This window comes from Jaculus jaculus, chromosome 12 (assembly GCF_020740685.1).
Source record: "Jaculus jaculus isolate mJacJac1 chromosome 12, mJacJac1.mat.Y.cur, whole genome shotgun sequence".
NCBI lineage: Eukaryota > Metazoa > Chordata > Mammalia > Rodentia > Dipodidae > Jaculus > Jaculus jaculus.
The window spans coordinates 32,330,781-32,402,570 of NC_059113.1; the positions used below are offsets into that span (position 1 = coordinate 32,330,781).

A 71,790-nucleotide genomic window follows, 5' to 3' on the forward strand; every position below is an offset into this window, starting at 1 on the left:
TAACATCCTCTTGAGGAGAAGAGCAGCGGCACTGAGCCACCTCCAGCCCCGGCCCGTGTGCCGTGCTGCGGGCGGGGCTTGCTGGGTTAGGTGTTGTACTGGCGGGCAGGGGAGTTCAAGGCAGGGTCTCGCTCTAGCCCAGGCTGACCTGGAATTCACTATGGAGTCTCAGGGTGGCCTCGAACTCACGGCGATCCTCCTGCCTCTGCCTCCCGGCTTCAGGGTAAAGGTATTGTCAACTGATAGTGGTCTCTCTTCCCCATATCCCCCTTTCTCTTTTGTGGTTGCTAGGGAATGGACTCAGGGCCCTGAGCATGCTAAGCGTGTGCTGTACCACTGAACTACACTCCCAGCCCTGGCATACTGGTTTTCACTTTGTGGTGGGTTTGTCAGAAGTCACCCCATCCTGCGTCGAGGCGCGTTTGCATCAAGTGACCCTTGACCCTCTACTCCATCCTGACATACACTCGCGTGGCAATCCCGGCCGCCAGTAATAAAACGGCCCCTAGCAGCAAGAGCCCTCGACGTAGTACCAACTGCTTCCCAGACAATTTGTTGCTGTCCTTTGGCTCGACGGGCAAAGGTGGGTGTGGGTGCATCTGCTGGTCCAACTGAGTCTCATCCTTTTTTCCAATATCTTTCATTACAATTTCCCCGTGGCTTTCAGGACCCACTGTGGAAGAAAGTAAATAAATAAATAAATAAAAGCACCTTATTAGCAGCTTGAAAGGACTTTTTTGTTTGGCCTGCATAAATAATTATACATATATATGGTAACTGCTGAGAGAAAGCAAATTCAGGAGACAGTTGCCACAGTGAATTAAAAAGACATCAGCTGGGCTGGAGAGATGGCTTAGCGGTTAAGCGCCTGCCTGTGAAGCCTAAGGACCCCGGTTCGAGGCTCGGTTCCCCAGGTCCCACGTTAGCCAGATGCACAAGGGGGCGCACGCGTCTGGAGTTCGTTTGCAGAGGCTGGAAGCCCTGGCGCGCCCATTCTCTCTCTCTCCCTCTATCTGTCTTTCTCTCTGTGTCTGTCGCTCTCAAATAAATAAATAATAATAATAATAAAAAAGACATCAGCTGCTAGGTGAGACTTCTAGGCACAAGCTCCTATTTTGCTCCAAGGGAGGGGGACACCATCCCTTCAGGTGGCTGTTAACATTCCCTCACATGGTGTGGTGCTTTGAGTCAGGTGTCCCCCATAAACTTAGGTGTTCTGAATGCTAGGTTCCCAGCTGATGGAGATTTGGGAATTAATGCCTCCTGGAGGGAGTGTACTGTTGGGGGCCAGCTTATGGGTATTAAAGCCAGTTTCCCTATGCCAGTGTTTAGCACACCCTCCTGAGACTGTGGTCCACCTTATGTTGGCCAGGGGGTGATGTCCACCCTCTGCTCATGCCATTGTTTTCCCCCGCCATCATGGAGCTTCCCCTCGAGCCTGTGAGCAAAAAATAAATCTTTTTCCCAGAAGCTGCTCTTGGTTGGGTGATTTCTACCAGCAATGCGAACCGGACTGCAACACATGGGTTCTTTTTGTTTGTTTCAGATAAGGCCCTGAAGAGTAAACCACACTCAAGCCACACTGAGTCACTCTTCTCATTGACTTACAGTGAGCTGTGCTCACTAGAGTCTCATTATAAGGCTGAGTTGTCCATCTAGGAGTTCCTGCCCACCATTTTTGTGCATGCGAGGCATGATCTCAAACTGAGCATGCTCAGGAAAATGCCCACCTATACATGTGCTGCCTGTATGTAGAATGACACACATGTTTCCCCAATAAAACCCTCTTGTTTGTTTCTGGAGACAGTCCCAGTAGCTCTTCACTCTGTTATCTCTTACTGGTTCTGCTTCTTGGCTTTGCACCCACCAAGGGGACCCTGACACTATCCTGGAAGGAACGAAGATATTCTAAAGAGACACTTCGCTTTTACTATCAGCCTATTGAAACAATGGGCCCCAAGAAATTGGAATTTCCCCCTGAGTCTCACATGGGGAGAAAAGACTGGATTCTGGGGCTCCCAGTAAGAGATTTCATATAGTACTGACAACATGTCAGACCATCTTGCAAGAGAGACTGGAGTGGAGAAAATGATGGGTCAGTTAGCAGAGGACAGGACCACACCTTGACCAGGGTCTGCTTAATTGTGCATATCTCTTACTGTGGTGGGAGAGGGCTCTATTTGTTGGCAGTTTAACTAGGCAGGACCAGGATGACCCTTAAAGGAAGGGACTGTAGGACGTCACACCCTCGCCACACCTGTCCCAGCTGGCCTTACCTATCTCAGCCCACCCTGCCTGCTTCAGTTGGGGGATTCTGGGTTTAGATGTCTCTTGAGCCGGCACCCTACCCAGGTGTGGGTGGATTTCTTCTCTAAGCCCAGGCCGATTGGCTGGGACACCTGGGGTAGGTGTGTCCAGGTGGGCTGATGTGAATTCTAGAGTATATTTCCCTGACCCAAGGAGAGATGGCTCTCATTCACTCTCCAAAACTGTAGCAGCATCTGTCATGGGTCTTCCCACCCGGGCACTGACCTGGAATTCACTGTGTAGTCTCAGGATGGCCTCAAACTCTCTGATCCTCTACCTCTGCCTGCCAAAGTGCTGGGACTAAAGGCATGTGCCTCCATGCCTGGCTACATTTTACTTTCTGTTACTGTCTTCACTTTTTTAAAAATTATTTTTATTTATTTATTTATTTGAGAGCGACAGACAGAGAGAGAAAGGGGCACATAGAGAGAGAGAGAGAGAGAGAGTGGGCGTGCCAGGGCCTCCAGCCACTGCAAATGAACTCCAGACGCGTGTGCCCCCTTGTGCATCTGGCTTATGTGGGTCCTGGGGAATCAAGCCTTGAACCAGGGTCCTTAGGCTTCACAGGCAAGTGCTTAACCACTAAGCCATCTCTCCAGCCCCACTGTCTTCACTTTTAATCTTTTTGGATCCTGGGCTCCACTGTCTTCCTTCTCCCCACCTTGCTTTCCCATCTTCAGCCCTTTCCCCTATGATATCTGAGTCACATGTGGTATTTTAAAAATCATTCTCTTGAATCTGGAATTGCCAATTCTTTGATTTGTTTGCAGATCTAAACTCAGGGCTTGGGGTTCCAGGAAGTACCTCAGAACCCTAAACTCCCCCTTTAACATTACCTTCTATTTAAACCTAAATCTTGTGTCTCTAAAGAGGGACTTGCAGAGAAATCACTGGTCCTCTTTCTCTTCCCAATGTGACTTTATGGACTAAATCTCCTTTCTCGGCTTTTCACTCATATTTGTGTTGTGTGTGTTGTGTGTGTGTGTGTGTGTGTGTGTGTGTGTGTGTGTGTAGGGGGTATATGTGGACATACATGCAAATATGTTTGTATGCATTTAGGAGCCAGAGAAACTTGGGTGCTGTCCCTTGGGTATACCACATACCTTCTTTAGAGACAAGGTTGCTCATTGGTCTAGAGCTCACCAATTAAACTAGGGATCCACTTGTCTCCAGCCCACTGGATTACAGGCGCACACCAGGGCCTCCTCCAGAGGCATGCACCACCTTGTGCATCTGGCTTTGTGTGGGTATTGGGGAACCGAACCTGGATCCTTTGGATTTGCTGGCGAGTGCCTTAACCTCTATGCCATCTCTCCAGCCCAAACTGGGCATTTTTACGTGGGTACTGAAGATTGAATTCAGGTCCTCATGATTGAGAGGCAGGTACTTTGCAAACTGAGCTTGCCCAATTTTTTGTGTCATTGTTTTGAGGCACTGTGTGTGGGGGCGGTGAGGGGGTTACAAAGTAGGCAGATAGTTCCTGGACTAGGCAGAGGTTTTATAATGATCCCACATCACACCCTCACCACACCTATCCCAGCCTTGCCTGCCTCAGCCCCACCTAACATTTGCCCATCTCACCCAATCAGATCTCTCTTGAGTGCGCACCTGCCCAGGTATGGATGGCTTCCTCCTCTGAGCCCTGGCTGGGACACTTGGAATAGGTGTGTCCAGGTGTACGGGGTGTGAATTCTAAAGTACATCATCTCTAACCCGCGGGGAGACTACCTTTTGAGTCTTTTCATTGGTAAGACTTCCCTCTCCCCACCCAGCTGAGATGGGAAAGAACATCTATCTTCATTACAGACTTTAATCTTTTTTGAAGTGTGCGTTGTTTCTTTTCATGTTTTTTTTTTAACCTGGACTCCACATGGCATATCTCTTCTCCTTACTTCACCTTCCCTTCCTCAGCCTTCAGGTTTTTTTCCCTTCCCCACATCTTTGTGATATATGAATAAAATGTGGTGTTTTACGAATCATCTTCTTGGGCTGAAGAGATGGATTAGCACTTAAGGTGTTTGCCTGCAAAGCCAAAGGAACCTGGTTCGATTCCCCAGGACCCATGTTAGCCAGATGCACAAGGGGGTGCACATGTCTGGAGTTCATTAGCAGTGGCTGAAGGCCCTGGCACACCCACTCTCTCTCTTTCTCTCTCTCTCATAAATAAGAAAATTTTAAAACATTAAAAAAAAATTAGATCCCAAGCTGGCATGGTGGTGCACACCTTTGATTTCAGTACTCAGGAGGCAGAGGTAGGAGGATGGATGAGAGTTCGAGGCCACCCTGAGACTACGTAGTGAATGTGAATTCCAGGTCAGCCGGAACTAGAGTGAGACTCTACCTCAAAAGAAAAGAAAGAGAGAGAAGGAGAGAGAGAGAGAGAGAGAGAAAAGAAAGAAAGGAAGAAAGAAAGAAAGATGCAAACAAACTAGATTCCAGGAGCAAAATCACAGGAAAAAAAAAAAAAAAACTGACTGCTGCTGGCCATTTGACCATGTTGGTAATCTAAAGCGTCACATTATAAGGAGTATGAGGGCTCAGGATGTCATACCCCAAAACAGGACTCTAGAATGACAAAACGTGCCACCCAAATATAGTGTTCTTTGGCATGCTTTGAGATGGCTATTCTAAGAAACTGAAGACAGAGGAAGAGTTCTGAAAATCTGCCTTTTCAGACAAGATATATCTATGAAGGACATCTATATTAGTAAAGACATCTATCCCAGGAAAATGGCTGCTCCCCTCAACTTCTATTACCTGACAGACTACCTGCATTACAAGACCATCTTTAGTGGGCATACCTTTTCTCCTTCCTGTAACCTGTATAGCCACCTCCCCTCATCCTGCTCCTGTCTGGGGTTCCGGAGGCTGTCTATGTCAGTCATCTGTCCCGGCTTCAAATCTCCTACGTGTGGGGCTCCCACACCTCTGAATATAACTAAATACCAGTTTTCTCCCGCTGATCTGCCTTGTGTCAGTTTAACTTGTAGCCCTGCCACAAAATGCAGGAGGGTGCAAGGAAGTCATTTTGAGTTCCCTTATAGGAGCAAAAGGGCTGGTCAAGAAACTGCCTATAAATGAGTTGCCAAAGTGACAGGAAAACAACTCAACATAGCCATGTTTGTTGGACATTCACCAGAACCTTGGCCAACAACCTACTTATAGCAAATAAATGATGCCTAATGGACCCCAGAGACGCCACTCAAACAAACATGCAAACATCAGCTTCCAAGATAGGTTTCATACATAGGATTGCCAAGGGCTAGAAATGCCTGTTACCCAACGCAAAGGAATGATGACTATGTGAGGGGATGAATCTGCCAGCCATGCTACCCTGCTCATGACACATTTGTGCACATGCACTGAGACACCACACTACCCATTAACAACTCAAAATGGACTTAAAGAAATGCCCGGGCTGGAGGGATGGCTCAGCAGTTAAGGTGCTTGCTTGCAAAGCCTAATGACCTAGGTTCAATTCCCTAGTACCCATGTAAAGCCAGATGCACAAAGTCTAGAGTTTGTTTGCATTGTTTGCTGGAGGCCCTGGCATTCCTATTCTCCCCCATCCTCTCTGCTTGCAAAAAAAATAAACTAAAAGAAATGCTTGCAGAAGTGCCACAGATCAGAAGAACCAGGGAGCTTTACATCACCAATAACAGTGTGTTGATGTGACTGAAGCAAACTTTACTTCAAAGTGTGATGAGAAGCAGGGCGTGGTGGCACATGCCTTTAATCCCAGCACTTGGGAGGCAGAGGTAGGAGGATTGCCTTGAGTTCGAGGCCACCATGAGACTACATACTGAATTTTGGGTCAGCCTGGGCTAGAGCGAGACCCCATCTTGAAAAAAAAAAGTGTGACTAGACTTTACATTTGTTTCTAAGACATCAATGCCTGTTTCAGTGGGAGCCCAGCACTGGATGCACCCCACAAATGGCCCTCCAGTCCTACACAGCCAAGCCTGTGTCAGAGCTAAGAGAGTTGCAGCTTGCACCATACCTGGATCCGGAGAGGCAGCAGAATTCCCATTCAGGGTCACGCTGACCTTCAAATTGGCATGTACTCTAGCCTAGAAAGTAACACTCAACGTAAGTCCATATGTCATTAGGTAGTGCAGGTAAGACACTATGTGGTCACCCAGTGTAAGAAAAGCTATGTTCTTTTTTTTTTTTTTAATTTTTTTATTTATTTATTTGAGAGTGACAGACACAGAGAGAAAGACAGATAGAGGGGGAGAGAGAGAATGGGCGCGCCAGGGCTTCCAGCCTCTGCAAACGAACTCCAGATGCGTGCGCCCCCTTGTGCATCTGGCTAACGTGGGACCTGGGGAACCGAGCCTCGAACCGGGGTCCTTAGGCTTCACAGGCAAGCGCTTAACCGCTAAGCCATCTCTCCAGCCCAAGCTATGTTCTTTAACTGATATACAAAGGCAGAACTTCTCTAAGTCACTATGGAGCCCTCCTTCAAAAGACTGAACGGGGGCTTGGAGAGATGGCTTAGAGGTTAAGGTGCTTGCTGGCAAAGTCAAAGGACCCAGGTTCTATTCCCCAGGACCAGTGTAAAGCCGGTGTGGTGGTTTGATTCAGGTGTCCCCCATAAACTTAGGTGTTCTGAATGCTAGGTTCCCAGCTGATGGAGATTTGGGAATTAATGCCTCCTGGAGGGAGTGTATTGTTGGGGGCCGGCTTATGGGCTTTATAGCCAGTTTCCCCATGCCAGTGTTTGGCACACCCTCCTGTTGCTGTGGTCCACCTTATGTGGCCAGGGGGTGATGTCCACCCTCTGCTCATGCCATCGTTTTCCCCTGCCATCGTGGAGCTTCCCCTCGAGCCTGTAAGCCAAAATAAATCTCTTTTTCCCAGAAGCTGCTCTTGGTTGGGTGATTTCTAACAGCAATGCGACCCGGACTGCAACAGCCGGTAACCATGTAAAGCCAGATGCACAAAGTGGCGCATGTATCTGGAGTTTGTTTGCAGTGGCTAGAGGTCCTGGCATGCCCATTCTCTTTGTCTCTGTTTGCCTCTCTCTCTATCCCTCTCATAAATTAAAAAAAAATGGGGGGCTAGAGAGATGGCTTAGCAGTTAAGCACTTGCTTGTGAAACCTAAGGACCCCGGTTCAAGGCCTGATTCCCCAGGACCCATGTTAGCCAGATGCCCAAGGGGGCACACGCATCTGGAGTTCATTTGCAGTGGCTGGAGGCCCTGGAGTGCCCATTATCTCTCTCTCTCTCTCTGCCTCTTTCTCTCTCTGTCTGTTGCTCTCAAATAAATAAATAAAAATAAACAAAAAATATTTTTTAAAGGACTGAATGGGTCTATGGTGGGGAAGGGTGGGCCAATATGAGGGACAGAAGGGACGGAGATTACTTAGAACCTGCCCTTCCTCACTTTCTCACTTAAGCTCTTTGTTCTACCTCCTATTTCCCAGCCTCACATTGGCCCTGGAAAGGTGAAGAGAAGGAGGCATATAGCATCTTTGGAAAAATATGTTGTTATTATTTAAAAAAATACAAGGCTGGGCTTTAAGGATAGCTTAGCAGTTAAGGCATTTGCCTGCAAAGCCAAAGGAACCAGGTTTGATTCCCCAGGACCCACGTTAGCCAGATGCACAAGGGGGCTCATGCATCTGGAGTTCGTTTGCAGTGGCTGGAGGCCCTAGCGCACCCATTCTCTCTCCTTATCCCCCCACTTCTCTGTCAAATAAATAACTTAATTTAAAAAAAAATAGCTGGGCGTGGTGGTGCACGTCTTTAATCCCAGCACTCGGGAGGCAGAGGTAGGAGGATCACTGTGAGTTCGAGGTCACCCTGAGACTACATAGTTAATTCCAGGTCAGCCTGGACCAGAGTGAGACCTGACCTTGAAAAACAAACAAACAACAAAAAAATAAATACAAAATACAAGATGAACTTGGAAAAATTCTCTCGAGTTCAATTCTTAAGGATGAAACTCTGTATTTTTCTAGTCATGGGATTAATAAAGGGGAATGGACAGAGCCAGGGTCACATGGCCCTTTACATCTGAAAATCCAGAACCCAGTTAAAACAAAACAGCATAGAAGAGAGAAGAGGGCTGGAGACATGGCTTAATGGTTAAGGCACTTGTCTGGGAAGCCTAAGGACCAAGGTTCAATTCCCCAGAACCCATGTAAGCCAAGTGTACATGGTGGCACATGCTTCTGGAGTTCATTTGCAGTGGTTAGAGGCCCTGGAGCGTCCACCCTCTCTCCTTCCCTCCCTCTAAATAAATAAAAAATTTAAAAAGAGAGAGAGAGAGAAAAGAACATCTCAAGTTCAAAGCGTGTGTGCCACATGGGGTTGTGGTTGGTTTCTAAGCAAGGATGGGTAGCGAGGAGCATAGTTACCTGCTGGCAGGCTTGTTTCCAGTTGAGCCGAGCAATGAAGACCAGGAAGCACACGGCTTGCGAGATGGTGCAGATGATGATCCCCAACCACAGACCTGAGCGTGCAGACATTCGAGAGGTTAGCTCGTGAATGGCCACCCTGCGCAGGATGCGTCCCTCGTCACTTCCGTGGGCCATGCTGACAGTCAGTGTGCACGGGTTAAGGTGCAGTCTCTGGATGGCCCAGCACTCCTTGAGACCTCCTCCTGTGAGTTAGGACCCACAAAGGTCCAGGAAGCTATTTTTGACCTTTTGAGGATAATGCTTGGATATTCAGGAACGTGCAAGCCAAGGGTGGTGGTCCACATCTTTAATACCAGCAGCGCTCAGGAGGCTGAGGTAGGAGGGTCATTGTGAGTTTGAAGGCAGTCTGGGCTATAGATTGACTTCCAGATCAGACTCGGCTAGAGAGAAGGAGAGAGAAAGAGAGAAGTGGCGGGGGGGGGGGGGGAGGCAATGCTAGTTATTAGCAAAGTTTTGCAGGAAAAAGTATGTTTGTTCTATGTTCTTCAAAAGAGACCTTTTTTAATTTTATTATTGTTATTTTTTGGTTTTCCAAGGTAGGGTCTCACTCTAGCTCAGGCTGACCTGGAATTAGTCTCAGGGTGGCTTTGAACGCATGGTGGTCCTCCTACCTCTGCCTCCGGAGTGCTGGATTAAAGGTGTGCGCCACCACGCCCGGCTTTCTTTTTTTCTTTTTGAAAGAAGTTACTTATGGCCAATAATTAAAACTTTTCATTTTTAATTTGGGCATTTGTACGGGAAGCCTTTAATTTGAAGGTTAGTTATTTTGCATGGCTGTTGACTGAAAATTAGCAAAATGGGAAACTCCCATGACCACTATCTGCAAGACTTAAATGCATTCATACTTAGACTTCTGCAAAGGAGAGAAGCTTTGGAGGTGGGTACTAGGAATGGACTCGGAGCCACACATGTGCTCAACACCTGCACCCCCCGCACCCCAGCTTCACCCTTGGTGGAGGAACCATCCAGAAATCAATGTCTGTGTTCCAAAATGCTGCTTGTAAAACTCTGGTTCCATATCCCTTTGAAATAGAGGAGACATCACAGTAGTGGACAAAAAAATTTAAAGCAGAAATCACCAGCCATTAATATCCCCATGATTCCTGCCCAACCTATAGACATAACTGTGTGGGCACAGACTTTGCTGGAAGTTCCAGAGCCTGGTTACATGGCAGAAAGTTCTGGCAAGCACACAGAGGAGAGGCTGGGGAAAGTCTTGTGGATCTCAACGTAACCTACTGAGTCCTACCTAGCCTACATAGGTCACAGAGGGAACCCCAGATGATGAGAGATTTTGTCAACAATGACTCAGTAGCAGAATCAAAAGCCCCGAGCCAGCCAGGAGATGCTGAGCACGCGAAGGCACCATGGCCAGATCACATAAAACTTCAATTCTGGAGCTGGAGAGATGTCTCAGTGGTTAAGGCGCTTTCCTGCAAAGGCAAAGGACCCATGTTTGATTCCCCATGAATCATATAAGCCAGATGCACAAGGGGGCGCATGCATCTGGAGTTTACTTGCAGTGGCTGGAGACCCTGGCGCGCCCATTTTCTCTCTCTCTCCCTGCCTATTTCTATCTCTCTCAAATAAATAAAGAAAAATAAAATATATTAAAAAAAAAACCTTCAATTCTGACTCAGCATTGCTGCCAGCAGCCCAGAAAGACCCTCCTCCCCATTAGACAGTTCAAGGAGGCAGCCTGCTAGAAAGCAGACTTCAGGAAGCCAGGCTGCTTTCTCTAGGGGCAATCTGTGAGGTTAAACAATAACCTCTGTAACCACTGACCAGGACTTAGGAACTGACAATTCTCCCTCATTTTGACCAAAGTCAAATGCGTAGCCTGACCCAATCACATGGAGACACCGTGTCTACTCAGCTGCCTCCAATCAGGGCACACCTGAGCCAAACCCTTTCCCACTGTAATGTTTTCCTACTCCTCTGCCTGCCTTGGAGTTCCTGCCAGAACACGGTGACAGTGGCCAACTCCCTTGTGTAGCAGACTCCAAATCCAAAGCCTTTGCTTTTTTGCGTTTTTCTTGATCTTAGCTTCTTTCCACGAGCATTCAGAACCATGAGAGGGCTGAGGCTAGACCATGTCATGGTTGGAAGGTTAAGGCGAGCAGACTGCAAAGTTTACAGCTCTGCTCCTTGGTGCCAATTACCCTCTCAGCTCACTCACAGATGTGATCAGCTACCTCTTGATAATAGTGAAGTCCTTGACGGATTAGTCTCTGGCTTCCTTGTTCAAATGTGGAGTTCCCAGTACATAGGAACTACAAGCTCACGCTAACGGTCTTCCATAGAAATAGCTAGCTAACTCCAGCTGCAATTTGAAAGTTATGAACTTGATTTCCAGTAATGACATAACATATATGGAAAAGATACAGAATAATTATTAAGATCCCCTGGGTGTGGCCCAGGAACTTGTGGATTTGAAAGGCCTCCAAGGAAATTCTGATGGCTGCTGTTAGAATTTGTTGGGGATGCTTGTGAGAACTTGCAGCATTCTGATGCCCTTCTGGGAACTTTCTAGACTATAGCATACACGTAAGCAGCAACATGAAATTCAAAACAATTTCACTATAGTAAAAAACTATTTTGGTTGGGCATGGTGGCACATGCCTTTAATTCCAGCACTCGGGAGGCAGAGGTAGGAGGATCGCTGTGAGTTCAAGGCCACCCTGAGATTCCATGTTGAATCTCAGGTCAGCCTGGGCTAGAGTGAGACTCTACCTCGAAAAAAAAAAAAGAAAACCCTATGGGGGGGGGGCTGCTGGAGAAGTGGCTTAGCAGTTAAGGCATTTGCCTGCAAAGCCAAAGGATTCCAGTTCGATTCTTTAGGACCTATGTAAGCCAGATGCATAAGGGGGCACATGTGTCTGGAGTTTATCTACAGTGGCTGGATGCCTTGGCACGCCCTTTCTCTTTCTCCCCCTCCCTCTATCTCTCTCTCAAATAAATAAATATGTTTAAAAAATATTTTTGAGCTGACAGTGGTGGCGCACGCTTTTAATCCAAGCACTTGGGAGGCAGAGGTAGGACAATCACCATGCGTTAAAGATCACCCCAAGTCTACATAGTGAATTCCGGGTCAGCCTGGGCTAGAATGAGACCCTACCTCAAAAAAAACCAAAAAAAATATAATAAAAATAGAGGGGTGGAGAGATAGCTTAGCAGTTAAGACACTTGCCTGAGAAGCCTAAGGACCCAGGTTTGACTCCCCAGTAGCCATGTAAGCCAGATGCACAGGGTGGCACATGCATCTGGAGTTTATTTGCAGTGGCTAGAGGCCCTGGTGTGCCTATTCTCTCTATATATCTGCCTCTTTCTTTAATTTTCTCTCAAATAAGTAACTAAAAATATTTTTTTAAAAAATGTGGGGGCTGGAGAGATTGCTAAGTGGCTAAGGCACTTGCCTGCAAAGCCTAATGACCTGGGTTTGATTCCTCAGTACCCATGTAAAGCCAGATGCACAAAGTGGCACATGCATCTGGAGTTCATTTGCAGTGGCTAGAGGCCCTGGTGTGCCCATTCTTTCTCTCTCTGTGCTTGCAAATAGATAAATCAATAAAGATATTGTGTACATGTATATATAACATATATATATATGTATATATATACACACACATATATATATATATATATTCTTAGTGTATGTGTGCTTGTGTGTGTGAGTGTGAGCATACTTGTGCCAGAGTGCACATATGGAAATCACAGGACCTCACCTTCCACCTCATTTGAGGTAGGGTCTCTGATTCACAAGCTTCTGGAAAATTTTCCTCTCTGCCTCCCTTCTTGCTGAATGCACACTGAGATTGCAAAAGCTAGCCACAGCTTTTACGTGGGCTCTGGAGAGGTATTCATGGCTGTGTGGTTAGTGCTTAATCCACTGAGCCATCACCCAGGTCCCCCCCAACTTCTTTATCTGTGTAAGTGTGCATATAGCCATAGACGTGCATGTATGCGCCTGCGCACACGTGGAGGGCAAAAGTTGACATCTCGTACCTCCCTTGATCACCCTTAATTCACTGAGACAAAGTCTCTTGTTTGAGCCCAGAACTCACTAATTCAGCCAGGGATCCACCATCTGCCTCCCAAGTGCTGGGGTTTCAGCCACTGTCATGTACGTTAGCGCCCTCACCCCTCCTCCAGCACTTAACATAGGTGCTGAGGGTTCAAACGCAGATCCTCACACTTGGGCGGCAAATGCTTGATTCACTGAGCCATCTCCCCAAGTCCCTGCGCTGCACTTTCTCTCTCTCTCTCTTTTTCAATATGATTTTTTTTCTCAATTTTTATTAACATTTTCCATGATTATAAAATTATCCCATGGTAATACCTTCCTCCCCCCCCCAACTTTCCCCTTTGAAATTCCATTCTCCATCATATCCCCTCCCCATCTCAATCATTCTACTTACATATATTCGATACCAACCTATTAAGTACCCTCCTCCCTTCCTTTCTCTTCCCTTTATATCTCCTTTTTAACTTACTGGCCTCTGCTACTGAGTTTTTTCCTTCTCACGCGGAAGCCCAGTCATCTGTAGCTAGGATCCACACATGAGGGAGAACATGTTGCTGCACTTTCTCTATCAGGCAGTTGGAAGGACTGGGTTCATTTCCAGTCAGGTGTTCCCGACTCTCTCTACTTTGTACACAGTACATATGCTTTGGCCAAATCAGACCTGTTTGAAAATAGATTCCTTTTCTCAAATGTGAACTCAGCAGGGCATGGGGGTATGTGCCCTATCAGCGCTTGGGAGGCCGAGGCAGAATGATCACAAGTCCAAGGCCTTCCTGGACTGCATAGGGAGACTCTATCTAGGGGCTAATGGTGTAGCTGCAGGGGGTCTGTCTAGCATGCAAGAGGCCCTAGCTTCCATCCCCCAAACTGTAAAGAATAAAGTGCACAAGGTTTGAGATAGACAGGAGAGTAAGTTTTGAGATCTATTACCCGGTGGGGCAATTACTGCCAACAATAATGCATTATATGTTTCAAGTTGAAAACAGATTTCGGCGCTGGAGAGATTGCCCAGGGGTTAAAGCACTTGCCTGCAAAGCCAAAGCACCCTGGTTTGATTCCTCAGTACTCACGTAAAGCCAGATGCACAAGGTGGTGCATGCGTCTAAAGTTTGGTTGTAGTGGCTAGAGGCCCTGGCACACCCATTCTTTTTCTATCTGCCCCCTCCCATAAATACATTTTTTTAAAAAGCCAAAACAGGAATAGATTTCAAATGCCTCACTATGTAAAATCACAATGAAAACAAGGTGGTGGATATTATAATTACCTTGCACTAAGCATTCCACATTGTAAGTGTCACCTTGTGCCTCATAAATATACACAGCTATAAGTTATGAATTAAAAATTATATTGATAGGGCTGGAGAGATGGTTTAGCAGTGACGGCGCTTGCCTGCAAAGTCAACAAACCCAGGTCCCACATAAATCAGATGAATAAGGTGGTGCATGCATCTGGAGTTCGTTTGCAGTGACTGGAGGCCTTGGAGCACCCATTTTCTCTCTCTCTCTCTCTTTATTTCTCTCTCTCTCAAAAATAGATAAATAAAAGAGTGAAAAATATATTGATAAAAAGACTCATGTCTATAAAGTATCTCCTCAGCATTTTATTACTGATTACATGTAACAATGATAATATTTTGGAAATGTGGTATTAAATAAAATATAAATCAAAAAATAGTCGCCTTGGGTATTTCCATTGGCCATGCCATCAGCAATTCCAAAACATGGATAATGCCAGAAACCTGGCTAACTCGTTTTCTGCCCCATGATGGAAGCCTGAAGAACATCTCCCATGTTTTTAATTAAAATATTATTAAATATGAGAAGAAGGAGTGACACAGTGAGCTACGTTGGACTGAAGTCCTCTGTGGCTATCAGATGACTTCTTACCACCTCCACCCCCACCACAGACAGACAGGTTAAAACAAGTCAGGCCTAAGTCAGTTTTGCTTCATCCCAAAAACAACACTTCAGTTTCCATATCATCCCTTATTCACTGCCCATGGATTCCCAATTTTTTATTATTTTAGAAACCAAAGCTGAACATTCATATATTTCCCAATTTCTTTGAACAAAAGATTAATTCTTTAAAAAAAAAAAAGATTAATTAGATCCTACGGATTCAGTTCTTTCCTTCAAATGCAGTCAGGTGGTGAAAAGGCACCCTGCCTGCCTTCCTTCTGCTCCAGCCACATTTCCTCCACCCGTGCCAGAAGTCCTGTGTCCAGGTGCCTGTGCACTGACCTGGGGGGCTTCCCCATCTCACCCCAAACTCCCCAGCACCGCCCCAGAGAAAACGGTCTCGGTATTGCATGTTATTTTCTTGGTCTCACAGTCTGAGAGGATATCACTAAAGGAACAGGACAGGTCTACATAGAGTATGTGTGTGAGGGATTCAGAGGTCTTTGCCATAATGGCCTTTGAAAAAGTGAGAACTGGGGCTGGAGAGATGGCTTAGTGGTTAAGCGCTTGCCTGTGAAGACTAAGGACCCCGGTTCGAGGCTCGGTTCCCCAGGTCCCACGTTAGCCAGATGCACAAGGGGGCGCACGCATCTGGAGTTTGTTTGCAGTGGCTGGAAGCCTCATGTCCACTGCCTGCTCATTCGCTCTCTAACAAAGCACAGAAAAACCTAGGGCCACGGAGTGAAGTTTCCGTGTCCCCACCCGTGACCTCCGGGGGGGCTGCTTCAGGGCAGACTTACCAATCACACCAAGCTTGGTGGCAAACATCAGCGAGATCCCGATAGGAAGGCCAATCACATAGTAACCAATGGCGTTCAGGATGGCACCAACCTTCTGGTTTCCGGTGCCCCTCAGAATGCCTCCGCTTGTGCACTGCGGGCAGGTGACATCATCAGTGTGAGTACCACCAATGCTTCCGAAGGCCCACCCACCTGAGCACAGAAAAACCATCCCCTGGAACTCTGACCTGAATATCCATCACTCTGGGACAATGTTCTGCAGTAGTGACCATGACAAGAACAGCTCCCAAGCCCCTCCCGCTTCCCACCTGAAATGAACTGTCAGAGGAAATGCTAACACAGACCATGAAAGTGTGCGTGATGAAAACCACCTCGTACTCACAGCCAGACCTTCAAAGAGGTGGGACACAGCATAAATGGGGACCAGTTGAGCCACCAGAACCACGATGTCTCTGTCGGGAAAACAGAGCACTTGGTGATGAGCAGGAAATGAACACGTGGCAGAGGAGGACACTGTTCCCAGCAGAGGGGACTCTGCTGCCATCCCAGTTCCACCAGGCTCAGCATGCCAGTGGAGTGGAGACAAGTCAATGGTTACATGGCCCGTGGAGGAAAGCAATGTCATCACTTCCGGGCGTGGTGGAACACGCCTTTAATCCCAGCGCTTGGGAGGCAGAGGTAGGAGGATTGCCATGAGTTCGAGGCCATCCTGAGACTACATAGTGAATTCCAGGTCAGCCTGAGCTAGAGTGAGACCCTACCTCAGAAAACAAAAACAAACAAACAAAAATACATATATATGGGCATTCAACAAAGACCAATAAAATGATTTAGTACCCCTCTGACCACCAAAAACAAAGCTTAGATTGTACTGCTGCTCTCTTTTTAAAAAATATTTTTGTTCATTTTTTATTTATTTATTTGAGAGCAACAGACATAGAGAGAAAGACAGAGGGAGAGAGAGAGAATGGGCGCACCAGGGCTTCCAGCCACTGCAAACGAACTCCAGACGCGTGCGCCCCCTTGTGCATCTGGCTAACGTGGGACCTGGGGAACCGAGCCTCAAACCGGGGTCCTTAGGCTTCACAGGCAAGCGCTTAACCGCTAAGCCATCTCTCCAGCCCCGCTGCTATCTTTTTAAAACAGGGCTGGAGACACTGCAATATCTCTATGACACCTTCCAAGGCTCAGGGCCTATTGCAGAAGAGGTGGCAGAAAGAATTTAAGAGCCAAAGGAAGGGTAGGACTCTTTACAATGTGCTCCCGCCAGACACAAGATGGCCTGGATAACCATGACCTCACAGTACCTGACACTGCCTACACAAGACCATCAAAAAAGGAGGAAAAGATGATGACATCAAAATAAAAGAGAGAATGATTGAGATGGGGAAGGGAATATGATGGAGAATGGAGTTTCAAAGGGGAAAGTGGGGGGAGGGAGGGCATTACCATGAGATATTGTTTACAATCATGGAAGTTAATAAAAAAAAAATAGGGCTAGAGAGATAGCTTAGCAGTTAAGGGGCTTGCCTGCGAAGCCTAAGGACCCATGTTCAACTCTCCAGATCCCATGGAAGCCAGACACACAGATGAGGCAAGTGCAAGGTCACACATGACCACCAGGTGGCGCAAGCATCAGGCATTCAATTGCAGTGGCTGAGGCCTTGGCCTTTCTCTCTCTCTCTAAAATAAAAGAAAATGATTCTTATAGCCAAGCCTGTTCCTCTTAGGAGGTGTCTGATGGTGTAGTAGAGTTTGAAAGTTTGAGTTCCCTCCAAGTAGGGTGTAACTCGATAGCAGAGCATGTTGCTAACATTTATGAGGCTCTGTGTTCACCTCCAGCACCATCAAGAAATAAAAAGTGGGGCTGGAGCTGGAGAGATAGCTTAGCAGTTAAGACACTTGCCCAGGAAGCCTAAAGACCCAGGTTTGAGTCCCCAGTACCAACATAAGCCAGCTGCACTTGGTGTCACATGCATCTGGAGTTCATTACAGTGGCTGGAGGCCCTGACATGCCCATTCTCTGTATCTGCCTCCTCTTCTCTTTCTCTCTCAATCTCTCTCTCTCTCTCTCTCTCTCTCTCCCACCCCCCACCGTCTCTCTCTCAAATAAATAAAATATTTAAAAACATTAAAAGTGCCTACCAGTGAACCAAGGTTGGTTCCATGTAAAGGTCATGGCATGCCAGAGTTCTCCTCATTATTAGAAATGAGCCTTACAGGCTCAAGGTCTATTACGGAAGAGGTGGCGGAAAGAATGTATGAGTCAAAGGAAGGGTAGGACTGCTTACAACGTGCTCCTCCAGACACAAAATGGCCTGGATATCCATGACCTCACAGTGCCCGACACTACCTACACAAGACCATCATAATAGGAGGAAAAGATCATGACATCAAAATAAAAGAGAGACTGATTGAGATGGGGAAGGGAATATGATGGAGAGTGGAGTTTCAAAGGGGAAAGTGGGGGGAGGGAGGGTATTACCATGGGATACTTTTTATAATCATGGAAGTTGTTAGTAAAAAAAATTTGAAAAGAAAAAAAAACAGAAATGAGCCTTACAGACTGGAAAGACGACTTAGAGGAAAAGGTGCTTGCCTGCAAAGCCAAACAACCCAGGTTTGATTCCCAGGCGCATGTGTCTGGAGTTCATTTGCAATGGCTGGAGGCCCTGGTGTGTCCATTCTCCCTCTCTCTCTCTTTCCCTCTGCCAAATAAATGATTAAATAAAAAGAAAATATTTTAAAAAATAATGACTAAAATTATAGGGGATAAGGGATAAATATGATCAAAGTACATTATATAAATCTATGCAAATATAATTAAATGCATTATTTTGTGCAGTATACACTAATAAGAGTTTTAAAGTATATCATATAAACAAACTAATAACAGTCATTGGTATCAAGAATTATGTACATAATCGTATATGCTATTATTTATTTTAGGCGCTGACAGTGCAGTGGGCTTGTGTTACCACAACACCTGAACATTGCATTTCACTACAATATTATGATAGCTACAATGTCACTAGGCAATAGGAATTTTTCAGCTCTATTGTAATTGTATGGGTCCACTGCCATATATTCAAAACCTCATTTATCAAGGTGTCATCATGCTAGACAGGATATGATTTGATTTTCAAGTTTCTTTTTTAAAAATAATTTTTTAATTTAAAATTATTTTCTTTTATTTGAGAGAGAAAGAGGCAGAGAGAGAGAGAGAGAGAGAGAGAGAATGGGTGCACCAGGGCCTTCAGCCACTGCCATCTCTCCAGCCCAAATATTTTTTTTATTTATTTGCAAGCAGAGAGGGGGAGAGAGAGAGAGAGAGAGAGAGAGAGAGAGAGAGAGAGAGAGAGAGAGAGAGAGTGAAAGAATATGGGTGCACCAGGGCTCCCAAGGATCTCCAGAACATGCACTGACACTTTGTGCCTCTGGCTTTATGGGGGTGCTAGGGATCAAACCTGGCTCATTAGGCTTTGCAGGCAAGCTCATTAACCACTGAGCCATCCTCCATCCTTGATTTTTAAGTTTCTTATACCTCCTAATCCCAAGGAGACATTTATTTATTTGCATGTGGATGGGAAGATGAGGGCTCTGCCAGGGTCCCTTGCCATGGCAACTGAACGCCAGACACATGTGTTATTTTTTTGTGTTTAGCTTTATGTGAGTGCTGCAAAATTGAACCCAGACTGGCAGGCTTGCAAAGCAAGCACCTTTTACTGCTGAGCCATCTTCCCAGCCCCCTCAAAGATATAGTTTTGAGCTTTTTGATTTTCTTTTTTTTTTTTTTTTCCTCCTGCTCTGTATGGTTTCTAGAGTGGAGAGACTCAGAACACAACATTCCCCACGTTCCTGCTACACTCTGGTAAAGTTAACTCTGATTCCCGTTGAGGAAAATGAGAACTGTTTATTTAAGGTTGCCTTCCCAACCCACTTGGAGGCAAGAAATCTATACGGAATGACTAGCCTTAAGAAATGACAACTTGTCATTCAAAGGCAAAAGATAAACATGTGATGAAGAAACTGTAAGAGTTCTGTCCACTCCACCAGCTTTTCCTGTTGTTGTTTTTGTTTGTTTGTTTGTTTTGTTTCATTTGTTTCCAGGTAGGGTCTCACTCTAGCCTAGACTGACCTGGAATTCACTATGGAGTCTCAGGGTGGTCTCGAACTCACGGCGATCCTCCTACCTCTGCCTCCCAAGTACTGGGATTAAAGGTGTATGCCACCACACCCAGCTCCACCAGCTTTTTGATCAACAAAGAAAAATCCAGTTTGCATTTTGTGGTTGCTACTAGGGGTATCCCAAATACTATCTTTATGTTATTTCCACCTAGACCTTCTGAGCTAGCTTTAGTGAGGAAGAAAAAAATATCTGCAGAGCACAGGAATTTATTACACTCAAGAATTCTTGCTGGGAGCGGTGGTGCATGTCTTTAATCCCTGTACTTGGGAGGCAGAGGTAGGAGGATCACTGAGTTCGAGGCTACCCTGAAACTACACAGTGAATTCTAGGTCGGCCTGGGCTAGAGCGAGGCTGTGCCTCGAAAAACCAAAAAAAAAAAAAAAAAAAAAAAAAAAAAAAGAAATTATTTTTTAAGGGCTGGAGAGATGGCTTAGTGGTTAAGGCATTTGCCTGCAAAGCCAAAGAACTCAGGTTTGATTCCCCAGTGCCCATGTAAGCCAGATGCACAAGGTAGTGCATGTGTCTGGAGTTAGACTGCAGCAGCTAGAGGCCCTGACACACACATCCAGTAATTAAGTATTTTTTACAAAGAATTCTTTAAAACATGTTTTTATTTAATTATTTATTTGAGAGAGAGAGAGAGAGAGGGCATAGGCATGCCATGGCCTCTTGCTCCTGCAGATTAACTCCAGACTCACGTGCACCTTGTGCATCTGGCTTTAAGTGGATACTGGGGAATTGAACCTGGACTGGCAGGCTTTGCAAGCCAGTGCTTTTAACTTCTGAGCCATCTCCTCCACCCACATTCAAAAATTCTTTTTTTTTTTTTTTTTTTTTTTTTTGTTTTGTTTCAAGGTAGGATCTCACTCTAGCCCAGGCTGACTCAGAATTCACTCTGTATTCTAAGGGTGGCTTCCAACTCACAGCAATCCTCCTTCCTCTATCTCTGGAGTGCTGGGATTAAAGGCATGCCCCACCACGCCTGGCTTCAAGAATTCCTTAGCAGTCAGTCCAACACTGGTTTCTCACTGGTGAGGGTTCTTTTTTTTTGAGGTAGGGTCTCATTCTAGCCCAGGCAGACCTTGAACTCACTCTGTAGCTCTAGGCTGGCCTTGAACTTTTGTGATCCTCCTACCTCAGCCTCCTGAGAGCTAGGATGAAAGGCTTGTGCCACCATACCTGGCTCATGGTGAAAGCTTAACTTCAATTTGCTTGACAAATATACAAACTGTCAACCAAGCAGTTTGGCAAACACAGATACCAAAATGAGCCTTGTCACTAGGACTAAAATGCAAGTTGAACATCTTGATCCAAAAAACCAGGGACAGGAAGTGCTTCACATTTTTAAAACATCTGCATTTACATTATGAGATCTCTTGGGCATAAGACTCACAACTAAACACAATATCCATGTATGTTTCCTATACAATTCATGCACATAGCCTAAAAGTCATTTTAAACGATGTGTTACTGTATGTTGACTGTACTCCATCACCAGGCCAGGTGCAGAATGTTCTAAGAGTCAGTGCTCAAAATGGTTCAGATTTTGGCACATTATTTGGGATGCACAATCTGTGTGAAAATGTAATCAATGCTCACAAACCACTTTTAAAGATATTCCTACCACCAATGCCACTAAACTGGCATTCCAGATTATAAACATAGTCATACAACTGATCATTTAATTCAGTTGTTTTTTTTTTTTTTTTTTTTTTTTTTATTTATTTATTTGAGAGAGAGACAGAAAGAGACAGAGAGCGATAGAGAATGGTATGCCAGGGCCTCCAGCCACTGCAAATATGCTTCAGACACGTGCACCCCCTTGTGCATCTGGCTTACATGGGTCCTGGGGAATGGAACCTCAAACTGGAGTCCTTAGGCTTCACAGGCACATGCTTAACCACTAAGCTACCTCTCCAGCCCCTCAGTTGTTTTTATATAAAATTTTTTAAAGATTTATTTTTATTTATTTATTACCATCTGGCTTACATGGGACCTGGTGAATTGAACCTGGGTCCTTAGGCTTCGCAGGCAAGCACCTTAACTGCTAAGCCATCTCTCCAGCCCTAATTCAGTTGTTTAGACACCCTCAATTTGCAGCTATGTAAAGGCTCCCCCACAGTTCTCTCCATTACTTTTTCCCAGATTCTATGTTGCAAGAAAATTCTAGCACTCACCTGTCAGTAGTAAAAATGTAGCCCACAAGGTCCTTACAGCTCAACAGGAGGGCACAAAAGATTACAGCGAAAAGCTCTGCAGGTAAAAGGGTCAAAAGAAATGGCATGGTGAAGAAGGAGACCCACGGGAATGGGGAGCCACCTACAGATGCTGCATGCACTATGAGACCCGGCCAGAGGGGGTCTAGGCACCTGTGATCAGCAAGGAGACCGCTGAGGACTTCTTGGCCTGCTCTATGTCTCCAGCACCCAGCGCATTCCCCACCCTGACGTTGGCTGCCACGCTGAACCCGGAAGGGATCTGAAATGGAAAGGAAACCCACAACAAGATGACTGCACCCATTCTCTCTCTCTCTGCCCCTCTTTCTCTGTTGCTCTCAAATAAATAAAAATAAACAAAAATTTAAAAAACTTCCCTACGTCCTATGTAAGCCAATGCACAAGGGAGCAGTGGCTGGAGACCCCAGCATGCCCATTCTCTCTCTTAAATAAATAAAGAGAAATTAAATATTTTTTGAAAAACCAGGTGTGGTGGCACACACCTTTTATCCCAGTACTTGGGAGGATGAAGCAGGAGGATTGCGGTGAGTTCCAGGCCAGCCTGTGACTACATAGTGAATTCCAAGTCAGCCTGGGGCGGAGCAAAACTCTACCTCGGAAACACGTGTGCACACACACACACACACACACACACACACACACACGCGCGCGCGCGCGCGCACACACACAAGATAGAACTGGGGCTGGAGAGATGGCTTAGTGGTTAAGGTACTTGCCTGAGAAGCCTAAGGATCCAAGTTCAATTCCCAAGCTATTCAAGAAAGCCAGATACCGCCGGGCGTGGTGGCGCACACACTCGGGAGGCAGAGGTAGGAGGATCTCCATGAGACTACAGAGTTAATTCCAGGTCAGCCTGGGCCAGAGTGAGACCCTACGTCAAAAAACCAAAAAAAAAAAAAAAAAAGAAAGCCAGATACCAAAAAGCCAAAAAGTGGTGCAAGTGTCTACTGGCACTGTTTCAGAGACAGAAGGCTCTGGAATACCCCTGCCCCCTTGCCCCTCCACAAATGTTTATTTGCAAGCAGAAAAGGAGAGGAAGAATGGGTGTGCCAGGATCTCTTACTACTACAAATTCCAGATGCCCCCAGCACTGATATATCTCTATCACACCTTCCAAGGCTCAGGGTCCATTGTGGAAGAGGTAGTGGAAAGAATGTAAAAGCCAAAGGAAGGGTAGGACTCCTTACAACGTGCTCCTCCACACACAAAATGGCCTGGATATCCTTGACTCACAGTGCCTGATACTAGCTACACAAGACCATCATAATAGGAGGAAAAGATGATGAATCAAAATAAAAGAGAGACTGATTGGGAGGGGGAGGGGATATGATGGAGAATGGAGTTTCAAAGGGGAAAGTGTCTATAATTATGGAAGTTGTCAATAAAAAAAATCCAGATGCATGCACCACTTTGTGCATCTGGCTTTACATGGGTACTGGGGATTTGAACTTGGGCTGGCATGTTTTGCAAGCAAGTGCCTTTAGCCACTAAGCCATCTCCCCAGTCCATAAATAATTTTTATGTTTTGGTTTTTTGAGGTGGGGTCTTGCTCTATAGAGCTCAGGCTGACCTGGAATTCATTATGGAGTCTCAGGGTGGCCTTGAACACATAGTGATCCTCTGCCTCCTGAGTGCTGGGATTAAAGGTATATGCCACCACACCCAGCAATAAATATATATATTTTTAAATGGCACTAGCAGAAATATAAAGAAGTAGCATTGTGTTATGGTTAGGAATAAGAATTCTAAGCCAGCTGGGCGTGGTGATGCACGCCTTTAATCCCAGCACTCGGGAGGCAGAGGTAGGAGGATCACTGTGAATTCAAAGCCACCCTGAGACTACAGAGTGAATTCCAGGTCAGCCTGGGCTACAGTGAGACCCTACCTTGAAAAACCAAAAAAAAAAAAAAAAAAAAAAAAAGTCCTAAGACAGACTGTCTGGGTTCAAAATCTGACATCAGTAGATCATCTATGTGACTCTAAGTGAGTTACTTAGCTGCTTGTGACCTCTGATAGCTTGTTTTATCTGGTTAAAAAAAAAAGTTCTTGTAATGGAATCTAATAAGTTCATACATGCTAATGACTGTCCAATGAAGATTTACCATTATTCATTTTAAAAAGTTACCACTCATTTGAAAATGAACATTGCCTTGTAAGTCAGGGTAGCTATGGACAGGGTTAAAAAAAATCAGATACACAGATTGAAGAATATAAACTCACTACAGTAAGAAACAGATTTCCTGACAATTTCTTAGTGTGTTAGGGAGAGAGCTGGCAGGCACCACCTTGACCAACCACCCCAAGTTAATGTCACCAGTGATGGCACAATCCTTATCATATGCCTCCTGATACCCTTGTGCCCTGAGGACAAGACATCACTTAAAAAATATTTATTTACTTGAGAGAGAGAGAGAGAAAGAGAAAGGCAGGTGAGAGAGAATGGGTGCACCAGGGCCTCCAGCTACTGCATGCCAGCTCCAGACACATGCACCACCTTATGCATCTGGCTGACATGGGTCCTGGGCAATCGAACCTGGAATCTTTGGCTTGCCAGGCAAGCACCTTAATAGCTAAGCCATCTCTCCAGTTCCAAAACATTAGTTCTTACAGTATTCCCTCCAAAGGTAAAGAGTATGGATGTACTTAGAGGAAACAGAACATATTCAAGGTCAAGGAAGTCAGAGAAAGGCCAAGGATCTGTTCCTAAGTAAAGAACAATGATGAGACATGTCACCTCAATGCCAGGAGGAAACAGTTACAGAGGACATTACCAGAACAATTAATGGCATTTGACTATAGACAGACAAGATGATGGAGCCAGCTAATTGGACACTGTAAGCAGTTGGTGCATCCATAGGAAAGGTACACATCCTTCTTTTGCCTCACGAGAAACAACGTGCACTCTTAAGAGTCTGTTGGAAAGCCTATGACAAAATATGAAAAAGCCTGAATTGTAGGGAAAAAAAGAACAGTCAGGGACTTACACAGAGACATTTGTCCTAGGAAATGCCCCGAGGAACTGAAGCATTAACAATTAAATATTCAATGGGAGTCTGGCTTAAAAATGGGAAGGCTAGGGCTGGAGAGATGGCTTAGCAATTAAGGTGCTTGCCTGGAAAACTCATTCTGAAAGTGGGGAGATAAAGTTAAATGTTTCAAATCGGAATCCCAGCACTCAAGAGGCTGAGGTAGGAGGGTCACCGTGAGTTCAAGGCCAGCTTGGGCTATAGAGTGAGTACCAGGTCAGCCTGGGCTTGAGTGAGACCTTACCTCAAGAAGAAGGAAAAAGGAAGAAGAAGAGGAGGAGGAGGAAGGAAAGGAGGAGAAGAATAAGGAAAAGGAGGAGGAAGAGGGGGAAGAGCAGGAAAGGGAGAAGAAGCGAGAAGGGGAGGAGGAGGAAGAAAAGGAGGAGAAGGAGGTTGTTTTGGAGCTGCACTGTGTTAGAGATGGAAACCAGCAGATCATTTTGGAGTTTTCCACCTACCTCTCCTTCAGCTCCCAGAGAAGACCTGACCATATTATAAAGGCAAAAAGGTTCCTTTCAAGCCAGACGTGGTGGCACATGTCTTTAATCCTAGCACTCGGAGGCAGAGGTGGGAGGATCACTATGAGTTCGAGGCCACCCTGAGACTACATAGTGAATTCCAGGTCAGCCTGAGCTAGAGTGAGACTGCCTTGAAAAACCAAAAAAAAAAAAAAAAAAAAAAAGTTCCTTTCAGCAAAAGGGCCCTTCCAGGCTCCACGGTGGTAAAGCGTGCATGTAAGTGTGTGCGCACGCGTGTGTGCGCACACACACACACTAGAGGTTGAACACTCAGGGCCTTATGTATGCTAAGCAAATGCTTTACTGCATTTTCCAACCCCTTTTCACTTTACTTATTAATTTTTCGAGGTAGGCACTCACTCTAGCCCAGACTGACCTGGAACTCACTATATAGTCTCAGGGTGGCCTCGAACTCACACTGATCCTCCTACCTCTGCCTCCCAAGCGCTGGGATTAAAGGCGTGCGCCACCACGCCCGGCCCCTTTTCACTTTATTTTGAGGCCGGGTTTCACTCAGTTTCCCAGGCTGCCAGGAACTCACTCTAGGCCAGGCAGGCTTGAAACTTGTGATCCTCTTGCCTCGGCCTCCTGACTAGCCGGGGCTATAGGTCTGTGCCCCCATTCCCGGCTCCAGGGTGACATTTCAACGTCCGCCCCCGGTCATGTCACACAGCATTACTCCACCTTACAAAGCTGTGCGCGCACGCGGGGACTCTGGGGATATGAAAGGAGGGAAACGTCTCCCACGTCCACACACCAGATCCCCAAGCACTCACCATGTACACGATGATGGCCAGCTCATAGGCGATGGACTGGGCTCCCAGCTCCACCATGCCGAGGATACCTAGTGAAGACAGACCGCTGAAACCTCGCCACGGCTACAGCCCCTGGTGGCCACCAATTGCCACCACCTGGTTACGCACCGCTCAGGAAGCTGCCGACCTCGTAGGCCCACCACTCGATGCAGAGCATAAACATGCTGGGAATGGCGAGCCGCAGGAAGGATGCCCAGTCCTGCAGGCAGTCCCGGGACCACCCTGCAAGTGCGACACGTGGGCTAGAACCGGGGCCCGGGCAAAAGCAAAGGCTGAACCAGAAGAAAAGAGGCGGCCTTTACCTCCCCAGGTAGCTTGATGCAGTCTTTTGCAGAGAATATAGAGGAAGAGGAGAAGAGCCAGGGCGAACTGGGAAATCACATTGGCCAGTGCGGAACCCCTGTGAAGACCAGCGGCTGTGAGGTCGAATCGTTGCACGCCATCCCCACCCCGACCCTCAGTGAGGAGGGAAGCCCTGTACTCCTGTGGTGCCCTCCTCCTCCTCCTCCTCCTCCTCCTCCAAAGGCCCCTGGGGTCATTTGTGTCCAGGGCAGCATGTTCTGTACCCTGACAGAAACTTCTAAGGTGGCAGACCAGCTAAAGGGCAAGTCCCTCTCCTCCCTGTCCCAAGAGGAGGCCAGACTCACATGACCCCAAGATGCAGGTGGTAGAGAAACAGATAGTTGGCAAGAGCGTTGACAAGGTTGGCTGCGATGCCCGTGACAATCTGAGGCAGAACGATGCCCTGGAACAGGGGGACACGTGAGCCACACTCACCTGAACGTGCGGGGCCGGGGGACTCGGGGACAGTAGAAGGAATCAGCCGGGGACGCCGTACCCTGAAGCTCCTACCTTCCCACTCTCCCATTCCCTCCTCTTCCTCCTCTCTCACTCAGAGCTCTGGCTTCAGATGGGCAGGAGGTGAGAGGGCAGCAGAGGGGGGTGAAGAGAAGCGGATCCTCTCATTACGGGAGAGCGCCGGCACGGGTTAGCAGGGTAGAAGGAGGCATTTTCCACATGAGTGGTATAGGAAATACAGTATTTTCTCCACCAAAATGAAACTTCAGAAAATGGACCAAAAAAGATCGTGTGAGCCTGGTATGGAGGCGCACACCTTTCACCCTCGCGCTAGGGAGGCTGAGGCAGGAGGATTACTGTGAGTTTGAGGCCGGCCTGGGCTACAGTGTGAGTTCCAGGTCAGCCTGGGAAGTGACACTTTGCTTCCAAAACAACAACAACAAAAGACAACAACCACTGCCTCCACAACACACACACACACACACACACACACACACACACACATGCACACACAAGATGGCTTAATGATTAAAGGTACTTGCTTGCAAAGCCTGTCACCCGGATTCAGCTCCCTAGTACCCACGTGAAGCCAGATGTACAAAGTGGCACAAGCATCTGGAGGTTGTTTGAAGCAGCAAGAGACCCTGGTGTGCCCGCCTATACTCACTCTCACTCTCCTCTCTTTCTGCTTGCAAAACATACACACATACATACATATATATATATATACATATATATATATACATATATATATATATACATATATATATACATATATATATATATATGTATATATATATGTATATATATATATATGTATATATATGTATATATATGTATGTATGTATGTATGTATGTATGTATATATATATTGAGAGAGAGAGAGAGAGGGAGGTAGCAATACACACATAGTCTTGTAAAACTGCTTTCCATCATGGCTGATTCTGAGAAACAGGGGCAGGAAAATTGTCCAGTCTACTGATATCTCACATTGAAACTTAGAGCACGGGCTAGAGAGATGGCTTAGAAGTTAAGGTGCTTGCCTGCAAAGCCAAAGGACCTAGCTTCGATTCCCCAGGACTCATGTAAGCCAGATGCACAAGATACACATGTGTCAAGTTTGTTTGCAGTGGCTAAAGGCCTTGACATGCTCATTCTCTCCCTCTCCCTGACTCTGTGTCTCTGTCAAATAAAATTTAAAAAATAAAATAAAATAAAATAAAACAAAAAAAGACTTAGGGAAGAACAGGGAGTGGTGATGCATGCTTGGAATCCCAGCACTGAGAAGGTAGAGGCAAGAGGATCTCCAAGAGGCCAGCCTGAGCTGTGCAGGGAAACAAAACAGACAAAAGGATTTAGAGGACGTAAGGATGTTCCTTAGTGGTACAGTACTTGGCAAGGCCCTGGCTTGTACTCCTAGCATTATAAGAAAAAGTGTGTTTTTTTTTTTTCTTTTGCTCTTTTTTTTCTGTTTTTTTTTTTTTTTTTTTTTTTGAGGTACAGTCTCACTCTAGCCCAGGCTGACCTGGAATTCACTATGTCTGTGAAGGGTACTCTCATAGTGATCCTCCTCCCTCAGCCCCCAAAGTGCTGGGATTAAAGGTGTGTACCACTATGCCCAGCCTCTTTTTTATTTTAGCAATAATTTTTAAAGTATTTTTAAAAATTTTTTGTTTATTTTATTTATTTATTTGAGAGCTACAGAGAGAGAGAGAGAGAGAATGGGCACACCAGGGCCTCCAGCCACTGCAAATGAACTCCAGACGTGTGCGCTCCCTTGTGCACCTGGCTAACGTGGGTCCTAGGGAATCGAGCCTTGAACTGGGGTCCTTAGGCTTCATAGACAAGTGCTTAACCGCTAAGCCATCTCTCCAGCCCTTTAAAAGTATTTTTATTTATTTATTTGAGAGAGAAGCAGAGAGATAGAGAAAGAGAATGGGTGTGCCAGGGTTTCTTGCTACTACAAACAAACTCCAGATGCAAGCTGTGCATCTGGCTTTACGTGGGTACTAGAGAATTGAATCCAGACCTGCACGTTTTATAAGCATGAGCCTTTAACCACTTGGCCATCTCCCAGTCCTCCTTTATTATTATTATTGTTATATGTAACCCAGGCTGCCCTCAAACTCACTATGTAGCTGAGGATGACCTTGAACTCCTGATCCTCTTGCCACCACCTCCCAAGTGCTGGGATTACAGGTGTGGGTCACTGCGCCTATTTCATGCGGCGCCGGGGACTAAACACACAGCGCTTCGCGCGTGCTGGACAAACGCTGTACCAACCGTTCTACATCACCAGGCAGAAAAATTTCTTAAGTCGTAAACCAAAGTAACATTTAGGGCATGATTGAGAAATCACAGTGAGCTCACGACACCAAAATCTGTCCTGCCATGCATCAGGACAGGATGAAGAGCTGACGTCACCTGCAGAGATGACAGTTTCTCCGGAGTCTCCATAAGGCGCATCACTATGCTATCTTACTATCTTCCTTGAATGACAGCTGCTTGTTTAAAAAAATTGTGTGTGTGAGCGTGAGTACACGTGAACATGTGGAGGTCAGAGGTCAACTCTGGCGTTGGTCCACACGTTCCGCCTTGTTTGAGGCAGGGTCTCCTGTTCCCTGCTGCTTAAACCAGGCTGGATCACCTGAGAACTCCCAGGGACTCTCCTCCCCCGACCTCCTACCTCACCACAGAAGTGCTGGGAATACTGGCACATGCAACGGTGTCCAGCTTTACCTGGGTTCTGGGGATCCGAACTCAGAGCCTCACACTTGGGCAGCAAGCGCTTTACCCACTGAGCCACCTCCAGTCCCCTACCGCTACTTTCTTACTGAGAACTTTTGTCCTCAGAATCACAGATCATAAGAAATTTTGCTTCAGGAAAAAGCAAACCTCCCATTCTTGCCTGGAAGATTGTCGTTACTTTAACAAACAAACAACTGGGTGGAGGGGGAGACGGGCTTGAGAGATTAGCTCAGGGGTTAAAGTTGTTTGAAAAGCCTACCGGCCTGGGGTTTGATTCTCCAGTACCCACATAAAACTAGTTGCCCAGAGTGGCGCAAGAAGCCCTGCCATGCCCATTCTCTCCCTCTCTTCCCCCCTCTCCATCTCTTGCTCTCTCTTTCTTGCTAATAAACAAATAATATTTGGGCTGGAGAGCTGGCTCATAGGTTAAAGGCACTTGTTGGCAAAGCCTGAATACTCGGGTTGGATTCCCCAGTACCCATATAAAGCCAGACACAGTGGCACATGTGTCTGGAGTTTGTCTGTAGCAGCAGGAGATCCTGGTGCACCCTTACACACATTCTCTCTCTCCCTCTCAAATGATTTAAAAAAACAATGATCCCCTCCTTGTTTAACAGTATGCAACTTTGAGGTTTAACTGCCCATCCTGTTTTTACTATAAACATCATGTGGCTATTTCCAATAAAAGCTGACATTCCCAACAGGCCAGGGCTGCGTCTTGAGATCCTGAACTCAGATGCAGACCTGGTGCGCCAGCTTTCCTCTTTTTCTTTCTTTCTACCCAATAAAACTTGGCCTCACAAAGAAGAAGGAGGAGGAGGAGGAGGAGGAAGAAGTAGTAGTTGTCTTGGGGGAAAGGTGCTTAAAAAAAAAGCAACTTAAACCAGGCATGGTGATGGTGCACACTTCTAATCTTTTTAAAACTTGGAGGTTGAAAACTTCCCAGTAAGCACTTCTCTTAATGTTCATACCCATATATTAATGCTACTCTCACTTTTGCTTAGAGAAGCTTCTCTTTTCAGATGGCAGTGACCTCAGGATGACTCAGAAGGCATCATGGTGCTGAGAAGTGACGGAGGAGTGCTCAGCATTGCAATTATCTCTATCACACCTTCCATGGCTCAGGGTCTATTGCGTAAAAGGTGGCGGAAAGAATGTAAGAGCCAAAGGAAGGGTAGGACTCCTTACAATGTGTTCTTCCAGACACAAAATGGCCTGGATATCCATAACCTCACAGCACCTGACACTACCTAAACAAAACCATCATAATAGGAGGAAAAGATCAAAATAAAACAGACTGATTGAGAGGGGGCGGGGATATAATGGAGAGTGGAGTTTCAAAGGGGAAAGTGGGGGGTAGGGAATTACCATGGGATATTATTTACAATTATGGAAGTTGTCAATAAAAAATTAAAATGAAAAAATAAATAATTTTTTTAATTCACATTTTAAAAAAATGTTGGGGGCTGGAAGATGGGTTAGCAGTTAAGCACTTGCCTGTGAAGCCTAAGGACCCCGGTTCAAGGCTCGATTCCCAGGACCCACGTTAGCCAGACGCACAAGGGAGCGCACTCATCTGGAGTTCATTTGCAGTGGCTGGAAGCCCTAGCGTGCCCATTCTCTCTCTCTCTGTCTGTCTCTTTATCTGTCTGTCGCTCTCAAATAAATAAATAAAAATAAACCAAAAATTAAAAAAAAAATGTTGGAGGTTGAGGTAGGAAGCTCGCCATGAGTTTGAGGCCAAACTGGGAATACAGAGGAATGCCAGGTCAGCCAGGGCTACAGTGAGATCTTACCTTGAAAAAAAAACAAAAGACCAGCTTCGGGCTAGGAGTATGGCTCAGTGATAAAATACTTAAGCATGCCTGAGGACCTGGATTCCATCCCCAGCACTGGGGGTGGGGGGGCATGCAGTTCAATTCAACGTCTACTCTAGGCACAGAGCATCCATCCTGCAAGGCCCTGTCCACAATGGTCTGCATGCACCTGCTTCCATATGCCTGAGCTTTGCACCTCCCAGGCGTTAGAGACCGTGTGTCCGTGTTAGGCTGGACCTGATAACAGCCCCTTACACATAGCCCTGCTCCATACTCTGTGCCCACTCCAGCCACTGCAAACAGACTCCAGATGCATGGGCCACCTTGGGCATCTGCCGTAAATGGGTCCTAGGGAATCGGACCTGGGTCCTTAGGCTTCACAGGCCAATGCCCTAACCACTAAGCCATCTCTTCAGCCCCTTCTGTTGGATTTTTTGAGAAGGGGTTTTACTATAAGCCCAGACTGGCTTTGAACTCATTATCCTCTTGCCTCCTGAGTCCTAGGATGACAAATGTGTCATCACACCTGGTTCTTTCTAGAAACTCTTGTCCTAAGGCTTCCCCCTTGTCTGGTAAGACAGTCCCTTCTCCTTGCCTCAAGAAAAGTGGGGGCCTCCGGACAAACTAACCACAGGGACAGGCTCCCTGGAGACAGCCAGGACACGCTGACCCTCAGCCCTCACCAGGGAGCCTGCATCAGTCACATCAAGGAGCCAAAGAACATGGAGGTGCTAACCTTAAGACTGCCAATGGCAATATTTCCAAATGGAAACTGAACTGGATACGAATGTTGCTGAGCCAAGAACAATGCTTCTTTCCTTGATGCCCCTTACTAGACCTCTCCACAGCAAAGTCCTATGTGCATGAGCCCCAAACCATCTCTCAGTGGCTCTTGGGAGACTAGCTCCCTCCACCCTGGTCTCCCAGAATCGCTGAGTATGTGCAGACCCCCAGATTCCATGAGCCTCCCAAAGGAAAAAGAGAGTTCGCGTTACCTGGTTGAGCAAGTATTTAACTTGTAATGTGTAAAGAAAGGCTGCCTACAAGAGAACAAGAGGAGGGTTAGTACTCTGGACTGGCCACGCATCACAGAGCTGGGGAGGGGAGGGGGAGACGGGACAGGAGGCTTGCATCACAGCTGAGGCCTGGCTGCCCTCTGCTCCCTCTCTGAACCACAAAGCCTAATCGGAGCATGGGGGCAGGGCAGGTGCCTATGGCCTAGGGGCTTCCCACATCTCCTTTGTGGATGGACATGATCCAACAATCCCCTTGTTAGGATTTGAACCAGAGACGTCCCCCATAGGCTCATGAACTTGAACATGTAATCCCCAGATACCGGTGCTATTTTGGAAGGTTGTGGAACCTTCTAGATGTGGCATCTACCTGGAAGACATATGGCCCTAGTGTGGGACTAGAGGGTTCTAAGCTGGCCCCACTCCAGGCCTGAGCTCTCTGATTTGGGGTGGGTTACTGAGCTATGGGCAGAGCTTCTGGGGTCACTGACGGGAACCACTCCTACTGCTGTGTCTTCCCTACCAGGAAACCATGACCTAAAAGTAAATCTTTCTTCTCTTCTCCTAGGTTGCTTTTCTCGGGTAGGGTGTCCTTGCACTAAGAGAAGTATGCGCCTAATCCATGGCTGGCGAAAGGAAGTACGGTCTCCTCAGGTGCACCCTTCTGGGATGTGCAGGAGTAACTTGGTCAGCTACTCAGTGTAGCCAGACTATTGTCCTGCTTGATGGAACACTGAAAGATTATCATACTTAGGGCTGGGGAAATAATAGCCTAGCAGTTAAGGTGCTTGCCTGCGAAGCCTAAGGACCCTGGTTTGATTCCTCAGGACCCACATAAGCCAGATGCACAAGGAGGTACATGTGTCTGGAGTTCATTTGCCCTGGCATGCCTGTTCTCTCTTTCTTTCTGCCTCTTCCTCTCTCTCTCTCAAATAAATAAATAAATAGATAAATAATTTTTTTTTAAGTAAAAAGAAAAAGATGATCATATCTAAATGTTTATAGGATAAGGCTGGGGGTTATAACTAAGTGACAGAGTGCTTAACTAGCCTGTGAGGCCCTAGATTCCATCCCCAGTACTGAAAAAAAAAATCAAATTTCATTTTAGGATAAATTAAAAGGCACAATGGCAACTATGAGAGCAAATGGCTACCATTAATGGGCTAAACTGGGTCCCCAAAATTCACACATTGAAGCCCTATCCACCACCTTGCAATGGCAGTTGGAGGTCTTTAAAGAGGTGATAAGTAGGCTCGGTGGTTTAGGCGTCTGCCTGCAAAGCCTAAGGACCTGGGTTTGATTTCCCCAGTACCCATGTAAAGCCAGAAGCACAAAATGGCCCATGCTTCTGGAGTCTGTTTGCAGTGGCAGGAGGGCCTGGTGTGCCCATTCTCACTATCTCCTCTCTATTTCTCTGTGTGCAAATAAATAAATGTATTTTGAAGGTGACTTAGTGAAAATGAGGATATATGAATGGAGCCCTAATCAATAGGACTAGTGTCCTTACAAAAAGAGATTCCAGGGGGCTGGAGAGATGGCTTAGCAGTTAAGCGCATGCCTGTGAAGGCTAAGCACCCCAGTTCAAGGCTTGATTCCCTAGGACCCACATGAGCCAGATGCACAAGGGGGCACATGCGTCTGGAGTTTGTTTGCAGTGGCTGGAGGCCCTGGCACGCCCATTCTCTCTTTCTCTCTCTTTCTCTCTCTCTGCCTCTTTCTCTCTCTGTTTGTCGCTCTCAAATACATAAATAAAAATAAACAAAAAATAAAAAAACAAAAACAAAAAGAGATTCCAGGGGTTTTATACACAGGAGGGGTGAACTTGTGACATGGGAACAAAAGGGAGACTCCAACAAGCCAAGGGTAGAGGCCACAGAGGAAACCAGTCAGGCCCACACCTAGACCTTCAACCTTCAGAATTATGAAAAAAAACACATTTCTGTTTAGTCCCCAGTTTGGCATTATGTTGTGGCAGCCCCAGAAACACTTGCTGCACTCTCTAATTGAATAAACTTGGCTTTGACTGTTCATTGACCACCTACAACCGGCTATTAAACATTAATGCACGCTCACAGTGCTCTTCCCCAGCACCTACTCAAAAGTCTAAAGGTTAAAGTGATGCCCTCGGAGGTTCTGGGGTGAATAAGGCTTTACACCTTAAAAAAAAAAAGTCACGACTCTTCTCCCTGGATGACCCTGAGTGAGGACATTGGAGCTACAGGAAGTCAAGTTCCTGGAATTCTGTTGCCCCCACGATGGAGCTTCTTTTGTTTCTTTTCTTTTGTTTCTGTGAGAGATAAATGCTGATGTGTCCTTAATGGACGTAATTAAAATCATGCTTCTGTGGAGTCAGTGTCACGTAGGAGAACCACGTCAGGCTTGACTGACACCTGGGGCTGGTCATGTCCCAGTCACTTTCCACTCACGGACCCAAAAGTGGAGCCTCTGAACCCTTGAGAACTCACAGGAAGAGCCGGAATGAAGATCATGACATAGGTCTGGGTGAGCCTATACGATGGAAAACAGCGAAAATGATTACAAAGGCCTACATCACGTGGAAAAGAGGCAGAATGAAACAAGAGAACCCTTCCGCATCCTTGGGTTTCTCTAAATACATGGATTTAAGCTTTCTAAATAAGTGGATAGAATGATCAACTTTACACATAAAGCTTTGTTATAACCTAAGTTACCTTCCTCGCTTCCTTGAAGACGTTAGCTCTTGAACAGGGCTTCTCCGCCCCACACTGGCTGGATTGCTCACAATCCCCCGCTGTGAGAGCTGCAGGGTGTCTCTCAGCCTGCCTGGCCTCCACCAGTGGCCACCCCCTTTACCCACTGCGATATCCAGACAGGTCCTCAAATATAGCCAAATGGCTCTGGGTTCAGAGTCACTGGTACGGGACAAGCACGTTTTAACAACTGCGTCTCAAAAAAGGCAGCTCACCAGACTCACCCCAAGAGATCTGAAATTACCAATGCCCAGGCCTTGTCTGGACCAGTAGCCTGGAGAAGTTATCTATAGAGCCAGGTGACTTTAATACCAACTGGGATCAGAAACCACTCAGCAATGAACAAGCCACAACCCGTCATCACGGGAGGATGTTTTGGAAATCGAACTGCACTCGGAACGGGAACTTCAGCACTCAGGAGCCAGGCACCGAACAGCCGAGCTCAGTATGAACCCCATCTTGGTATGGGGGCCTTGTCCCTGGCCTTTGTCACCCCAGAAAGCTGAGCCTGGACTTCTTTCTCCAGGGATGGATGCGAGCCCCGCCCCGCCCCGCCCCGCCCGACCTGGACACATCCGGGTCCTGTCTGAAGAGCAGCAGGATGTGCTCCGTGTTGATGAAGAGGGCCCAGCAGGGGAAGCAACAGAGCAGCAGGATGAGCAAGCCTTTCTGCAGGATCACCCCCACGTGCTTCAAGTTCTGGCTTCCGAATGTCTGGGGAGCACGGAGACAGAGAGACGGACACGTTAGCCTAGAAATGGCCACATCCTGGATAGCCCCCCCACCCCACCCCCAGAAGCCTTCCGTCATGTCTCAGAAGGAAGCAGGGATCTTTAAGATCACGTGGCTGAACTGAGAGCTGGGGCTCAGTACCATTGCCCCCCGCCCCAGGAGTGTGTGACACATTGCTAGTCCAAAGTGGGACCCAAGGAACAATTTTCTTTCTTTTTTTTTTTTGTAAGTCCTCGTGTGGTTCTTGTGTGCAATCAGGTTTGTGTTAACTGCAACTTGTTAGAAATGCAGATTCTTGGGCCCAACTCCAGACCTACTAATGGGGGAAAGTGGGTCAAGTACCAGGGGTGGGGAGGTGCCAGCTCCTACCAACTTATAAAAGACAGAATGTGTGCATGTCTTCCCAGCTTCCTATTGGGTGGCATCTCCATGGGCGCTTCAGACTAGCCATGGAGGGGCACACACACCGGTGTGATCGGCAAATACAGAAAGCCCGACTTAGGATGGACCGTGTTAACAACTGTTCAACTTTCAAGATGGCACAGTGATGAACAATCTTGAACTTTGATTTTGTCTCTTTCCCTGGACTACTGAGAAGTGGTATGATCTTCTCATGCAGGGAACCAGTGGGTTCTTGAGTCCACAGTGTGCCACATTGCTGAGTGGGGGCTATACATTTTCAGTTTACATACCTTCCACTTAAACTGGGCTACAAGGAGCATCTGTCTGCGAGTTGGAATGCCACCTCCCAGAAGAATGGTGAATATTTACCTATGCCCCTGGGCTGTGCCAGGCCCTCTAGGAGATTCTGATTGCAGGCCAGTTTTATTTCTTTAATTTTGTCGAGGTAGGGTCTCACTCTAGCTCAGGCTGCTCTGTAGTCTCAGGGTGGCCTTGAACTCATGGCGATCCTCCTACCTCTGCCTCCCGAGTGCTGGGATTAAAGGTGTGCGCCACCGCGCCTGGCATGCAGGGTCAGTTCTAGATGGCCGGAACCATACTAAACTCAAGTATGTGTGACTGGGGGAGGAGGGAGGACTTGTACAAAATGTCCCAGATTTGCCTATTTGGTCAAAGGTAATGTAAGACAGTCATGCAGACAACACAACTTCCAAGGACACAGAGTAGTCTAGGTGAAAGCTAATAAGAGAACTGGGGCTGGAGAGATGGCTTAGCGGTTAAGCGCTTGCTTGTGAAGCCTAAGGACCCCGGTTCGAGGCTCGATTCCCCAAGACTCATGTTAGCCAGATGCACAAGGGGGAGCACACGTCTGAAGTTCATCTGCAGCGGCTGGAGGCCCTGGTGTGCCCATTCTCTCTCTCTCTCCCTCCCTCTCTGTCTGTCACTTTCAAATAAACAAAAAATTAAAAAAAAGAGAGAGAACCGGAGTCCACGGCCGGCTGTCACAGGAGCTCGCAGCTGTGGATTTCTTCATCCACGTGCGCACACACGGGGCTCTTCCACCCACACTGAAGAGAAGGTTGCGACCACTTCATTTACCTGGGAGATGAGCGTGTCACATGCAGAAGATAAGCCGTGTCCCACTGAAATGCCAGTGACATTAATAACCTGGAAGTGAATCAAAGGTAAGAAAGAGGTAAGGCAGTCAGTTCTCAGTTCCTGCTGATCGGAGCCTGTTGAGCTCTTCCTCTAGCATCTACAAACTAATGGAGTCACCTCTCAGAACCCCAGATCAGCGGGGCCAGCTGAAGGGACAGGCACAAATGCTAGGCCAGGGCTTGTGACACAGTTTTCTGTCTTAAAGTCTGAGACATTTTGCCCTTTAGCTTCAGTGAGTCACAAGTACATCTACAAGAAGGCAGTGTGGCAATGCAGAACTTTCTGCACTGGACACATGCCCGATACTTAGCATCAGCCGAATGTCTCTGAGCCAAAAATCCCACAGCTGCAATGTTCGGAAATATGAACCATGAGTGCTGATATGCCAACACACAGGGTTTCAGGGTTTGGAGTGTGGGATGAAGGATGCGCAACAAGTAATTCTGGGAAAATACTCAAAAATCCAACAGGGCTGGAGAGGTGACTTAGCAGTGAAGGCGCTTGCCTGCAAAGCCTAAGGACCCACGTTCGACTCTCCAGATCCCACCTTAGCCAGATGCAAAAAAGTGAGGCAAGCACAAAGTCGCATGTGCCCACTAGGTGGCGCAAGCATCTGGCGTTTGATTGCAGGGGCTGAGGCCCTGGCAGGCCAATTCTCTCTCTCTCCCTCATCTCTCTCTCTCTCTCTCTCTCTGTCTCTGTCACTCTCTAAAATAAAAAAAAATAATTTTTAAAAATCCAAAACAGACTCAGAGACATATCTGGTCCCAAGCATTTCAGACAAGGGACGCTCCACCAGCCTGGATGGGTCCAAACCCAGCAGGACAAGAGTGGTGCAGAAGCAAGTGTGAAGTCAAGGCTAATGCCCCCACCTGGAGGCTCTGAGTCACAGTTGCCTTCTCTAGGGTCAGCAACGAATCCCTAGAGTCTCTGAGGCTGCACCAGCTCCAAGCCGGGCTGCTGGTCCACTTGAGCCCGCAGTGAGGGACACGTGGATAGTAGCCCAAGCTGAGCCCACTGTCAGGGCTGACAGCGATAAGACCTTGCACCACCCCTTGCAAGTCCTTGGCCAGGAGAAACCTGGGGCTTGCTCCAATATATTTCTGTCTTCCCTGGGGTTTTCAAACAAGGGATTGAAGTGTATCTCAGTGGTAGAGGGCTTATGTATTGTGCAAGAGGCCCCCAGCATCTGGAGAAGAAAAAAAGGAAGAGGGGAAAGGAAGGAAGAGAAGGGGAGGGGAGAGGTAGGGAGGGGAGGGTAAAAGTTATAACCCCATTGTGGGCCAAAGGGCATCTGTGCTCAAAACCAAGGAGAACCAAGCTTGAAATTACTCATGTTGCTCCGAAAGCAAAATGAAGTCATTTAAACACACGTCGGTTGAGCCTTCCAAGCAGTGCAGAGAATTTAAATGCTGAGAGGGACCAGCAAGCAAGGAGAATGTGTCTTGACAGTGCAGGAAGAGAGGAGACTGGGCGAGTGAGAACATAGCTTGCCAACAGCCAGAGCCCATTTCTTCCAGAAACATGTAAGTGACCAAGCCAAACACGTTGGTAGGGCTTGGCTTTATATAACCAGTTAACAATCCCTGACAGAGACTAGTGGCACATTTCCTTGTCCATGGGGTTTGTATAAAGAGAGGACCTGGGGTTCCTTCCGACCCAATTTCAGGCTTGGAAACTAGTTTGAATCTAGATTCCCCCTTCTCATTCTATTTGAGACCGGAAGGGGTAGAGTGTGGGGGAATCGAGGCCTCGTGATGTCATATGACTCCAAAGCAACTTTTGCAATTCTTTTCCCCCACATGTGGCACCAAGAGCAGGAACCAGAGCGCCACAGATTACACATCAGATGATGTGGCAGACAGAATCATGCCTTCCAAAGATTCTCCCACTCCAAGTCCCTATAACTTGAGACTCTACAAGGTCACCCACAAAGGAGTTACTAAGGTTGCACCCCATTTCAGACTCCTGACTTCCAGCACTGAAAGAAAATTCACAGTACGGTTTAAACCACCGAGCTATGGTCATTTGTCACGGCAGCAGGCGACACCAAACAGACAGCTTTCCTAAGCCTCATACGTACCGCGATCGCCAGTGTGACAGCGTCCAGCTCCAGCTTGCCCAGGTGGCCACAGAACACTGAGCTTATGAAACTGATCAGGAATATCATCAGCTGGGCCAAGAACTAGGAAAAGAGGGAGCAGGAGGGGAGATGAGTGGTAACCAGCACAGCCCAGGGAGCAGTGTGGTGCCTCCTGCAAAACACTCCCCTAGGGAGAGAAACCTGGCTTCCAGAGCACCACAGACAGCTTGCATGGCAGACTTCCGTGTCTCAGGGTCTTTTTTAAAATAGTAAAATACTGGGCTGGAGAGATGGCTTAGCGGTTAAGCACTTGCCTGTGAAGCCTAAGGACCCCAGTTCCAGGCTCGATTCCCCAGGACCCTTGTTAGCCAGATGCACAAGGGGGCGTACGCATCTGGAATTTGTTTGTTCATTTGCAGTGGCTGGAGGCCCTGGTGCGCCCATTTCTCTCTCTCTCAAATAATTATTTTTTAATGAACAAAATATTTTAAAAAATAGTAAAATACTTACTTACAACCATTGGGTCACAATTGCATTTTAAAAGGTGGTTTTTTTTTTTTTTTTTTTGGTTTTACAAAGTAAGGTCTCACTCTAGCCCAGGCTGACCTGGAATTCACTAATGTAGTCTCAGGGTGGCCTTGAACTCATGGTGATCCTCCTACCTCTGAATCCTGAATCCTGAATGCTGGGATTAAAGGCGTGTGACACCACTCCTGGCTTCATTTTAAAGGTGTTTTGTTTGTTTTTTGTTTTAAAAACTTTTTTTAAATTTTATTAATTTATTTATTTGACAGAGAAAGAGAGAGAGAATGGGTGTGTCAGGGCCTCCAGCCACTGCAAACCGACTCCAGATGCATGCACCCCCTTGTGCATCTGGCTAACATGGGTCCTGGGGAATCAAATCTGAGTCCTTTGGCTTTGCAGGCGAACACCATAACCGCTAAGCCATCCTTCCAGCCCTTAAGGGTGGTGTTGTTTTTAAAGTTTATGGGGGACACCTGAATCAAGCCACCACACTGTGGCTCTGCGTTCTGGAGGCTGAGAAGTCCAAGAACATGGCGCTTGCATGTGTTGGCTTCAAGTGAGAGCCTTCCTATTCCACGAGGACATCACATGTGAGAAAGGGTTCATTTTTATAACAAAGTCACTCCGTTAATAAGCCATTATCTAGTTACTCTATAAGCTTATGAATGGAAGCCTGGCACAAGGGTGCACACCTTTAATCCTAGCCCTCAGGAGGCAGAAATAGGAGGATGGCTGTGAGTTGAAGGCCACCGTGAGACTACATAGTGATTTCCAGGTCAGTCTGGGCTAGAGAAGAAAACAAAAAACTGTAGCATACTTGACACCTGGTTAGTGTGTCTCCCAAGTACTTAGCACACAGCCAGGTGTGGTGTGTGTACATGCTGTTGTTTGTTTGTTTGTTTGTTTGTTTTTCGGTTTCCTGAGGTAGGCTCTCACACTAGCTCAGGCTGACCTGGAATTCACTATGTAGTCTCAGGGTGGCCTCAAACTCTCAGGGATCCTCCTGCCTCTGCCTCCTAAGTGCTGAGATTAAAGGCATGCGCTACCACGCCCGGGTATATTTTTGTTTTATAAACCATGGTAAAATTATTTTTGGCAGTTGCTATTTTATTATATATCATGGTGGTATGTATTAATTGTACCATAATCTTTCCTGTTGTGCGAGCTAATAAATCTCCCTGGCAACCAAAAAAAAAATTTAAGTGTATATATACTTAAGTATATATATGGTGAATGTTTTTTGAGGTGCTGGCAATGGAACCTGGGGTCTTGCACATGCTAGGCAAATACTCCAGAGAATTATACCCCTAGCCTTTTTCTTCTTAAAAATAATTTTATTTATTTATTTGTGAGCAGAGAAATACAGAAAGAGAGAGAATGGGCACACCAGGGCCTCTTGCCTTTGCAAACAAATTCCAGATACACGCACCATTTTGTGCATCTATCTGGCTTTACGTGGGTACTGGGGAATTGAACCCAGGCTGGGTAGCTTTACAAGCAAGCACCTTTAACCACTGAGCTAGTTCCCCAGCCCACACCCGAGAATTTTGATCCTGAGCAAGAGAATACCAGGGTGACTACGCACTGCAACTGAACTCCAGACACATGCGCCACCTTGTGCATCTGGGTTACTGGGGAATTAAACCTGAGTCTTTACGCTTCACAGGCAAGCACTTTAGCCACTGGGCCATCTCTCCAGCCCCTAATTCTTTAATTCTATGAAGGCTCAGCTATGCAGACAAATGCAACCTCTGGATTGTAGAGTCATTCTTCCTGATAATTCTAGTTACCACTCTGAACTGCTTTATGGTACCATGACTACACTTTTGAACATTCCACTTGTTTCTTTTTCTTTTTCTTTTGTTTTTGTTTTTGGAGGTAGGGTCTCACTCTAGCCCAGGCTGACCTGGAATTCACCATGTAGTCTGGCGGGAGGTTGGGGGGAGCCTCAAACTCATGGTGATCCTCCTACCTCTGCCTCTTATGTGCTAGTATTAAATGCATGCACCACCATACATGGCTTTAAATTTTTTGTTGTTGTTGTTTACATTTCACTTATTTCTTGCAGTTAATTTAAAACCACTCCCTTCCCCCACCCCACCTACTAGACCCAGGAGGCCAGTGTCTCACTCTCCTGGGGACTCATGGGGTCCAAGAGAAGGGCTCCTTTGAACCCACGCACAAGGAGGAAGCAAGTGCACCAGGACATGACAGTTATGAAAACCCCTTCCCAGAATTCACATCTGGAGAGTTTTCAACATCAGTGGCAGGCCTGGACCTTCAAACACACGGCCGGGCTTGGTGGTGCACTCCTTTGATCCCAGCACTTGGTAGGCAGAAGTAGGAGGATCGCCATGAATTTGAGCCGTCCCCCCCCCCCCCAAGACTACATAGTGAATTCCAAGTCAGCCTGGGCTAGAGTGAGACCCTACCTCAAAAAACAAAATCAAAAATAATAACAACAAAAAACATGAATAGCTTCTCTCTCTCTCCCTCTCTCTCTTTCTCTCCCTCTCCCTCCCTCCCTCCCTCTCTCTCTCTCTCTCTCTCTCTGTGTGTGTGTGCGTGTGTGTGTGTGTGTGTGTGTGTGTGTGTGTGTGTGTGTATGAGAGAGAGAAAGAAAGACAAACTGATTCCAGATCCCATGGAACCCACTGCAAACAGAAAAGATGTAGAATATTAAATAACTAACACAGCTGAGCACATCTTCATAGGAAGCTAAAAAACAAAGCAGCCCTGATTCTCCACTTGAGCCTCGAAGCAGGTTGAAAGTCTGGCATTTTATTTTGTGGCTGTATCCTAAACTCAGGAGCCAGCTGGAGGACCAGATTCCTGCCTTCTGCACACATAGGCACTTAAAGAACACTTGTCTAAAACAGGTAATATCTAACCTATGTCATCTCCCTTCAAGACCAAAGGCACAAGATAAAGAGTAACAGAGACACCTTACTATTAGTTTTCACAAATTAAACTAAGAAACATACAAGTCAAAGAAAATATATTGAAAGCAGTTAGAGAGAAAAATCAAGTCACACACAAAGACAAGCCCATCAGGATCATAGCAGATTACTCAACACAAACTTTCAAAGCCAGAAGTTCTAAAAGATAACAACTGTCAACCGAGGTTACTTTATCTTGCAAAGCTATCCATTCAAAAAGATGAGAAATAAGGACATTCCATGACAAAAGCAAGCTAAAGGAATATTTGAAGACAAAACCAGTTCTACAGAAAATACTTGAAAGGATCCTCCATGAAAGAGAAAGAAAAGCACACATATAAGGAACCTGAAAAAACAACAACAAAATACTCAAATACTAATTAATACAAGAGAGCAAAGGTAAAACTGGAGGAACTACAAAACAAGAAAAATAGCAAAAATAAATACACACCTTTCAATAATATCTCTTAATATCAATGGCCTCAATGCCCCAAGCAAAAGACGTAGGTGTGCAGATTGAGTTCAACAGCATTGAAGGATCCTTCAATTTGTTGCCTCCAAGAAACTCACCTTTCTACAAAGGATGGGCACTATCTTAGGGTGAAAGGTTGGAAAACAGTGTTTCAAGCAAATGGGACTAGAAAACAAGCAGGGCTTGCTATCCTAATTTCTGACAGGGTAGACTTCAGACTAACATTAGTTACAAAAGATGAGGAAGGTCACTTTATATTGATTAAAGGCACACTCCAACAGGAGGACATTACAATTCTAAACATATAAACATGGGGGCTCCCAACTTCATCAAACAAACACTATTAGAACTAAGGTCACAGAAAATACCAAGCAAAGTTGTAGTGGGTGACTTCAACACCCCACTCTCATAAATTGACAGGTCATCCTGGCAAAAAATAAACAAAGATGCATCTGGATTAAATGAGGTCATAGAACAAATGGACCTAACAGATATATACAGGACATTTCATCCAAATGCTGCAGAATATACATTCTTTTCAGCAGCACATGGAACATTCTCTAAAATAGACCACATATTAGGACTCAAAACAAATCTTAACAAATTCAGGAAAATTGAAATAATTCCTTGCACTCTATCTGATCACAATGGGATCAAACTACAAATCAATAGCAAGAAGAGCTATAGAGCATGCACAAAATCATGGAAGCTAAACAATGCACTACTAAATTACGAATGGATCAATACAGAAATCAAGAAGGAAATAAAAAAATTCATAGAGTCAAATGATAATGAGAACACAACATATCAAAACCTTTGAGACACAATGAAGGCAATCCTAGGAGGGAAATTTATAGCTGTAAGTGCCTATAATAAGAAATTAGAAGCCAGGCGTGGTGGCACACGCTTTTAATCCCAGCACTTGGGAGGCAGAGGTAGGTTGATCGCCATGAGTTTGAAGCAACCCTGAGATTACAGAGTGAATTCCAAGTCAGCCTGGGCTAGAGTGAGACCCTACCTCGAAAAGCGGAAAAAAAATAAAAATAAACAGGTGGTTAAAAAAAAAAAAAGAAAAAAGAAATTAGAGAGGTTGCAAGTAAACAACTTAATGTTTCACCTTAAAGCCTTGGAAAAAGAAGAACAAGGCCAACCGAAAATCAGTAGATGGGAAGAAATAATAAAGATTAGGGCAGAAATTAATGAAATAGAAACCAAAAAAAAAAAAAAAAAAACCCAAAGAATCAATGAAACAGTTGGTTCCTTGAAAGGGTAAAAAGATTGAGAAACCCTTAGCAAATCTGACCAAAAGAAAGAGAGAAGAGACAAAAATTAATAAAATTAGAGATGAAAAAGGCACCATCACAACAGATACCAGAGAAATTAAAAAAAATCACGGGGACATAGTATAAGAACATATACTCCACTAAGTTTGAAAATCTGAAAGAAATGGATGATTTCTTTGATTTATATGACCTACCTAAATTAAATCAAGATGAGATTAACCACTGAGATAGACCAAGATCCAAGCAGTTATTAAAAATCTCCTAACTAAAAATGTCCAGGCCCAGATGGATTCACTGGTGAATTTTACCAGACCTTCAGGGAAGAAGTAACACCATTGCTTCTTAAGCTTTTCCATAAAATAGAAAAAGAAGGAATTCTACCAAACTCTTTCTACGAAGCCAGCATCACCCTGATACCAAAACCAGAAAAAGACAGAACAAAAAAAAAAAAAGAAAACTACAGACCAGTTTTCCTTATGAACACAGATGCAAAAATTCTCAGCAAAACATTGGCAAACAGAATACAAGATTACATCAGAAAGATCATTCACCCCGACCAAATAGCTTTGTCCCAGAGATGCAGGGATGGTTCAACACACACAAATTGATAAATGTAATACATTATATAAGTGGACTGAAGGATAAAAATTACATGATCATCTCATTCGATACAGAAAAAGCATTTGACAAAATCCAACATCCCTTCATGAAAAATGTCCTACAGAGACTGGGAATAGAAGGAACATTATCTCAACATAATAAGGTTTTCACAGTGTTCTGTTCTGGTCTCCTAAAAAGGCTCTCTAGTCACTGTCCTAAGCCTGAAGCCACCTTGGATCCTAGGAATAACAGAGTATGAAAGACATATCACATCAAGAGAAGATCTCCTAAATGGGAGCGATGATACCATACAGGAAACCATGTCCACCCAGGAGCAATCATCTCATGCAATGGGCTTATTCCCTCAGGTGATAATAAGGACTTTTCCAGAGCCACTTGGCAGAGCCAAGACTGAGATAATGACCAACCAGATCACAATGTGACCAAGACCTCTTAGTTAAATATACTTCTCACCTCTGCCCCAACTCATACACTATTTAAACTTAAATCTCAGGCTAAAGAGATGGTTTAGTGGTTTAGGTGCTTGCTTGTAAAGCCCAAGGACCCAGGTTCGATTCCCCAGTACCTACGTAAACCAGATGCACGAAGTGGCACATGTGTCAGGAGTTCATTCGCAGTGGCCAGTGGCCCTGGCTCTCCCATTCTCTCTCTCTTAAACAAATAAATAAATAAAATATCTTAAACTTAAATCTCACGTCAATACTCTGGAAAAGGGCCAAGATATAAGAGTCAGCAAAGTTCCCAAAGACAGTGAAGTTGAGCTGAAAGCTGTCAAAAGAACTTTCCAGGCAGAGGGGCAGACCACCGGAGGGCGGGAGGGTTGAGGCTGGGCTGGGGTTCTGAAAGGATGCCAGCTCAGAGAAGAGAATGGCACAAGAGAAGGCAGGAGGGTTTGGCGGGGCCAGACCACACGGGGCCTTTCAAGGTTGAATGACAGCTCAGATGTGTGTGTGGCAAGGATGGCAGCGGCTCCCTGGGAGCGTGTTGGGCAGCATGGGCTAAACTGATGAGAGATGTAGAAGGGAGATGGTGGAGGAAAAAGCATAATCCCACAGAGAAGCGCCAGCCAGGTCACCCTATCTGTTTTTACTGGATCCTGTGAGATTGGAGCAGTAGACCCAGGAAATAGGGAACACAGTAAATGGGAATAGTGATGTATCCAAGAGAGGCTCCATCCACAGCCAGAAAGAGACTAAGCTGGTGCCAGAGGTCTTGATCACAGTTTTGCAAAGCAGTCACAAAGGGGTGCATTATAAGGACTGGAGGGAAAACTCCAAGAAAATCCAGGTATTGCCTCTTGTTGGTCTTGAGTTTCTTTTCTTTTCTTTTCTGGCAAGAATATGTACTGCATTTGGAGCAGGTCAGTGAGACACATAGATACATTCATGTGCCCATGGCTAGACAAGGACCAGGACTGTCCATATTAACTCAGGATCAGGCTACAGGGAGGGGATAGGGGCTCAGAAAGCTACCTGGCATTTTTTCAGACTATTAGGACAAAAAAAAAAAACCCTTTCCTTTTCTTGATACTTTATTTTTTAAAATATATTTATTTATGTAACAGATAAAGATATAGAAATAGGCAGGTAGAGAGAGAGAGAGAGAGAGAGAGAGAGAGAGAAAGAGAGAGGGAGAATGGGTGTGCCAGGGACTCCAGCCACTGCAAACAAACTCCAGATGTGTGTACCCCCTTGTTCATCTGGCTTACATGGGTCCTGAGGAATCAAACCTGGGCCCTTTGGCTTTGCAGGCAAATGCCTTTAACTGTTAAGCCGTCTCTCCAGCCCTGATACTTTATTTTTTAATTAATTATTTTATTTTATTTATTAGGGAGAGAGATAGAATAAGAGGCAGATAGAGAGAATGGGTGCACCAGGGCCTTCGTTCAGCCACTGTAAACAAACTCCAGATTCATGGACCACCTTGTGCATCTGGCTTATGTGGATCCTGGGGAATTGAACGTGGGTCCTTTGGCTTTACAGGCAGACACCTTAACACCTTAACCACTAAGCCATCTTTCCAGTCCCGGCCCTTTCTTTTCCTTTTTATTTGGAGGTAGGGTCTCACTGTAGCTCAGGATGACCTGGAATTCACTATGTAGTCTCAGGCTGGCCCCCAATTTACAGAGACCCTCCTACCTCAGCCTCTGTAGAGCTGGGATTAAAGGCATGCACCACCATACCAGGCTTTTGTTTTTGATTGTTAGCTTGTTTTTATTTTGGGAGATAAGATCTCACTATGTAGCCCAAGCTGGCCTCAAACTCATAGGTGATCGATCCTCCTGCCTCAGCCTCCCAAGTGCTAGGACTATAGGCCTGGACCTTCACACCCTGCCTTGATCTTTTTCTGTTAACAATTCAGATAAGACAAGTTGAGCCAAAGAGTGATGAGCCTTGCCACATGGACAGAAAGGTTAGGAGATGCTCAAGGTACAAGCTGCTTCCTAATATATACTTTGGGAGATCAAATCAGAGAACTGAAACCCAGGTCCAGAGGCTCTACAAGAGAAGCTCTTGGAAGAGGACTGAGAGCTGCTATACACAGGGTGGATTTTCAGTTGACAACATTGTTGTGAGCTTTGTTCTTGCTGCCTTACCCCACAGTGCACGTTACCACATCCCCAACAAGGTCACTATTCTAAGACCTCACCCCCTGCCAGCCCCCACAGGCACAGATCCTACTTCTTGGCCAACGTATAGTCATTCCTCAAACATACACTGGCAGCTGCTTCTGGCCAGTGAGGTGCCTCTCCTCCCCACCAGGCTTGAAAACCCCCACACTGACAGAACAGGATCAAGATGATACGTTCTGTGGTTCTTGTGGTCTTTAACCACATTCCATCTTGAGAAGCAAGGCTGAAAGAGGCTTGGCCTAACAAATAAAACTAACCCACTGATAAGAGCACTTCCACACCAAAGAGAACCGCATTAAAGACTCAGGATTTAATAGGTTGGTATTGTATATATGTAAGTAGAATGATTGAGATGGGGAGGGGATATGATGGAGAATGGAATTTCAAAGGGGAAAGTGCGGGGGGGGGGTTGGGTACTACCATGGGATTATTTTTATAATCATGGAAAATGTTAATAAAAATTGTGAAAAGATAAAATAAATAAGTACTGAAAAGAAAAAAAAAAGACTCAGGATTTGGGCTGGGGAGATGGCTCAGTGGTTAAAGGTGCTTACTGGCATAGCCAAGCAGCCTTGGGTTTGATTTCCCAGTACCCATGTGAAACCAGAGGAACAAAGTGGCACATGACTCAAGTTTGAGCCTGGAGTTCCTTTGCAATGGCAAGAGGCCCTGGCATGCCCATACACACACACGCGCGCACACACACACACACACACACACACGCACACACACACACATACAAAAACAAATATACACACTCATTTTCTCTCTTTTTTGGTCACTCACAAATAAATAAAATACAGATTTATTTGTTAAAAAAATCAGCTTGGCATGGTGGTGCATGCCTTTAATCCCAGTGCTCAGGAGGCAGAGGTAGGAGGACCGCCTTGAGTTTGAGGCCAATCTGGGACTACAAAGTGAATTCCAGGTCAGTCTGGACTAGGGTGACACCCTACCTCAGGATGAAAAAAAAAAAAAACCCACAAAACATGGCTCAGGGTTAGAACCGCATGTTCTCTCTCATATGCAGACTCAAGCTTTGAATGTTTAGATTTGTAAATTGGCCTTCCAAGAAAGGGGCCATGGGTTGTGGGAGGGGGGGACTTCAAGGGAGAGAATAGTAGCTATGCGGAATACTGGGGGGTGGAAAGGTTTAAGTGGGGTCAGGGGAGGGGAATGGAGAAGAGGAGGGATGGGAGAGCATTAATAAAAAATTAAAGACACAGAAAAACCTAACGACATTATGAAAAAGTCATATGGAAACCTACTTCTTCGTTAGCTCATTAAAAATATAATTTTGAGCTGGGGGTAGTGTCGCACGTCTTTAATCCCAGCACTAAGGCGGCTGAAGTAGGAGGTTCGCCTTGAGTTTGAGGCCACCCCGAGACTACATAGTGAATTCCAGGTCAGCCTGAGATACAGAGAGACCTTACCTGGAAACACTCCCCACCCTCAGATATATATATATTTTTTTTTGGGGGGGGGGAGGGAAAGCCAGGGGTTTGAGCACAGTTCCTGACCGGGAAAGGTGCTGGTGCATGACGCCTCCAGTTTCCTCTGCAGAGATGTAGTCGGGAGTCCAAATCCGTTCGCAAATCTTAAATCCAAGACAGTTCGCCTCCCAGCTGCACGTCCGGCAGGGTTATTTAGATACCCTGAGCTCTCGGACTTCACCCCTGGTTTGCAAAGAACCCCGTTCCCAGAGTGGGCGTTCAGGCAGCCCTGGCTCGGGTCCGCGGGGATCCGCTCCCGGAGGGCGTAGGGAGCTCCCGGGGACACGTCCCGCGGCGGGATGCGGGGAAGCCTGGGGCCCCGGGGCCCCGAGCGCTGCCGCAGCGCCCGGCGGGCGGGCTGGGGACGGTGCGGAGCGAGCTGCTCCGGGGCGGCTCGGCATCGACGGGGGCCGCCTGCACCGGGACCCCCGCCGTCCCGGTCTCACCGTGGAGGGGGGTGGGGACCCCATCCCCGTCCAGACTCACCGCGGGGCCGGCCAGGACCATGAGCGCCCGCAGCTCGTCCCGGCATCCGGACCGCAGCAGGTGGCGCAGTCCGCGGCGCTCGGGCGCGGCCTCCGGACGTCCCCGGCCCGGCGCGGGCTCCTGCTCGAGCTCCATGGACGCTCCGCTCGCCCCGTGCTGCAGCGGAGCGCGGACCGCCGCCCTCCCGCCCGCCCCGGGGCCCGGACCGCACCGCACCGCACCGCCTCGCCTCGCCGCCGTCCCCGCCCCTGGCCGCCGCCCCCAGCCCGCCCAGCGCCCAACGGGGGCGCCGCCAGCCTGTCTGCGACCTTGGACGCGCCCCGGGGCACCTCCGTGGGTGCTCTGCAGTCGGGAGCTTTGAAAGAGCGACAGAAGTTTACCGAGGAGCCCCCCGGGCGGGCCGCCACCTCCGGACACCGGGGCTCCTGGCCAGGCACCTCTTCTTGTACATGGGGGCTCAGATGCTGAAAATGGGTGTGGCAGCTCCTAGAAGCCTGGGGCGCGGGATCAAGCGGATAACCGAGGGTCTGGTTGAGCGTTCAGTGGGGGTAGGGAAGGTGGTTCTTGCTACGCATCTTGCTTTCAGCACACACTTGGCTGTGGATCTAGGTTTTAGAAACTTTTCTCCAAGGAATTGTTCCATGAAGAAACTTAGCAGCTACCAGGATAGAAAATCAAGTCATTTTTCCAAGGAGCGTGCATAATCAGTGTTTGCTGGTCTGTAGTCAGCCTGAAGAAGGGGCGGGTGGTGCTCTGGACATCAGGGAAATGTGGGGTTCTAGACACATCTGCCTCCTGGAAGACCACAGTCAGAACCACATCTACCCTGCTGGTCGCAATCCTAGCACTTGGAGTGGGAGTTAAGCTCTTCCTCGCCTACCTAGGAAGTTGCAGGCCATCCTGGGGCTACATTAAGACCCTGTCTTTAAAAAGAACAACAACAAAAAGTTAATTACTCTGGGCGTGGTGGCGCACACCTTTAATCCCAGCAGAGGTAGGAGGGTCATCTGTGAGTTCGAGGCCACCCTGAGAATACAGAGTGAATTCCAAGTCAGCCTGGGCTAGAGTGAGACCCTACCTCAAAAAAAAAAAAAAAAAAAAAGGAAAGAAAAAAGTTAATTACAAATCAAGATGGTTCCAGTAAAAGGCAAAGTCCCTTCTGTGGTAAGTGATCTTGCATAAGAGGATTGTTTTGGCTCACTGCTAGTTTCCTGCTGATGTGACAAAAGACCTGAGGGAAAACAGCTTAATAGAGGATGGAGGGCTGGAATGATGGCTTAGCAGTTAAGGCACTTGCCTGCAAAGTCTGCAAAGTCTTAGGAGCTAGGCTGGATTCCCCAGGACCCGTGTAAGCCAGATACACAAGGTGATGTATGCCTCTGAAGTTTGTTTGCAGCGGCTGAAGACCCTGTTGCACCCATTCTCTCTCTGTCTTTCTCTATCTCTAATAAATAAATAAAATATCTTTTTAAAATGTTTTTTTTTTTAAGGGTCCAATCCATGATCCAAACATCCCAGGGCAGGGTGGAAGTGACAAGGTTGCTCACCTCACCACAGCAAGGAAGAAGCACAGAGATTCTCAGAGTGGCTGCAAACAAAAATACCCGCACATGCCTCCAGTGACCTACTTTCTACAGCTGGGCACCAGCTCCTAAAGTTCCCCACACCTCCTAAAATAGGTCCACCAGCTGGGTACGGCTGCAACTTCTGACCCAGTGAGGAATATTGCATACCCTTACTGTATCGCTCAGGGAAGCAGGAAGTCTGCCTTCAGGATTGGGTTTCGCTTTGTCTTGTAGTACTTGGAGCTAGAACCCAAGGTGTCAAGGTAAATCCAGGGGCTTAAAACAAGGTCACTAGAATTTATCCTCTGCTGTGTCTCTCTCCCTCACCCTTTTCCATTCTTCCTCGGCAGGCAGCCCCTCCCTTCCTGTTCAGCTGTTGAGGTAAAGACAGTCTCCAGCGTCCTAGTATGACCCTGTCCTTTTCAGCCCTTAGGTCAGAAAGTAAGACCCTTCCCTTCTCTCTTCTGGCTCTAGACTAATAGAAAAAAAAAATTGGGGGGGGGGGGAATGTGATTGACTTTCCATAGATTTCTTGCCCACTTCTGGAACAATGGCCCAGGCAAACAGGGTCTTCTTGCATTTGGCTGCACCTGGCTCAGGCGCTGAGCTCTGTACCAAAGGGATGTACGCTGCCCATGATCAGCGCGAAGCATTATGGGAGCTGGACAGTTTCCTTGGCTAGACAGACGGGGGAAAGGGCTCCTGGTAGGTGTTTAAATTCTAACCTAAGATGGCAAAGAGGGTGATCCCACTTCCTCCTCCTTTCAGGCCTAAGAGAAAGTTCCTGTGGTGGTGATGGTGGGGGATGTGCTCTTGGTGGGCTTTTTGGTGGGCTTTCTGGAATGTTCCCAGTACTGGATGCATCATGGAGCAACCTGTGCCTTCATCATTGTTTAAACTGACCAATCATGGACTCTGGATAAAAGTCCAGTGCCAACTGGGGCGGTAGATTTTCCACCTCTGGAATCCTCTCCTCCCTGAGGAGTCTCTGTTCTCTCTGATATCTGCTTTCTGCTTTCTTTACCTCTTGCTTTTAAATAAACTTTATTCTCTTTTGTTGTTGTTTGGAGGTAGGACCTCACTCTAGCCCAGGCTGACCTGGAATTACTCTCAAGATGTCCTTGAACTCTCTGTTGATTTTCCTACCTCTGCCTCCCAAGTGCTAGGATTAAAGGCATGTACCACCATGCCCGGCCCTGCATAGATTGTCTTCCAAAACAGATTTTAAAAAGAAATTAATTTTTATTTATTTTGTCCATCTGGCTTTACGCGGGCACTGGGGAGTTGAATCTGGACCAATGCAGGTTGGCTGGCTTTGCATGCAGGTGCCTCTAACCACTAAGCCATCTCCCCAGCCCCTTAACTTTTATTCACATTTTAACATTTAGCCCAGGCCGGCCTCAAAACACTCTACGTTGAGGAGGATGAGCTTGGATTTTTGATCCTCCTGCCTCCGCCTCCTGAATGCTGGTATTACTGTTGTGCACCACCATGCCCACTGTAAGTTTATGTAATGCTGGGATTGAACCCAGAATGTCATGCATACTAAGCAAACACACCAACTAGGCTACATCCTGACCCTATTCATTTCTCCTTTTCCTTTCATTGTTTTCTTTCCTTCCCCCTTCTTTCCTCTCTTCACAATGCTAGGGAAGCATATTACTGCTGAATTCTGAGCCATATCCCAACTCTCACTCTTATTTCTGAATAGTGAAGGCAAACAAAAACTGAGAGCATATAATTGTTTCCTAGAAATTAAAATACCTCTGCATGAAAAATGGATGGACCTGGAAAGTATTATACTAAGTGAGGTAACCCAGGCCCAGAAAGCCAAGCACCACATGTTCTCTCTCATATGTGGATCCTAGCTACAGATGATTGGGCTTCTGCGTGAGAATGAAAATACTTAGTAGCAGAGGCCAGTAAGTTAAAAAGGAGACATAAAGGGTAGAGAAAGGAAGGGAGGAGGATACTTAATAGGTTGATATTGTATATATGTAAGTAGAATGATTGTAATGGGGAGGTAATATGATGGAGAATGGAATTTCAAATGGGAAAGTGTGGGGGTGGGGAGGGAGGGAATTACCATGGGATATATTTTATAATCATGGAAAGTGTTAATAAAAAATTTTAAAAAAATAAATGAATAAATAAATAAAAATACCTCTGCATAATGTCTGTTAAAAATCGTGTTACTAAGCTGGGCATGCAGGGTGAGGTGTGGTGGCACACACCTTTAATCCCAGCACTTGGAAGGCTGAGGTAGGATCATTGTGAGTTTGAGACCAGCCTAAGACTACATAGTGAATTCCAGGCCAGCCTAGGCTACAAGGGGATCCTACTTTGAAAAGCCACCCCCTAAAATAATATATATAGCCTGTTACTGGGGATGTTTTTCCAGGAATACTTATGTACTATAGATAAGTATGAGATTTTTTAAAAAAAAATATTATTTATTTATTATTTGAGAGAGTGAGAGAGGGAAAGAGGCAGACAGAGAGAGAAAAAGAGAATGGGTGCACCAGGGCCTTCAGCCACTGCAAATGAACTCTAGACGCACACACCACCTTGTACATCTGGCTCACATGGGTCCTGGGGAATTGAACCTGGGTCCTTAGGCTTTGCAGGCAGATGCCTTAACTACTAAGCCATCTCTCCAGCCTAAATATGAGATTTTTAAAAAACTTTTTTTTAAACTTTATTTTTATTTATGTATTTGAGAGAGAGAAAGAAAGAGGCAGAAAGAGGAAGAGAGAGAGAATGAGCACACCAGGGCCTCCAGCCACTGCAAATGAACTCCAGATGCATGTGCCTCCTTGTGCATTTGGCTTACGTGTGTCCTGGAGAATCAAACCAGGATCTTTTGGCTCTGTAGGCAAATGACTTAACCGCTAAGCCATCTCTCCAGCCCCAAATATGAGATTTTTATTAAGGCTGTGATTCATATAAAATGATGCATATACATGTTTGTCAAAGATCTTCCTATTAATTTCTTTTTTTGGGATCTTGGTTAGCTTCCTTTGGTAGCAAAAGAAAAAGAACTATGCTATTAAGCTTTGCCAAGAACAGAGATGAGGGCTGGAGAGATGGCTTAGCGGTTAAGCACTTGCCTGTGAAGCCTAAGGACCCTGGTTCGAGGCTCGACTCCCCAGGATCCATGTTAGCCACATGCACAAGGGGGCGCATGCATCTGGAGTTCGTTTGCAGTGTCTGGAGGCCCTGGCACGCCCATTTTCTCTCCCTCTCTCTATCTGCCTCTTTCTGTCCCTCTCAAATAAATTTAAAAAAAATTTAAAAAAAAAAAGAACAGAGATGACTAGCGTGTTACATTTAAAGGGTTACTGAATAGTTAAAATATGCTGTTGTTTGGGTTTTGTTGTACTTGTTTTTTTTTTTTTTTTTTTTTTTGAGGCAGGGTCTCGTTCTGGCCAAGCTGACCTGGAATTCACTATGTCGTCTCAGGGTGACCTTGAACTCAAGGCGATCCTCCTACCTCTGTCTCCCGAGTGCTGGGATTAAAAGCATGCACCCCTGTGCCAGGCAGAAAAGCATTTTAGAAGTGTTCCGAGTATATCACAGAAGTGGGGCTAGGAGTTAGCTCAGCAGTCGAGCAGTGGCCGAAATGCACTTGAGGCCCTGTGTTCCATCTTGAGTACCGTAAACAGTTACATCAACAAGTACAACAACGGCGCACGCCAGAGCGAGACCCTACCTCGAAAAACCAAAATAAATAAATAAATAAATAAAAATAAAGGCATTTTTCACATGTAGCTAAGGATGGCTGAAACATCCTAATCCTCTTGCCTCTGTCTCTCAAACCCTGGGATTGCAGGAACCTACCGCCACACCCTGCCATATGGTAAATCTCTTAATGATTTGCAGCTCTCTTCGAATAGGACTGCTACATATATGTGACACGTTTATGCACCTAGTAATAAGTCTGCTTACAATCACTGATGTTATTTTCAAAAACTGTTATTTAAAATGCTGGGCTGCAGAAAGCCAAGCGCCACATGTTCTCTCTCATATGTGGATCCTAGCTACAGATGATTGGGCTTCTGTGTGAGAATGAAAATACTTAGTAGCAGAGGCCAGTAAGTTAAAAAGGAGACATAAAGGGTAGAGAAAGGAAGGGAGGAGGATACTTAATAGGTTGATATTGTATATATGTAATTACAATGATTGTAATGGGGAGGTAATATGATGGAGAATGGAATTTCAAATGGGAAAGTGTGGGGGTGGGGAGGGAGGGAATTACCATGGGATATATTTTATAATCATGGAAAATGTTAATAAAAATTTATAAATAATAATAATAAAAATTTTTTAAAAAAGAAAAGAAAAGAAAAAAGAAAGAAAGAAAAAAAAAGAAAGAAAATGCTGGGCTGGAGCCAGACGAGGTGGCGCACGCCTTTAATCCCGCACTTGGGAGGCAGAGGTAGGAGGATTGCCGTGAGTTCGAGGCCACCCTGAGACTTTGCAGTGGATTCCAGGTGATCCTGGGCTAGAGCGAGACTCTACCTCAAAAAACAAAAAGCAAAACAAAACAAAAGCTGTGCTCTAGCCCAGGCTGACCTGGAATTCACTATGTAGTCTCAGGGTGGCCTTGAACTCACAGCGATCCACCTACCTCTCCACCTCCAGAGTGCTGGGATTAAAGGTGTGCATCACCATGCCTGGCTGAAATGAGCATTTTATAAACACCTGTTATTATGGATGATTCTAGTATGCTGAATAAATACCCTATGTATCTGAGCCTTGAAATGTGTAGAGTTGTGTTTCTAAACTTTATATATTACACAGAAGTTTAGAGTTAAAGGCTCGTACGTTTAATACATGCAAAGTGACTGTATTAATTACTTTCCTGTTGCTGTGATAAAATATCTGACAGAGCAACTTAAGGAAGGGCTTAATTTGGTTCATAGTTATCACACAGTCCATCCTGTCAGGGAAAGCGCTGGTCACTTTGCATCAGCAGTCAGGAAGCAAAAAGAAATCAATGCTGATACTCAGCAGTTCTCTCCTTGGACCATTCAGTCCAGGACCCCAACCCATGGAGTGATGCTATCCATTTAGAGTGGGTCTTCCAGCTCAATTAACCTAACCTAGAAAACCCCTCACAGACAAAACCCTCATAGGTTTGTCTCCATGGTAATTATAAATCCTGTCTGGAGAGATGGCTTAGCAGTTGAGGCACTTACCTGCAAAACCTAAGGACCCATGTTTGACTCTCTAGGTCCCATGGAAGCCAGACACACAAGGTGACGCAGGTGTACAAGGTCACACATGTACCCAAGGTGGCGCATGCACCTGGAGTTTGATTGCAGTGACTAGAGGCCCTGATGCACCACTTCTCTCTCTCTCTCTCTCATAAAATAAAAATTAAAATTAAAATTAAAAAAATTATGTCAAGTTGACAACCAAGACTAGCCATTACAATGACCAACACTGCTCTCTTTTATACAACATATATTATATCTGTACTGTCAAAATATAAAGTGCCTAAAAATTAGCATCTTTGCTATTTATAATTAGTACCATTCAAATGAAAAACTTGCCATCTGAGGAGTCCTTCTATGGGAAGCCCTGGTCCACAATCTTTGCCTTGAGTAACTTAGCATTTTGTTTTTGTCTGTATGTGATACACTTGCACATCAAAAAAAGACTATTTATGGGCTGGAGAAATGGCATAGTGGTTAAGCACTTGCCTAGGAAGCCTAAGGATCCCAGTTCAAGGCTCGTTTCCCCAGGACACACGTTAGCCAGATGCACAAGGGGGGTCCCACTGTTTCTCAGTTAGACAAGCTGAACAATGAACGCCAAAAAAAAAAAAAAAAAATGCTCCTGGTTTAGCCTCCCACAGAGCTGGGACTACAGGTGTATATAACCATACCTGGCTTTAACAAAAAAAATATTTATTTATTTACTTGAGAAAGCAAGAGAGAAAAAGGGACAGATAGAGAGAGAGAATGGGGGTGCCAGGGCCTCCAGCCACTGCAAACGAACTCCAGACGCATGTACCACCTTGTGCATCTGGCTTATGTGGGTCCTGGGGAGTGGAGCAGAGGTCCTTTGGCTTTGCAGGCAAGCGCCTTCACCACTAAGCCATCTCTCCAGCCCATACTGGATTTTTACCTGGGTTCTGAGGATCAAACTCAGGCTCTCAGTTTGCACAGCAAGCAACATTACCCACTAAGCCATCTCCTCAGCCTCTGAAGTACAACTTCTAACAAACAATCTGAGAGACTCTTTTGTGTTGTTTTTGAGATGTTAGTACAGACAGAAGAAAACTTGTGAATGGACTCCAGATAGTGTCAGCCTAAAAGCCAATCCTGTGCCTCTTAGTTGCTTGAATTTGGCCCCTTTGTAAATAAAAAATTTTTGTTTGTTTGTTTTCTTAAATATTTTATTTTATTTTGTGGGCTTATTTTTTTTAATTTTTTTGTTCATTTTTATTTATTTATATGAGAGTGACAGAGAGAGAAAGAGACAGATAGAGAGAGATTGAGAATGGGCGCGCCAGGGCATCCAGCCACTGCAAACGAACTCCAGACGCGTGCGCCCCCTTGTGCATCTGGCTAACTTGGGACCTGGGGAACCGAGCCTCGAACCGGGGTCCTTAGGCTTCACAGGCAAGTGCTTAACTGCTAAGCCATCTCTCCAGCCCTATTTTTTTTTTTATTGACAACTTGTAAACAACATCCTGTGGCAATTCCCTCCCTCCCCCCCACTTTCCCCTTTGAAACAAACTCCAGTCTCCATCATATCCCCTCCCCTCTCAATCAGTCTCTTCTATTTTGATGTCTTGATTTTTTCTTCCTATTATGATGGTCTTATGTAGGTAGTGTCAGGCACTGTGAGGTCATGGATATCCAGGCCATTTTATGCCTGGAGGAGCACGTTGTAAGGAGTCCTACCCTCCCTTTGGCTCTTACATTCTTTCCACCACCTCTTCCACAATAGACCCTGAGCCATGGAAGGTGTGATAGAGATATCTCAGTGCTGAGCTGAAATATCTTTCACTCTTGTCAGCACAATGGTGCCTCCTGAGTCATCCCAAGATCACTGACATCTGAAGAGAAGGTTCTACAGAAGTCCAGTCATTTGTAGGTAGGATTCACATATGAGAGAGAACATGCAACATTTAATTTTCTGGGCCTGGGTTACCTCACTTAGTATAATCTTTTCCAGATCCATCCATTTTCCTGCAAATTTCAAAGCTTCATTTTCTTTACCACTGAGTAGAACTCCATTGTATAAATGTGCCACATCTTCATTATCCACTCCTCAGTTGAGGTGAAAGGCAGGATGGAAAATTTTCAAGTAAACTTAGTGAAGAAACAGCTGGTTGCTACAGCTAGGGGACAGCCTAAACTGTATATTCAGAAAGGAGTAAATCAAAAATAGGCTAAAAGATGGGCTGCAGGTGGCACAAGATATGGGTTGGTTGGGTCAACCTAAACTTTGTGTCCCGGGAAGAGGATAAACAAAAATACAGTTTTGAGGAAAACCAAAATAATAAAACAGTTTCCCAAGACAGCCTGACCAAGGACTTAAACTCTGATTATACACAAATAAGATATGTAGACATAACTGTACAAGGTTGGCAAATACCCTTGTGAAACCCCCTCCCCTTTCCCTTCCTTGCTAAAAACCCTATAAAAAGAAACACCCAATAGGGCTCAGGGTCGACTCCTCTGTCTCCTGCATGAGATACGTGTCGACCCCAGAGCTCTGATTTCCCAAATAAAGCCTCATGCTTTTGCAGCAAGTTTGGTCTCCCGTGTGTCTTTGGGTGCGTGCTATCTCGAGACTTGAGTGAAGGTCTCCCTCTGGGGGTCTTTCAGAGGGACATCTAGGTTGGTTCCATTTCCTAGCTATTATGAATAGAGCGGCAATAAACATGATTGAGCACGTATTTCTAAGGTAGTAAGATGAATCCTTGGGATATATGCCTAGGAGTGCTATAGCTGGGTCATATGGTAGATCTATTTTTAGCTGTCTCAGGAACCTCCACACTGATTTCCACAATGGCTGGACCAGATTGCATTCCCACCAACAGTGTAGAAGGGTTCCTCTTTTTCCTCATCCTCACCAGCATTTATGGTCATTTGTTTTCATGATGGTAGCCAATCTGACAGGCGTGAGATGGAATCTCAATGTAGTTTTAATCTGCATTTCCCTGATGACTAGGGATGTTGAACATTTTCTTAGATGTTTATATGCCATGTGTGTTTCTTCTTTTGAGAGCTCTGCATTTAGTTCCATAATCCATCTTTAATTGGGTTGTTTGATTTCTTATTATTTAATTTTTTGAGGTCTTTGTATATCCTAGATATTAATCCTCTACCAGATGTATAGCTGGCCAAGATTTTCTCCCATTCTTTTTGCCTCTTTGCTCTATTCACAGTGTCTGTTGCTGTTCAAAAGGTTTGTAATTAATTTCACTAGGTCCCAGGTGTTGATCTGTGGTTATATTGCCTGAGAAATTGGATTTATATTCAGAAAGTCCTTGCCAAGATCAATATGTTAAAGGGTTTCCCCTACTTTTTCCTCTAGCAATTTCAGAGATTCAGGTCTGATATTAAGGTTTTTGACCCATTTGGACTTAATTCTTGTGCACGGAGAGAAAGAAGAATCTAATCCTTCTACAGATACATCTCCAGTTTTCCCAGCACCATTTGCTGAAGAGGCAGTCTTTTCTACAATCAGTATTTTTGGCATTTTTGTCAAAGATCAGGTGGCTTTAGTTACCCAGACTGACATCTGGGTCCTCTATTCTGTTCTACTGATCTACATACCTGCTTTTGTGCCAGTACCATGCTGTTTTTGTTACTATAGCTTTACAGTACAGGTTAAATTCAGGTATGGTGATACCACCAGCCTTGTTTTTGTGGCTCGAAGTAGTTTTAGATAGTCAAAGTTATTTGTGCTTCCAAATGAATGTTTGGCTTGTTTTTTTTTTTTTTTTTTCCTATTTGCATGAAGAATGCCATTGGAATTTTCATGGGAATTGCATTAAATGGTAGATTGTTTTTGGTAAGATTGCCATTTTCATGATACTGATTCTTTCAATCCAAGAATAAGGGATGTCTTTCCATTTACAAGTGTCTTCTGCAATTTCTTCCTTGAGTGTTTCAAAGTTTTCCTTGGAGAGATCCTTGGTTAGGTTTATTCCAAAGTATTTTATTTATTTATTTATGGGTGCAATTTTGAATGGGAGTGATTCTCTGTTTCATCCTCTGTGTGTTTGTTGTTAGCATATAGGAAGGCTACTGCTTTCTGTGTATTTATTTTGTATCCTGCTACATGGCTATAGATGTTTATCAGCTCTATCAGGTTACTGGTAGAGTCTTTAGGGTCCCTTATGTATAGAATAATGTCATCATCAAATAATGATAACTTGATCTCTTCTTTTCCAATTTGTATCCCTTTTATGTGTGTCTCTTGCCTTATTGCTATGGCTAAGACTTCCAGTATTATATTATTAATATATATTATTGTTCCTGGTTTTAGTGGAAAAGCTTCAAGATTTTCTCCATTTAGTATTGTGTTGGCTATAGGCTTGTCATAAATTGCCTTTTTTTATGTTGAGATATGTTCCTTGTATTCCCAGTCTCTGTAGGACTTTTTTCATGAAGGGATGTTGGATTTTGTCAAATGCCTTTTCTGAATCTAATGAGATGATCATGTGATTTTTGTCCTTCAGTCAATTTATATAATGTATTAAATTTATTGATTTGAGTAAGGTGAACCATCCCTGCATCTCTGGGATAAGGCCTACTTGGTTAGGGTGAATGATCTTTCTGATATATTCTTGTATTTTGTTTGACAATATTTTGTTGAAAATTTTTGCATCTATGTTCATGAGGGAGATTGGTCTGTAATTTTCTTTTTTTGTTCTATCTTTGCCTGGTTTTGGTATCGGGGTGATGCTGGCTTAGTAGTAGGAGTTTGGTAGGATTCCTTCTTTTTCTATTTTTGGAAAAAGTTAAGAAGTATTGGTGTTAAGTTCTTCCATGAAGGTCTGGTAAAATTCACTGTTGAATCCATCTGGGCCTGGGCTTTTTTTAGTTGGGAGATTTTTGATAACTACTTGGATCCCCATACTTGTTATAGGTCTATTTAAGTGGTTAATGTCAGCTTCATTTAATTTAGGTAGGCCATATAAATCAAGGAAATTATCCATTTCTTTCAGACTTTCATAGTGGAGTATATGCTTTTATAGTATGGCCCTGTGACTTTTTGAATTTCTCTGGTATCTGTTGTGATGGTGCCTTTTTTCATCTCTAATTTTATTGACTTGTGTCTCTTCTCTCTTTCTTTTACTCAGATTTTCTAAAGGTTTATCAATCTTGTTTATCCTTTCAATGAACCAACTCTTTGTTTCATTGATTCTTTGAATTGTTTTTTGGTTTCTATTTCATTAATTTCTGCCCTAATCTTTATTATTTCTTCCCGTCTACTGATTTTTGGTTTGCCTTGTTCTTCTTTTTCCAAGGCTTTAAAGTGAAGCATTAGGTTGTTTACGTGAAACCTTTCTAATTTTTTAATATAGGCACTTAAAGCTATAAATTTCCCTCCTGGGACTGCCTTCATTATGTCCCAAAGGTTTTAATATGTTGTGTTCTCATTATCATTTGACTCTATGAATTTTTTGTTTTCCTTCTTGATTTCCTCATTGAACCATTCATTATTTAATAGTGCATTGTTTAGTTTCCATGATTTTGTGTATGCTCTATAGCTTTTCTTGCTATTGTTTTATAGTTTGGTTCTACTGTGATTAAATAGAGAGCAAGGAATTATTTAAATTTTCCTGTATTTGTTAAGATTTGTTTTGTGTTCTAATATATGGTCTGTTTTAGAGAATGTTCCATGTGCTGTTGAAAAGAATGTGTATTCTGCAGCATTTGGATGAAATGTCCTGTATATATCTGTTAGGTCCATTCATTCTATGACTTCATTTAGTCCAAATGCCTCTCTGTTTACTTCCTTCCGGGATGACCTGTCAATTTATGAGAGTAGGGTGTCGAAGTCACCCACTACAACTGTGTTTCGTATTATCTGTGGCCTTAGTTCTTTTTTGTTTGTTTGTTTTTTGTTTTTTGTGTTTTTCGAGGTAGGGTCTCGCTCTAGCCCAGGCTGACCTGGAATTCACTATGTAGTCTCAGGGTGGCCTCGAACTCTCGGTGATCCTCCTACCTCTGCCTCCCAAGTGCTGGGATTAAAGGCATGCACCACCATGCCCGGCCTGTGCGTGTGTCTTATATGAGGTCTGGAGAGTCACATGTGGGTTCTGGGGGTGGAGAGATGGCTTTCTGTGAAGCTGAAGAATCCCGGTTCAATTCCCCAGGATCCACGTAAACCAGATGCAGAAGGTGGCACATACATCTGGAGTCTATTTGCAGTGGCTAGAGGCCCTTGCGTGCTCATGCATTCTCTCCCTCTTTGGCTCTCTTTCAATTAAATAAATAAATAATAAAATACAGTATTTTAAAAAAGTGGGTCCTTAGGCTTCTCAGACAAGCGCCTTAATTGCTAAGCCTTCTTTCCAGCCCAAAAGGATGTTTATTGATGCTGATTCCTTAACATCTGTCAGTAGGTTCCATCCCAGCATGGGATCAGATCAGTCCTTCCAGGACAGATCTCATCCTGATAACAAGAAACAGTTGAGACCCAAACCACCAGAAGGTTAATCAGCAATGTGTTCACTACCTGGAAGACAGAGTTGGGAGGTCATTTGGCTCCTGTATTTGCTCCTCTTCCCCGACCACATTGAATGAATCTCCTTTCTTTGCTTTCACTGTTACTGATCTCTTCAACAGGCATACTGGGATAAGTGGCCAAGTTTAGCTTGTTGGCTTTTACCCTAAAAACTACGGTAACAAAACCAAAACCAGATCTAATCTACAAAGACAACAGAGCCAGCATGCATGAATTTAGAAAACAGAACCACTGTCCTTGTCAAGCTAAATTGCTTCCTGAAACTCATCCCAGTGGCCCCCAGTCAAACAGGCCCTGGGGTTAGTTGTCTTGTTCTGATGAGTTAAATACATTACTATGTGTGTGTGTGTGGGGGGGTGCTTCAGATCCAAGGCAGACAGATGCCTTTCAGTCTTAACTGCTGAGCCATCTCTCCAGCCTCACAGATGACTTTCAGGTGAAAGGAAATGGCTGCTTCAGAGCATTAACAAAATCAGACCTCAGAGGTGGCCATGGTAGTTCACACCTATGATCATGACACAGGTGGCTGAGGCAGGAGGATCATGAGTTCTAGGCCAGCTTAGGCTGCAAAGCAAGACCCTATCTCAAAAGGAGGAAATTAAAAGAACGGATTGCTAAATAAGGAAACACTATACGGTTTTGAAGGAAAAATGAGACAACATTACCAAGGGTAAACACATCTGTCTCTTTGACATGTGGAAAAAGAAAACAGCAAAATTTTCTCGTGAGAGAGGTGTGTGGTGGTACACTCCTTTAATCCCAGCATTCGGGAGGCAGAGGTAGGAGGATCATCGTGAGTTCAAGGCCACCCTGAGGTTACATAGTGAATTCCAAGTCAGTCTGAGCTAGAGTGATACCCTATTTTGAAAAAAAAAAAATTCACACACAAGTTGTGAGACAGGGTGAGATGCCAGCGCTTCTGTCCATCAGTGAGCCCAGAGGTTCCCTGGTCTGAGAAACACAGATAGACATAACCATGCTCAGCTTTCTGTGGAGATTCTGGAAGTTGAACTCAGTAGTCTCTGGCTGAGAGCCCCTAGCACTTAAGCTTTTTTCTTCATAAGTAGCTGGCCTCAGATATGTAGTTATAGTAACCAAAATATTGGACTAATTAGCATGCGATGCTATCACAAAACATCCAGACCAGATATCACTATGGTCTTCAAAACAGATGACTCAAACAGGATTGTCTTTTTAAAAATTTTATTTATTTATTTATTTGAGAGTGACAGACAGAACGAGAAAGGCAGAGAGAGAGAGAGAGAGAGAATGGGCGCGCCAGGGCCTCCAGCCACCGCAAACGAACTCCAGACGCATGCGCCCCCTTGTGCATCTGGCTAACGTGGGACCTCGGGAATGGAGCCTCGAACCGGGGTCCTTAGGCTTCACAGGCAAGCGCTTATGGAGAGAGAGAGAGAGAGAGAGAGAGAGAGGGATAGAGCATTGGCACGCCAGGCCTTAGCTACTATAATCAAACTCAAGATGCTTGCTCCACCTATGGGTCACCTTGCACTTGCCTCACCTTTGTGGGTCTGGCTTATGTGTGATCTAGAGAGTCAAACATGGGTCCTTAGGCTTTACAAGCAAGCAACTTAACTGCTGAACCATCTCTCCAGCCCTTTCTTTGTCTGTGTGTGTGTGTGTGTACGAGCACAGAGAAAGTGCATGCATGCCATGGTGCACGCGTGGAGATCAGAAAACAACTTTGAGTTTGGGGTTTTGCCTTCCGCCATTTGAGTCTTGTTCACTGTTGTATTCCCAGGCTGGCGGGCCTGCACGCTTCTGGGACATCCTTCTGTCTCTGCCTCCCTTCTCCCCCTAGGGAGGCCACGATTACAAATGCTACTGTTACAACCAACATCCAGCTTTACATGAGCTCTGGGCGTCAGAACTCATGCTTGCACAGTGAGCATTTTATTCACTGAGCCTTGTCCCCAGTCCCTATGTACTTTTGTTTTGTTTTTGAGTTTGAGGAAGGGTCTCACTCTAACCCAAGCTGACCTGGAACTCACTCTGTAATCCAAGCTAGCCTTGAACTCATAGGAATTCTCCTACCTCAGCCTCCCCAGTGCTGGGATTATAGGCACGCAGCACCATGTCCAACTTCTGATTTTTAACAGTAAAAACAATTAGGTGTTTTCAAATATTTCTTTTTTTTTTTCGGTTTATTTTTATTTACTTATTTGAGAGCGACAGAGAAAGAGGCAGAGAGAGAGAGAGAGAATGGGCACGCCAGGGCCTCCAGCCGCTGCAGACGAATTCCGGATGCGTGCGCCCCCTTGTGCATCTGGCTAACGTGGGACCTCGGGAATGGAGCCTCGAACCGGGGTCCTTAGGCTTCACAGGCAAGCGCTTAACTGCTAAGCCATCTCTCCAGCCCAAATATTTCATTTTTTAAAAAATATTTATTTATTTATTTATTTGAGAGAGAGAATGATGCACCAGGGCCTCCAGCCACTGCAAACAAACTGCAGACACATGTGCCACCTTCTGCATCTGGCTTGCATGGGTCCTGGGGACTTGAACTGAGATCCTTTGGCTTTGCAGGCAAGTGCCTTAACTGCTAAGTCATCTCTCCAGCCGAAATATTTTATTTTTCCACATTGAAATTCAACTTATATTGCTGGCTAAAAATGGAATTTAAAAGACGTAAATTGTTGGAGCTGGGTGTGGTGGCTCATGTCTTTAATCCCTGCCCTTGGGAGACAGAGGTAGGAGGATCACCATGAGTTCAAGGCTCCCCTGAGATTACATAGTGATTTCCAGGTCATCCTGGGCTAGAGTGAGACCCTACCTCAAAACTTCCCCCACCAAAAAAAGATGTAAATTATTTAAGTGAACAAAGTAGGGCAATCAAATAGCATGTAGACTTAGGTGTAGTAAAGATGCCTTTTCATGATATAAAACATGTAGAAACACCATGTGGTACTGTGTTCTGTCCTTTCTAGGCATATAGAAGAATTGTACTTTTCTTTTTCTTTCTTTCATTTTTTTTGGGTTTTCAAGGTAGGGTCTCACTCTAGCTCAGGCTGACCTGCAATTCACTATGTAGTTTCAGGGTGGCCTTGAACTCACGGCGATCCTCCGACCTCTGCCTCTCAAGTGCTGGGGTTAAAGATGTGCGCCACCACACCTGATTTCTTCCTTTCTTTTTTAAAAATATTTTATTTATTTAAGAGAGAGACAAAGGAAAATGCAGAGAGAGAGAGAATGGGTATGCCAGCGCCTCCTGCCACCACAAACAAACTCCACTTTATGCAAATGACTTTACGTGGGCACCCTAGCCATTGGGCTTTGCAAGCAAGTGCCTTTAAGCACTGAGCCATCTCTCCAGCTCCTCTTTCTTTCTACTTCCTCCTCCTCCTCCTTCTTCTTTTTTGTATAGCTTCTATTTGTCCCTTTGTTGAGAGTCTACCTGTGACTGGCTGGAGTTTTCTTTGGGGTGAGGTTGATCTATGCTGGCAATGTTCCCTGGGGCCATGTATACTTAATGAAAGGATGTGGGTGTACTTTCATTGGTCCTGGGCCTTGAGGAAATGAGTGCTCATTGATCTATTTTACTATGGTCACCAGTGAGCGGATTGGCTCAGCTTTTCGATTCAAACAAGAGTAGGCATATCCTAACCTGGGAAGGTTTCCCAAGGGACTATGTAAACTAGGGAACTTCCAATCCTCAGGTTCCTTGTTAAAACTGCCTGAAAAAGAGCCCTGAGGGCTTGAGCCTCCCTTCTGGTTCCTTTTGCTTTCTCATCTCAGTCCCTATCACCACAGAAAAGCCACCTTGCATCTCACTAGAGAGCATTGCCCAGGGTGTAAAAAGCTTCTCAAGTGCCAAGCAAAGGTGCACTTAGACACTGCTGGAAACCCTGTAATATACTGGTCATTGGCAGCAACATTGAACTGTAATTGTGTGGGAAGGTAGACGCTAGGAAATTGGAATTCCCCGGGGACTTCCATGGTGAGAATGAAGACAGCCTGGGACCTGGAAGCTGCAACCAGCATCCTCCTGCCCAGGAGAAGATGCGGCAGTTCTGATAGCCTCCCACTATCTCCACATACCTCCTGGCCTTTGCCTGAACTACACATACGTCTTTCCTACCGGTCCCGATCCGCCCTCTAAGCATAAAGCTCAGAAGATGGCCATGGGAGTCGCCAACCTCCCGTATCTGTCTTGCTTCTCTCTCGGCTTTTCGTCATATTACTTGTCTCTAGTTGATGTGTTGAGACAGGGGCCCAGCCTCATCCTTTGGGACTCTCAGAGCTCCGATGGGAGTGCTAATGTCTTCAATAGTGATCGAGTCCTAAAGAGAAGTCGCTAACACTTGGACTCTGAAGGTCTCAGGGCGTAAGACTTTTTTAAAAGCTTATTTGTTAGAGAGAGGGAGAGATTGGACACACTCGGACCTCTTGAACTCTAGATGCATGCACCACTTTGTGTGTCTGGCTTTACACGGGTACTGAGGAATCGAACCCAGGCCATCAGCTTTTTGCAAGCAAGTGCCTTTAACTGCAGAGCCATCTCTCTCTCCAGCCTAAGGCTTTTTCTTTCTTTCTTTTTTTAACATAGGGTCTACTTTGTACTTCAGGTTAGCCTCAAATGCGTGATTCCTCTGTCTCTCCTAAGTACCAGGGTTAGAGACGTTTTAGATTTCAGTTTAAAAATTTTTTTTTGATGAAAAAAAGAGTAATAAATAAAAGGCATTCAGCACAAAAGTACTGGGTACTGGGTAATCAAACTCAGGCCATCAGACTTTACAACCAAGCTCCTTTAACCGCTTATCCAACTCCCCAGATGAAAGTATCAAATTATTACAGTGTTTATACATCATTGGATATATTTAAAATAATGGTGTAGCTATTTTCATTTTATTTACTTTTTAAAATATATTTAAAATTATTTGTTTATTTATTTGAGAAAGTAGATAGATAGACAGACACACACACACAGAGAATGGGTGCTCCAGGGCCTTCAGCTGCTGCAAACGAATTTCGGACTCATGCACCAGTTTTTGTGTGTGGTTTACATGGGTCCTGGGGAACGAACCTGGGTCCTTTTGTTTTACAGGCACGTGCCTTAACCAGTAAGCCATTCCTCCAGCCCACTCTCTTTAAAGTGTTGCTTTTATAATATGCCAGTCTTTGCAATTATTTTTAATTATGGTATAAATTATATATTTCCACTTGAGATTTTTGCAAGGGTTTCACAGTTTTCTAGAAATCCTTTTAGGGTTTACTCAAGAACCTTTAACTAGTATAAATTTAAAAAAAGTTCTAGCCCTCCCCACATTTTGGGCTTTGCTACTTGCGCCCTCTGCTGGTAGGCTGTTTTTGCTTTTAAGAAGGCAGCTACCTTTGGAATTCGTTCTCTTTCTAGCAGTGGCCAAAATCTCAGACCTCAGGTAAGGCCGACAAGAACCAAGGTGCCTGAGATGGCTTGGGAGATGGCTGAAGTTCGTTGGGGGTCTCAATGACCCATTTACAGGACACAGAGCACAGATGCACAGGGCTGGAATCTTGGAGACGACGGCAGAACATTCTTAGTTCAAGTTCTTGTGTTTTGCACTTTTTTTTGTTCTTTTTCATTTCCCCTTACCTTCTTCTTCCCTCTTCCCTTCCAACCTTCCTTCCTTCCTGCTAGGACTAAAGACATGCACTACCATGCTCCCCTCCCTTCTTTCTTTCTTTCTTTTTTTTTAAATTTTATTTTAGAGGTAGAGTCTCACTCTAGCCCAGGCCAACCTGGAATTCACTATGTAGTCTCAAGGTACCCTCGAACTCATGGCCTCCCACCTCTGCCTGCCTTCCAAGTGCTGGGATTAACGGTGTGTGCCACCACACCCAGCTCTTTTATTTATTTGTTTTTACCTTTTAACTTTTTTATTTATTATTTATTTTGGTTTCTCAAGGTAGGGTCTAGCTCTAGCCCAGGCTGACCTGGAATTTATGATGTAGTCTCAGGATGACCTCAAACTCATTCATGATAATTCTACCTCTGCTTCCCAAGTGCTGGGATTAAAGGCATGCACCACCACACCTGGCTGAGATATGAACCGTTGAGGGAGAGAGGGAGAGAGAGAATGGGCGCTCCAGGGCATCCAGCCACTGCAGACAAACTCCAGACGCCATGTGCTGCCTTGTGCATCTGGCTAACATGGGTCCTGAGGAATCGAACCTGGGTCCTTTGGCTTTGCAGGCAAATGCCTTAACCACTAAGCAATCCCTCCAGCCCTTATTACTTATTTATTTGAGAGAGAGAGAATGAGCACACCAGGGCTCCTAGCCACTGTAAACAAATTCCAGATGCATGCGCTACCTTGTACATCTGACTTACATGAGTCCTGGGGATCTAAACCTGGGCCCTTAGGATTTGCAGCCAAGCACCTTAACCAACTAAACCATCTCTCCAGCCCCAAATTTTTAAGTATTTTCTTTATTTGTTTGCGATTGAGGTGGGGGGAGGAATGGGCACAGCAGGGCCTCTAGCCACTGCAAACGGACTCTAAATGCATGTGTCATCTTGTGTATCTGGCTTTATGTGGGTACTAAGGAATCGACCCTGGTCCCTTGGTTTTGTAGGCAAGTGTCTTAACTATTAAACCATTTCTCCATCCATAAAAATATTTTTATTTTTTCTATTTGAGGGGGAGAGAGAAACAAAGAAAGAATATGGAAGCGCCAGGGCCTCCTGCCAATGCAAATGAACTCCAGACACATGCTTTACATGGGTACTGGAGAAATGAACCCAGGCCCTTAGGCTTTGCAAGAAAGCGCCTTTGACCACTGAGCCATCTCTCCAGCCCCGCTACCTTTACTTTTGAAACAGGGTCTCTCTCTAGCCCAGGCTGGCCTCAAACTCACGTGTTCTTGCCGCCTCAGCCTCCCCACTGCTGGCACTAAAGGCACGTGTTGCCACACCCTGCTTCCTTCACCTTCTAGAACTTTCCTTCCTGTGGGATAAGCGCTTAAGGAAATGAGGTTGTAGAGGCCTCTCCATCCACAACTGGCCATTTAACAAGCACTTGGAAACTGCTTTTTACTAGAAAAAAAAAAAAAAATAGCACTGACTCCTCATGTGGGCCCCCAGGCAGCTGAAAGCAGGTTGAAATCCTGACGTCGCTGCCTCTGCTGGCCCCCACCTCCTTTATTTTCATTACTCAGACATCTTCTGCGTAGAAACCAGGGACACCTAACCTCTCTCACTCCCCTTCCAGGCTGAAGGCACAAAGAGAAGAGAAACTGAGGCAGCCTTCACAATGTCCTAGTCCAGATCCGCCCCCTGCCCCAAAGTGCCTGAAGGTCTGTGGTAGATTCCAGAAACAGCAGAACTTCGCGTTATTGACTAGCCCCATATGAGTGCAGTGAGTTATCCTTGAGGGCGAGGCTGTATCCTGAAGCAGGGACAATCATCTGCAAGTACATTGTCTCCTCAAGCAGTGACGACTTCCTGTGGCATCCTTATAAAACCAGAAGTGAGACAAGGATTGGCCAGCCCTATGTACTGAAAGGCCCAAGAATTCAGAAGCTCAGAAATACTATCATGCTCCAAGGGGAGCTTAAGCGGGCTCCCTGCATATTTCAAACTCCAGGCTTTACTCTCTGTTGGAAGCAAGTGAAGAATCCCTCTTCTCATTATAACAGAGCCCGTTCCTAATATAAAACTAGGTAAAAGGGCATGAGATAGCCCTCAAGGATGGGAAATGAGTAATGAAGTGAACCACTTATTTGATTTCTATAAATAGCCTTACACTATAAGCCTTAATAGCTCACACTGTAAGCCTTAGTAGCTCTCACCATAAGCTGTAGCAGCCTGCCTCAGACCACCAAGGTCATAGGAGGCTGATACCACACTCTGCTACCCCCACCTAAGGAATTGCGCAGAGGCTGACCTCCAAGGTCATAGGAGACTGATACCACACTCTGCTACTCCCACCCAAGGACCTGCGCAAATGCCGACCACCAAGGTCATAAGAAAATGATTGGTCCACGAGAGGCTTGAACAAATTAAACTAATTGGCTTAGAAATTCTGGGGTGGCACAAACTGACTGGCTAACACCCTGTGGGCTCCTGATATTAGAAAATGATTGGTCTAATGCACAGGCTTTGTTAGAAACCCTATAAAAACTGTCCTGTTCCTGCATTTGGGGCTCTGCAGTCCTCTACCCCTGTGCGGTGTATGACTGTGGGCCCCAGCACGCTTGGAATAAAATCCTCTTGCAGTTTGCATCAAGACCGCTTCTCGTGAGTGATTTGGGGTGTCGTCACATCCAGGCAGAGCGTGGGGGACCCCCTGCTGGGGTGTTTTCCTTCAGTACCACTTACAATTAT

The 71,790-nt window shown here is 45.5% G+C and overlaps 1 protein-coding gene across 1 annotated transcript; it reads right to left on the minus strand.

The window, feature by feature from the left end:
- Positions 1-328: 328 nt before the first annotated feature.
- Positions 329-50,310, minus strand: LOC101608646 (multidrug and toxin extrusion protein 1). The gene is made up of 17 exons (XM_045131393.1): positions 50,176-50,310; positions 39,725-39,826; positions 37,582-37,650; positions 35,915-36,063; positions 35,086-35,128; positions 32,603-32,647; positions 26,892-26,989; positions 26,547-26,644; positions 26,353-26,466; positions 26,206-26,273; positions 22,018-22,126; positions 21,826-21,901; positions 15,842-15,911; positions 15,460-15,592; positions 8,674-8,768; positions 6,308-6,377; positions 329-673 (listed from the first exon to the last, which is right to left on the minus strand). The coding sequence occupies exons 1-17, from the start codon at positions 50,308-50,310 to the stop codon at positions 447-449; spliced, it is 1,701 nt and encodes a 566-aa protein (XP_044987328.1). The 3' UTR covers positions 329-446.
- Positions 50,311-71,790: the final 21,480 nt, after the last annotated feature.

What these genes read in the sequence shown, in the direction of transcription:
- LOC101608646 (XM_045131393.1), bottom strand. Translation starts at nt 50,310, where the DNA reads ATGGAGCTCGAGCAGGAGCCCGCGCCGGGCCGGGGACGTCCGGAGGCC. An exon ending in CAGGACCCGGATGTGTCCAG is followed by an intron (nt 35,129 to 35,914) that starts GTCGGGCGGGGC and finishes TCCATCGTATAG; the next exon opens with GCTCACCCAGACCTATGTCA. An exon ending in CACCAAGCTTGGTGTGATTG is followed by an intron (nt 8,769 to 15,459) that starts GTAAGTCTGCCC and finishes CTGCACGCTCAG; the next exon opens with GTCTGTGGTTGGGGATCATC.